Source organism: Nicotiana tabacum, chromosome 23 (assembly GCF_000715075.1).
Source record: "Nicotiana tabacum cultivar K326 chromosome 23, ASM71507v2, whole genome shotgun sequence".
Lineage (NCBI taxonomy): Eukaryota > Viridiplantae > Streptophyta > Magnoliopsida > Solanales > Solanaceae > Nicotiana > Nicotiana tabacum.
Genome location: NC_134102.1, coordinates 69,143,064 through 69,215,152, shown reverse-complemented (window position 1 = coordinate 69,215,152; position 72,089 = coordinate 69,143,064). Strand labels below are relative to the sequence as shown.

The window sequence follows — 72,089 nt, the reverse complement described above, 5'->3', positions numbered from 1 at the left end:
TTTTGTTAGGTGTAGGAAACCTTGTGCTACGTTTTGAGTTGAAGGCAATATCTCTTGACTTGGTTATGCCTTGAGAATAGTGAGTGCTTTAATTGTGCCTTAGGCTCAGTTTTTGACTCTTGTATAAGTGCCTTAAATTGTATGATCTTAACTTTGCTTAACTGCTTTGACTAGAGTGTCTTGATAGTCCGATCCTGAGTGAGTTATGTGCTATGTAAGTGTGAGGTTTTGGTATATTTTGTGCATTGCATTTGATGTCTAGAACTTTTCTCATGTGTTTTCAAAACAAAATAGTAGTGTTTTTCAGTCTTGTAAGTGATTTAGGCATTTCTGTGTTGAACCAGTTATATGCTCTTACCCACCTAATTGTTATGTATCTTAATTAAACCCTTTTAGCCTGTAATCTTATTTTTTTGGCAACCACATTACAAGCCTTACCCATTTGTTTTGAAGTGACTATCTATTTGAACCTTTGACCTCTCATGAGAACTTGAATTTGTTATAAACTTTATAAAAGTTGAAGTATGGGGTGATTGGTTTGGCTTTTGAGTGGAACTAATGAAATAAGGAGAAAGGTGCACTGTTTTGAAAAAGTAAGAGCCACTTGAATTGAAAAAGAAAGAAAAAAATAATTGTATTGTTGTGAAAAATATTTTTTTATAAGTGGTAATTCTTGCTGTAATTGTGCTTAAAGAAGTGGGAGTTAATGTATAATGATGTTAAGGTGGAGTATGGTTTGACATAAGTGTGGGGTTTTGAATGTTAAATTGTATGTATTAAATTGCTTAGGGAGGTGTAGTTACTCTTATATCTAAATGTATCCTACCTGTCCCGCAGCCTACATTACAACCAGTTAAAGTCCTACTTGATCCTTGACTGAATGAACTCAATTAGTAGATTAGTACACTACGGGCAAGCCAATGGTGCATCTTTTGTGGCATATGAATGTTGTTTCTGAGAGTGAGTGAATTCTTTCTATCTGAAGTTCCTAATTCTTCTTAAATTTGATCGTATGTGGAACTACTCTCTATTGTTATATGAGGGCACTAAATTCATGAAGGAAAGGTAATTCTTGACTTCTATGTTGAGTAAGTGAGTGAGTTGTGAATAATGCGTGGTACTTTTGAGTCAAATCTTGAGGCGAGGATGTTACGCTACTGTGTTTAGTATATTTTAAATATTCTTGGTGTAATAAGTTAGGGGAGTTGCTAAATAAGGTTGTGTCTATATAAAGTGTAGTTTGATAGCTCGAGAATGAGCAATGGTTTAAGTATGGGGTGTTGATGGTAGGCTATAATCTCGTCTTTTAGTCATTTATTACACTCCAATTTACTGCACTTTAATTAAGTTTGAGCTTTAATCGCTAGTGTTTTTAACTAATTATGTGTTTTATGCCTTGTAGGAGTGATTCCGAGCTATGTAGATGTTATGGAATGAATTCGAGTGATTTGGAGCTTTGAAGTCTGAGTAAAATCCCAAGGGAATAAGCCGGGATCGCGTTTGGGGGTCGAGAACCACGTCGGGATAGCTAAAAAGCAAGAAAAATTCGTACTCAAAGAAAGTCCCACAGTTGCGGTGCGTGGGGCGCCGCGGCTGCCCAATTTTCCTGAAGCCTATTAGAACAAGCTCTCTGAAGTTTCTCACAACCGCCCTGCGTGGCGCGTCACCCGATGCAGCGCGCCAGTGTAATATTTATAGAGCTATTATCCCAGTTCGCGCAGGAAAAGGTATTTTCATTTGGGCCCGACCCTACTTTGTATAAATACATGTAAAAACATTATTTTAAGCATTTTTGACACATCTAAGACCTAAGGAGGCTAAGGAGGAGGTGGAGAAGCGAAAGCACAAGGAATTCATCATTCAATCCTCACTCAAGACAAGAGTTTGGATCGTTTTATGTTTTTCTTTATATTTGTGATGAATTACTCCATATCTATGGAGTAGTTCCCTTTAGGGTTAGATGGAATTGGTATATTGATATTTATTTGAGGATTATAACTCTAGTTTTTATGTATTGAATCATTTTGGATGTTTTAACTGTTGCATCTATATTCACATGTTCATGTAATCGAGAGAGGCATAACTGTGATATCTTTGCATTATCTTATTGGTTGAATTCATTAATTCTACTTGATAATCGAAAGAGGCTAGTTGAATTGTTGATTAGACCTAGTTAGGAGGATAATCCAGAGAGGTTTTCCTAAAGACCAATCCACTACGAATTCTTGCATATCTTCACTGAGCTTAAATTGGTTCATATTGTGAGGTTGAGACTTAATCGAGAGAGGAGTTTCTACTAAACGTTTGAACTAATAATTGAGTGAATTCGAGAGACTCACTTGAGAATTAGAAGTGAATTAACTAGAGTTAAGTCCCAGACATTTATCTTGCACCTATCCAATCAATTCATATTTTCTCCCCTTGATATCTTCCTTTCTTACATTTGTTCGAGTGTCATTCGTCAATTAGCTTTAGATTCTTAGTTAATTTTAGTATCACATAATTCTCAACTGTTGATTATCTTGATTAGCAATCTAGCTACAAACTACGATAATATTATTTAACTCCAATCCCTATGGATACGATATTATATTATACTATATTCGACTAGCGAGCATATTTTAGTGTGTGTTTTGCGCTTGTCAAATTATCTCTTAAAACAAGTGAAGTTACTAAATAGGCTCACAGTTATTTATTTGGAGTTGAACATGGGATATTTGAATTGCTTCTGTTTGTTTAATAACTCTTGAAAGGAAGATAGAAAATTTTGATGACTAAAGAAGTGATATTTCGAAAAGAAAATGTTTAGATTTTTGGGCCAAAAGAATTAATTTTGTCATGGCCCAAAACAATAAATTCATAAGCTAACCCATTTCTTATAAATTAATAGATCATTCGAATCCTTCTAGCTTAGTAAGATAATTGAACTTGCTAATAAATCCAATAGCTAAATCTAAACCTCTCCACAAAATTTCATAAATCTTGACCTACCAAAAATCTCAAACATAGGGAATAAACACTCATAACATCGTTAGTTTGCTTTAGGCACGAAATTAACAAGAATAATCATCATGGTTGTTGATACCCAATTTCGCCCTCATATTTTATAAATATCATGTATATTTTCAAAATATCCTTTCTGCTTCATCACCAATTTACAAGAGTCAGATAAGTACTTTCTGTAATTTTTCATAATTTTTAAGGCTTTAAAATTGATTTTCTTGCACTTAAATTATTCAAATATTTATTAATTACTTCTTCAAATTATGTTGTAATGACTTAATTATTCAAATTTATTATTTACACCCACATATATGCTTTATAATATTTTACTTCATTTTATATAGTTACATCTACATTTTTGAACTATTTACGCATTTTTGCAATAATAGCATGTACTTTACAATTAATTGCATTCTATCATTCAGGGTCAATTTTTTTTTTTATATTTTTATAACCTTCATCTATTATTTTAAAATGTGAAGTTGCATAAATAATATTTTTGATACATATTTAACTATTTTATTAAATTATTTTCCCTTAATTTCTTGTATTTAAAATCTAACCCGATCCTAAGCCAATTTTCGGACCAAATTAATGGCCCAAACACCCCAAATCCCTAGCCCAATTCCCAGAGCCCAAACCAAACGACCTCTTCATTTAACCCGGTCGCGACCCGTCTCATGACCCGTCCCGCTTCTCTTTCGATCATGGCCGTTGATCTTATATGATCAACGGTCCACAATAGCCCTTCCTCTCTCATTATAACCCTTGCCCGAACCCTAGAGACCCATCTCTCCACCCAACCGCCTCTGCATTCTCTCATCTCTCCACTCTCACACTAACCCCTAGCCGACCATGGAGATTCTCTCTTATTCATTCCTTGTACGCGTTCATACGCGGATTATACTTACCTTTTCTGCTACTATCACTCATTTATGGTAACTTTCGTTACCATTACACTTATGGCAAGCTCGATTCTTACAGATCTGGCTTTGATTCTATGGTTCTGGATGCGATTGTGGTTCTATACACTTAAGAAGAGAAAACTTTCTCTTGTATATGGTATGTCTCCGGTGATTCTGTCGTGATTGGGGCTTGTGAACGATTTGCCCTAAATCCGACTCCAACTAGGGTTCGTAGTTCTCACTTCCTCTGTTATTTTGAGCATGCATGGGATATATTCTTTCCTTTTTGTGTTGATTGATTGTATTTCCTTGTTTGTTCGTTCAATCTCTACTACTATATAAACCCTCTTCCCCATTCTATTTTTAAATCTTAAGGATTATTACTCCCTCATGCTCACTCATTCTACTATTCTAAACTTGAGACCTTAGCCGGCTGAAAGCCAAGGCCACCGAAATTCGATTGTTACTCTTTTCTCAGTGCGAGCACTGCCCGGGGTTCACTTGAAACCATTGGGAACTCTGACGCACTAGGATTTTGGGATTCTGCTGCTCTTTTTGCTACTGACGATTAGAGCACTGCTGAAATTGTTCTTCTTATTTTGCTTGTTTGATTAATTTGCAACTGGTAAGTCTCTTTGCCTTAGCAATTTCATTCTCTTCCGTTCAAATTTATGCTTTGTGACACTGATACTTCTATGAATCAATGTCCTACTATTCCATCTTGTTGTAGCCTTGTTTGCTCTTAAGTATTCTTGTGACTCTATACTCTTAGCATCTAAACCTGCCTAAGGTTATAATTATGGTGTATGCTTATCATATGTGTTTAGCGTAAATGACTTTTGGTTCTCTTAAACCTATTTAGTCTGATATGTCGATGCTAATACCTGATGATTGCCCTGAGTTTATCTTTCTGCTTTGTTGTGGATTATTATGATAACCAACTCATGTGTTCTAGACCTTGTTGAGTCATTCATGCCCAACCTGCTATGTTTCTGAGGTTGTACTATTAACTAGGGCCTATTTTCATGTTATTTGAGTTCTAGTGTATCTTTTGACTTGTGCAATCCTGTATTCTTCAATATTACTTGAGAAAACCTCATACCTAGCCTTTTCTCCTATGTGTGGCCAACTAGTATAAAGTTTGATGTCTGTATGTCCTGATTGACATGTTACTTGTTTTCCATAAGTGCTTCTGGTATTGACTGATACTCAGCGTGTTAAAGTTGTCTCATGTTCAACTAAGTATTTGCTCATGAGCTTGTTCTGCTATGTTACGTTCTCTGTGCTCTCATGTTAGACATTCTATTGTATCCCACTTGTTCTTGTCTACTACTATACCAGATTCTCATATTTAAGTTTCTTATCTAAAGTACTTTTAGGCTAACTCTAGATCATTTTACTTTTGAAACTCTTGTTAGAATAATTCACTAGCCTATGATGGTCAATCCTGTCATTCTAGCTTTGTTTCTGAGGATACAAGCATGAACTTGTCCTGCAAACTTGTCATTATTTCATGTGATCTTGTCTATGTGTTTTGATTGGAACTGCTGGTAGATACAACTTTAAGAACTAAGTGCGAAAAGCTGTTCAATTAATTCCCTGAGTAGTTGTCACTTGCATGGTTAAGTCTGACATCAGTTGGGTTAAGTAAGTCATGCACCTTGGGCCTGGTATTGGGCCATATATGTTGTTGGACCTGGGTACTGGATTCAGGCATACTCTATTGTTCTGCTAAGCTTGGGATTTAGGTCTGCTGGTTGTGTGAAGAGTGAGGTTGTCGAAGGCCCAGTCAGTGTTGGGTTGCTTTTGCTTAGGCTTGTTCTCTGGTTTGCAGTTGTTCTTTTTGTAATATTTGTACTTATACTCATTATCTGTGCATGTAATAATTTGTAAACAAACAATTGGGATGTTAGTGAAATTGGGGGGAACGAGTATATTCTATTTTTGCCTAAAGGGGTAGAAAATATGCCTATAAGGTCTACATGTTTTGTTTGCTACTTTGTTTGACATGCTCTATTTCTACACAATAGTAGAAGTCATGCCTATAGGAATCACACACCTCACTTAATTTTTCCAAATACTTGTACACTGTTCGAAGCATATTGGTTTGAGTAATTGCTATACCCGTTTCCATGCCAACTGAATGCTTTAGACAGCATGTTTATAGGAATCAAACGCCTTGCTTAACTATTAGACATCATGCCTATAGGATACAATAATGCATGGCTTTGATAATACTCATCTAGATACCATGACTATAGGGTTTTAAATAATTAATCAGCTGCTTTCTGTTATTTTTACACTGCCTCACTTAGATGACATGCATATAGGGATAAAGTGTTATAAAACCAAGTCTAATTATCAGAAATCCTGCTTATAGGATACTCTCACTCGCCTAGAAGAACTGTTTATAAAATTAACGCTATTAATGCTGGGCTTTCAAGCTATTTCACTGCCTTACCGCAACATTTAGATATCATGCCTATAGGGTCTGTAATGTTTATAAGCTGCGAATTCGTTGATCTAAAGCTGCAGTATTGCCTGTGCAAATGCTGAAAATCAGGATCACCTAGAAATTATGCCTATAAGACTTAACGGCCATAATGTTTCTTAACTCTGAAATTGTCCATTGCCTAAATATGACCGCGTGCATTTCTTGCTTGTGTGTGGAGGTGAACTTAAGCCATTTGTTGTCTTTATGTGAAGTATTATATGTTTTGAATGCGTGCTAGTATTATCATTTTTGAGGATCCTAAGTAAAGTATAGAACCACCCAAATAGTAGGTCCAAAGCCTCCTGGACCATAGGCATGGGGCGGGTAGTGCACGCCTAAGACGCGGTTTAGAATTGAATTAGAACGCTTTAGGTAAACAACTTTAACATAGTAATTAGGTAGCAAGAGATGATAGTTTGTGCATGCTGAATAATATGAGCAACCCCTACCCTAAGGGAGTTGCGGAGTATTATTTATGTTGCACGGGGTGATCCTTTAGGCTAAAAAATTTAGGACCCCCCCCTCTTCCTTATATGATTATTTGTTCACACTTAGTCGTGGAATTTAGAACAATTGAGTTGTACCATGTAACCTCTAAAGACTTGTACTGATCGTCTTTATAACTTAACTGTTATCCAATTTTCTTTACACTTGTTCATAATAGAACCTTTAAGCTCTTTATTGCCCTCGCTTATATAATCACATAGGACAGTTATTATCTAATAATCCACATAGCATGAATTTCGGCTGGGACCCACAGTTGTGGACCTCGAAGAGTACCTGACACTTTCTCTTTGAGGTAATTTGAGCCCTTACCCGATCTTTGGTGACCTGGACTGATTCTAACAGAGTTATTTGCAAATAGAGGCCCTAACGCACCTCAAAATCGTTAGGCGACAACTCTTCTCTTTTAATACCCATTTAAAAGAATTGTCACATGTCGAAACCCGCTTTCGCGAGAAAACGAGGCGCGACAATGGTTATGGGTACGATTTCTGTGACATAATTATGATATGTAACTCCAAATTCAAGTGCGAGTTAACGCGAATTGACCAATTAACTTCAAATAATAAAATAATAATAATAATAAATATTTTTAATCGTGGGCATATACGCATGGCACGGTTTTGGACATACAAACATAACAAGTGCACGTACGCGTGACTTGTTCAAGATAATTTCCATAATTCGATAAATAAATAAATTAAAAGCGGTTTAAAAGTGGAAATGCATAAAATCTCTAAGAACATTGAATACAACAATAAACCAGTGAAATCTCACAAGTGGGGTCTGGGGAGGGTAATATGTACGCAGACATTACCCCTACCTTATGAAGGTAGAGAGACTGTTTTCGAAAGACCCTCGGCTCAAGAGCAGTAAAAATGAAGTAATAGAGAAACAATAGCAGCAACAAGGTAATAAGATAATGGAAGCAAATAATACAACGAGCAATAACAGAGATTCAGGGATACGAAACTACAAGAATAGTGTCAATCCTAGTGAAAATAATGACACACCGTATAAAAATAAGGTACTAGGAATAGGAAAAAAACCCGACTAGTACTACTACTACTACTACTGGTAAGACAAGGCGAAACTCTAGACTGTCTATCAATCCACCACCCTAATTCTCGACCTCCACACCTTTCTATCGAGGGTTATGTCCTTGCTAAGCTGGAGCAGAGCTATGTCATGCCTAATCACCTCACCCCGGTTCTTCTTAAGCCTCCATCCGCCCCTCCTATGACTCTCCATGGGCAACCTCTCGCACCTTCTAATTGGGGCATCAGAGTCTCTCCTCTTCATATGTCCGAATTATTTCAGCCTTGATCCCCCAACTTATCTTCCACAGGAGCCATACCCACTTTGTCCCTAATATATTCATTCCTAATCTTGTCTTTTCGGGATTAATTGAGACAAGTGTGAATTATTAAAGCAACCGCGCTAAAACCACAAAACTCGGCGAGTGCCTTACTCCTCCTCCCCGGTTAACAGAATAATTCTTACCCAATCTTCTGTGTTCGCGGACCATAATTAGAGTAAAAACTTTCCTTGATTAGGAATTTAATAACCGGTGACTTGGAACAACGAAATCAAGTAATTCCAAGTGGCGACTCCTAAAATCCATAAAATCAATCCCTATTCAAAATTCAAATAATGTCACTTTAATTGGGAACACTCCTTTCTTTCCACAATTTCCGGGAAAAAAGAGGTGCGATAGTACTTAGCCTCACGGGCCCCTCTCCAAAGCCTGTCTTACCTTATATATTTTAGGATGAGGTGTGACATGTGATGTATGGACAAGGCTAGGATGACTCTTCCCGAGGTATATTGTGAGACACTACTTCTATTCCGTGGTAGCTATCATGTTGTTTCTTATTTTCTTTTAGTTTGGGCATTGTCCCAGGTGTTTAATTTTATTCCTTAGAATAGAGGCTCCATGGATAGTCATGTTGGATTGTAGTAATGGGATTGTACACGACATACATGAAATGATATTTATTTTATTTTTCTTTTAATATTATTATAAGGAGCTTCGTATATGGTTTCGAATTCTGCAAAGGTTTCACAATTTGACTCGAAAATGTTATGAAAAAAAGTCTTGACTCGCCTTTTATTTTTATTTATAAGTTTTCATTTTAGTAAACTTATCGGTTGTAATAAAATATGATACAGTCAAATCAAATAATAATTATGTTATTAAATGGTATCAAAAGATACAATCTATTCAAATATTATATTCATAAAATAATTCAGTATAATACAATACAATACAAAAGGATAAATTATGAAACAATGGTCAACACCTATCTAAACAAGATGTTAATTCTCTTTCCAAAATGAGATTCTTTATTCTTTTTTCCTTTCTAGTTTTTCCTTTCCAACTCAACCAACCTTCCCCATAATAAACAAGCATCCTTTTCTCCAACAAGATAGTTCTTCTCCTTCTTCCTCCTCTTTTAGATCTCTTCTCAAAGGAGCATCTAAGATCTTAAAGTCTCGGCTCCATCACTGATATAAATGTTGTTTGATATGAGTCCAGAACCCATTTGTGGTTCTTTTGGACAAGTGTGACAAAAATGTGTGTTTAAAAAAAAGAGTAACATTTTTATATATAGCGCTCTTTTAAAGAGCGCTATGCTTTAACGGAGTTTTGGCCATTAAAGTATAGCGCTCTTTAAAAGAGCGCTATATATATATATATAACGATCTTTTAAACCGCGCTATATACATAGCGCGGTATATAACCGCGCTAAACCTATTTTGTCGGCCCACAAATAAGTCTCCTGCATTTAATTGACATAACAATAATTCAAATGGATATAGCGCTCTTTAAAAGAGCGCTATACCTAAAAAATTTCAGCCCACCAAGCTAGGCATTGCCTTATTTAAAGGCGTTAGTATTTTACAAAAATCCATTCAAAAATACTCCTAACTCTCGTTCAAATTTTTCTTCTTGTTAAATTCTCAAGCATTTTTTCATAATGTCTGAAGAGCGAAAAGTAAGGGTTTCATTATATTGAGGGGTGAGGTTGTGGTGGCGAATAACTCTGTGAGCTATAGTTTATCTCCACAGTGTCATGTTAAGTTGCCACTTACAATGGAGTACGATAGATTGATATCGTTGTTATGTAATAAAATGAGTGTCAGGAAACGTTCGGTGAACCTTAAAGTAACCGGAAGATATCCGTATTTTGTCACTCCGCAAGGGGTTGCTTGTTACGCTGAGTTTAACATCGACGATGATGAAACTTTGAGGGATTTTTTGAGGACTCCGGATGAATACCAGGAATTTCTTGTGATAAAAATGTTGGAAATGTACGTCAAGGTCGAAGACGTTCGCAATAATGAGGTTGCGCATAGTAGGGATAACCCTCAGTCATCGGGTGATTATTCTGGAGCAGTTTTTGCCGGACAGGTTCCGGATGAAAGAGTATGCCCTGATTTAAATTTATCACCACGGGCGAATGAGGAGCGAGGAAATAATTTCTCTCCTGCTTTATATAATCTACAAGACGAGTGGTAAACTTCAATTTTCCTTAGTGTTACGATGTATATTTTTGTTGTATTGAATTTGTATTAACACTCATATATTCCACAGGGGGTACCGGCCAAATATGACTTTTACAAGTTATGAACCCACGCCCAGTTAGAATATGCATAATTCTGGTGTGTTGGATCATGGTGGTCCATCCGGGAGTCATCACCAACATGATAATGTCCATCAAGGAATGTCAACACGTTACGACTTGTAAGTGAAGTGATACAGCTATATGGAAAGTATTTATTAATTTTAGTAGCTTATTATTTTGTTGTTTGTGCAGTGAAAACGAGCAAGTTGAACCACCTGTATTCACTCAATTGCCCGAAGATGACATATTAAATCGAGATCTGGCAGATGCACAGAGTGAGAAAGAGAACAGTGATTATGACAACAATGCCGATGATTCCGAAGATGACACACCCTTCCCTCTTGAGGATGGTGACGAGGAGGAAAAGAATGAAGGACCTGATTTGACGAGGGAGTATGCTCCACCCCCCGTTAGACCAAGAGTGTACGAGTCCCAAGTGTCGTTTCATTCAAGGAAGATTCCCTACCTTGATAACTTGCCAAGTATGCCAGATGTGGATGCTCTCACAAGGGATTTTGATGAAATTCGGACAGCAATATAGGATGATTCTAGACCAACGGTGCTGGCAAAGGGCATGCTTTTTCCTGATAAAGTGCGCCTAAGCAGGGCGGCGAAAATGTACAGCGTAAAAGAGTGTCGTGAGATGACGGTATGGGAGTCAAGTCCTGATGTATACAAGGTTGTTTGTCGCAGATGGTTTACGGGTTGTCATTGGATGCTGCGTGTGAGCAAGAAGAACACGGGTCTGTGGAAAGTGGGTAAATATATTCCCACTCACAGATGTGAAATGGACACATTCAATGGGAATCACTACAACTTGGATATTGACTTGATTTCTCTTGTCCTTATTCCACACCTTGAAGCGTCCATAAGGAATAAAATCAAAGAGTGCATTACATCAGTCCAACAGGAATATGGTCATACTATTACCAAAAGAAAGGCATTTCTCGGGCGCAAACGTGCGTTTGAAATTGTTTATGGTAACTGGGATAAGTCATTTACAGCTCTACCCAAGTACATGGCCGCACTGCAACACTTTAACCCCGGGACGGTTGTTGAATGGAAGCTTGAGCGTAGTCCGGGAAAATCAGAATATATATTCAATTACGTGTTCTGGGCATTTAAACCAGCAATTGATGGTTTTCCGCATTGTCGTCCGGTAATATCCATAGACGGCACTCATGTCTATGGAAAGTATAATATCAAGCTGTTGATAGCCGTTGCAGTAGATGCTAATGGACAAATATTTCCTCTAGCGTTTGCTATTTGTGCCAATGAAATCCAAGAGACGTGGACGCTGTTTTTGAACCATTTGAAAGAGCACGTTGTCAAACAGTATTCCGGCATTTGTCTAATATCTAATCGGCATGGTGGTATCTTAAGTTCTGTAGAGAACTTGCCTGCATGGCAAGAACCTTATGCCTACCACCGTTACTATGTGAGGCACTTTAAGGTCAATTTCCAGAAGGCACATCCCAACAAGGATCTGCATGATTTGATGTGGATGGCAGCAACAGACCACCAAGAGCATAAATTTCGGAGGCACATGGAATCTATCAGGAAGGAAGACGAGAGAGCCTATCATTGGTTGATGCAACATGAGCTTCAGAAGTGGACTTTGCATGCGGATGGTGGAAGAAGATGGGGAATTCTGACTACAAACGTGTCAGAGTCTTTCAACGGGTTATTGAAGTTGGTAACAGGATTGCTTGTCACTGCCATGGTGTGGATGTCGTTCAAGCAGATGGCAGAGAGGTTTGTTGAAAGGACTGCAGCTGCAACGTCATTGATGGAAAGGGGTGTTGAATTTATGCCACTGCCGATGAAGAGATTTGAGAAATGCAGCCGGCGAGCACATTGGCATTCATTTTTGCAGTATGATCACGACAGAAATATTTTTGAAGTTCGCACCGCTATCCGTCAAAATCGGGGGAATAATGTACATACCATAAATGAATCTAGAAGGTTATGCTCTTGTGGAAAATGCTCCATCTACCACATGCCGTGCTCACATGCCATCAGGTGCTTTCAACATACAGGTTTAGGGCCTAACCAACTACGTTGATAAACAATATAGCGTTGATGCTTACTTAAACACCTATAGTGGGCAGTTTCAGCCAGTGGGTGCTGAGCATTATTGGCCGCCAGAACCATTTAAAATGGTGTGTAACAAGGACTATTTGCGTCGAATACAGGTGCAGAAGAGAACGCGTATACGGAACCAAATGGATGTTAGCGATACCGTTTATGCGCGCAAATGTGGTATATGCTCGCAAACAGGACACGACCGTCGAAAATGTCCTTCGGCTGGTTTGGGTGGCAGTGGTAATCAAGCTCGTGGTGGGTGTTCTTCTAATGTTCCCAACTATCAATGAGTTTATGTTGTAATAAGTAGATGTTTTGTTTATGTTGCAAGATGTATCAAATAAAATTATGTTTCCATTGTTGTTAAATCTTATTGATATTTAACATTTTTCAGTTGAGTAAATTAATGAATTTCTCCCTCCCGTTCATGTAATCAAAAATAGTATTGGATTAAAGGACTACAAAACGGAAAAATATGTGAATATATTTGATAAATATAGTTCAAAAATAGTTGAGTTAAAGGTAGATTTCTGATAAATATGTGAATACACATAGCGTGATTAAATACTACGTTATATGAATATATATATATAGTGCGGTTAAATACTACGTTATGTGAATATATATATCTATATAGCGCGGTTAAATACTACGTTATGTGAATATATATATCGCGGTTAAATACTACGTTATGTATATTGTCTTGTCGAACTGAAAAACTGCCCGTCTGAGAAAACGTTGTTTTGTATCCGTAATCATCTTTAACACGCAAAGCATAGCGCGGTTAAATACTACGTTATGTTAATATATATAGCGCGGTTAAATACTACGTTATGTGAATATATATATATCGCGGTTAAATACTACGTTATGTGTATTGTCTTGTCGAACTAAAAAGCTGCCCGTCTGAGAAAAAGCTATTTTGTATTCGTAATCATCTTTAACACGCAAAGCATAGCACAGTTAAATACTACGTTATGTGAATATATATAGCGCGGTTAAATACTACGTTATGTGTGTTGCCTTGCCTATAAATAAGAGGCGCATTCTAGTTATTTTTTGCGCTTAACAATAACCAATAGCAAAACTTTCCATAAAAGCAAGGTTTTTTTTAACGCTTTAACAAATGTCTGAATGCCTTTATGTACCAAGGTGCCAGTGCGGCAAAAATTGTTTGATGAATGACTGTTGGGATGATGGTGAAGTTGGACGCCGCTACTGGATGTGTGTGGACAAGTTTTATAGGGTTCCCGACGAACCTTTTTGCAATTTTGAGGTATGGATTGATGAACCCTGTAAGCAGGAATGCTACAAACGATCTTTGCAGTATCTTCATGATTTGACCTTAAAACAGTGTGAATATGAAAAAGAATATAAACGAGAAATTGCGGAGTTGAAGGAGAAACTGAAAGAGGCAGAATTAGAAAAAAATAAGATGGAAGAGAAATTTAAATGGTTGGAGCAGAGAATAATGGGCGGCAGTGACTAAACAATGACATGTATGTGTTGAGTGTACTACTTTATCTTTATGTTTCTCGTGTCATGTATTTTTATTAGTTGTACTGAATTTAAATTATGTTAAGTTGTTATGTTTTGTGTTTGTGTTGTAGTATTAAAATAAAGAAGGAACGGGGAAATAAAAACATAATGCGCATATTATGTAAACATAAAAAATTGTTGTTATTATTTACATAAAATAATATTTACATAAAATACAAAAAAAAAATCAATGTGTCCCACAGCCTGTGTGCTTCAATGCAGCTGCTGGCCAGAGGCGCATTCCATCCCGCCCGGCTATGCTAACAGGATTATCCTCATCACGGCGCCTCTTTATAGCAGGATGCGCTGCAGCATGATCATCAGTGGTGCTGGCAGGATCGGTAGAAGGGGTCGTCGGTCCAGTAGAAACCTACAGAAGAATAAGTCAGCTCAGTATAGGAAAGTATATATTAAGTCACAACAATTTAAATTGTCTTACCATGGTCTCGTCGGGCTCCTGAATATAATCTTCCATCGCAGCCATGTCAGCATCGCACAAATGGGCCTCCGTGACGGGCGGGGATGAAGCCTTAATAAGAAAATTAATAAAGTTATGGAAAATAAATGAGAAAAGAAAAAACAAATTTAAATTTAATAGTAATAAAAACATACCAGTGATGATGAGCCATAACTCAGCCGGCGCCCACTATCCAAATCTCGGGTCGGTCGATCCTCAGCAGCGGTCGATGACCCTGGGAAGTATGCTTCCCAATCCTCTCTGGTAAGATCCGTGCCCATGATCAATAACAGACCTGACGGGGTCACCTGCGAAGTCCCTGGAGTGAGCTGCATCCCAGGGCTGTATGACGGCATACTGGTGGGATACTCGTCCGGCTCATGTAGGTCACCCAGCAGATCAGCACCAACATCATCAATAAGGGCGTCAACGCCCCCTTGTTGGGGACCACCTCCTCGCCGCCCACCATGACCCCATGCGGCAGCCTTGCCTCGTGGGGCACCCCTACCTCGAGGGGCACCCCTGCCTCGTGGGGCACTCCTCCCTCGTGCGACACCCCTACCTCGCTGGTACTTCTCTGGCACCACATAAGCAGGGTCGTGTCCCAAGCGCTGATCCTCTCGAGCTCGCTGCAGTGTCCGGGCAGCCACCTCTGCAACCTGCCGACCGTAATCGTGCAAAGCGGCCGCTCGTTCGCCGGCATACTGCTGCATCTGCAGTCCCATCTGGTAGACTATATGTAGGCCAATAGCCTGCACAATGTATAAAATATAAACTACAGAACACTAAGTTACAATTATATAATTAATAATAACAGAAAACATGCCAGGGCCTCGTGCCGCCCGGCGTATGGAACGTACCGACCGCCAGCTTGATGAATGGGATTCCCGACAAAAAGTCGGGTAATGCGGCGGTGCCAGGGCATATAGAGCTGAATAGTCTCCGTCTGGATCTGTGAAGGGGGCGGAATTAGGTCAGCTCGGCCATCCCAAGTATGGACCTGCGCCTCTAGCCATGCTACATATGCGTCGTCCGCCCCTGGAACGAACGATCCCGTTGATAATGTATGGCCTCCCATGTAGGCCCCTCGGTATATACTGCGGACGGCCAAACTGGCGAAGTACCCACTCCGTGGCATGATGCTCCACAATATCAAGGCATATGAGCGAGACGGAAGTGCTCCAAATCAGTCGGCCGGCCGAGCAATAATCGGGCAGGCCACCTATCAAGTCGTCGTTGTATGGCGTCCAGATGAACTATCAAATAACACAACAGAAAACGTGAGTATGCGCAACACATGTGAAGCTATACCAAGTAAGTTTAGGTACACATTTACCTGTGCGCCCTCCAGCATATCCAACACATCCCTGCAAAGGGGGAGATTATGTCGAACCCCGTAATCACGTACATATCCACGTCGGAGAACCCACCTCCTAGCTAGAGGGAGAAACGGAGGTGGTACATCCGGAGGTAATGGTGGTAGAGGTGGCTGCAACTGCAGGAACCACTCCCAGGCCCAAACCTAACATACAAAGTTGACGTAAAGTTTAAGAAAATTTTTGACTAGATAGAATTGGAAGGAATGAACAGAGTATTCGAATATGTTGTCACCTGTAGAAGCGGCAAAAATCCACATACGTCATGCTGGGTGCCCATGCTCGCCCGGCACATATGCCTGTACAAGTAGGCGAGAACAGCAATACCCCAGCTGTACTAGGGTAAATCATCTAGCAGCTGAAGATGATGAAGAAATCGCAAGCTGACTAGGTTCCCCCGAGTGTTCGGGAACAAGACCCCCCCAAACAGAAGGAGCAACAACAACCTCGTATACTGGTGAATATGCAGATCATCTGTCTCCCCGGTGATGTTGGAGTGCAATATCTCCAAATGCTGTCGAATAGCTGTCAAACTCATGCGACTGGCCCCTGAGTGTGCAGTCTCATCCTGTGGCCTGAAACCAGTGAGCTTCTGCAGCATGTCCAAATACTGCCCATGCGTCATCTCTCTCATAGCCTGAGGCAGTGCAATGGGCAGTCCATCAACAGGCATCCCATATAAAACCTCCACGTCCTGCAGCGTGATGGTGGCCTCGCCAATGGGCGGGTGGAAAGTGTGCGTCTCCGGTCGCCACCGCTCTATCAGGGCTGTGATCAAAGACCAGTCGAGCTGCAGCCGCCCGATCTCCAAAATTTTGTAGAAGCCCATATCTCGCAGGCGCTGGACTACACGGGGATGGAGATCTCTGTCCTTCATAAAATCCCACATGTCGTCCACTCTCCTGGCGCGGAGAGTCTGGACCAGTAACTCTCCCTCACATACGTAGGCGGACCTATAATCGCCCTGTAACACTAATAGCTCATCGGAGACAGGTCCGGGATGCATAGGCGGCACGTCCATGTCGTCTACTGTAAATTAAACAACATTAATTGTATGTTTGATCTGTAAATTAAATAATTATTTTTTATAATTATATAATATTTAATTGGACAGAGTATGTATCTATGGGTTCCAGACTCGATATTTGAGGCCCAGTAGCACCAAGCTATCTTGAATTCTTGTGTGTGTCAATTTTAATATTTTCATAATTTTGTATGTTTGTTTTGTAAATTAAATAATTAATTTTTATCATATTTAATTGGACAAAGTATATACCTATGGGTTCCAGGCTAGATATTTGAGGCCCAGTAATACCAAGCTATCCTGAATTCTTGTGTGTGTCAATTTAAATATTTTCATAATTTTGTATGTTTGTTTTGTAAATTAAATAATTAATTTTTATCATATTTAATTGGACAGAGTATATACCTATGGGTTCCAGGCTCGATATTTGAGGCCTAGTAGCACCAAGCTATCCTGAATTCTTGTGTGTGTCAATTTAAATATTTTCATAATTTTGTATGTTTGTTTTGTAAATTAAATAATTAATTTTTATCTTATTTAATTGGACAGAGTTTGTGTTTGATCTATCAGTATAAAAGATACTTAAACTACAGGGATTCTACGCTAAAAGGCTCTACATTTTACTACGCTAAAAGGGCACTAGTCTTTAAGCAAATAAATAATCTAAACTAGATAAAAATAACAAATATATTTTAATCACAAAACAAACACAAAACACTAATATCTTAGTCCGGATAAAAATAACATACTAGTTTAATCGCAAAAAAAAAATACAAAACAACATAGAAACACATTCAAAACAACTAATATGTATCTTTTTGTGTGACGGATGGGGTCCACTACAATTTTTTTAGAAGGAAATTTGGGGGGGGGGGGGGAGGGGAGTCGGTTAAAAATTTTGAATTTGGGGAGGGGGCGTCTGGTTCGAGTGTGGGGAAGAAGGAGGGGGACCGTTTATTTATCTATGTATAGCGCGTTATATAACTGCGCTATACATATATAGCGCGGTTATATACCGCGCTATGCATAGCTATCTTATCATCCCTGTATAGCGCGGTTTACTTTAACGGCCAAAACTCCGTTAAAGTATAGCGTTCTTTAAAAGAGCGCTATATATAAAAATGTCACTCTTTTTTTTAAACACACATTTTCGTCACACTTGTCCAAAAAAATCACAAATGGGTTCTGGACTCGATTATGAAGTGCATAGGTGTAATTGCAAAATTTCTTAAAATACGAAAAAACATAAACACCTAAAAAGGACTACTTGAGAAAATCATCTAAATTTAAAATATTCAAAAATACGTTCCTATAAAGTATGAGGGCCTAATTTTCATAAAAGAAAAATAAATTACGGTTTATGTAATTTTGAGAATCCAAAAAATTCCACTAGACACAAAAAATGGGTCAATTTTTTTAGAAACTATACATCAAGAATTTGCATCATTCACTGGTGACAAAAATAGCAGAAACTTCAAAATTACTTTTCCAAGTATGAGTTTTATTAAATCTAACAATTATAATTTATTAAATATTTTTTCAAAATAAAAAATACTCACTTTTGACAAACCCAATTTAATATCAAAACTGAATAGTTTAGACCATCCCAAACATAAGACACTATTTTTGTCATTTTCTTGCTAAAACAATTTGCCAGCTACCTCGTCTTCCCAGAAAAGAAAAGATATTTACGACCCGTATAAGTCCTAAGATTTAGGAGTTGTTCTTCCCCGCCAACGATCTCTTTTTCCCACCGTCTCTTCGTAGTTCATTCTCTTTTTTTCCCCCTTAACCAGATACAGTTATTTTTTCCAGATTGGAAACTGAACTTGTGAGTTAAATCTATTAAAGCATATGCCTTTATTGTTTCCTTATTGAATTTGTTATTTTTAACTGGACCCCTTGCACTTATTTTGAATCTTTCTGGGAAAAATTCTCACGACCCTTAAATAAGATTGGTGTTTTTTATGTTTTTCACTATCAGTATATGGATTTCTTTTCTGCACATGCCTCTGTTATCAAAGAAAGTCACGAGGGTTCTGTAAAACTATTATTTTGTTCGTTTTTTTTTTATTTGGAAACTGTGGTACTTTTAATTCCTTAATTGCTTCAGCTTGAGGTGTGTGTGTGGGAGAGGGGTAAGTTTAGGTATTGATTTTTTGTTTGATGAGGTGGCCAAGAGAGGCTTAAAATATGCAATTTTTATAAGCTAATGACTAAGAAAGACAATTTGTAGTTTGTTAAATTTATTACTTCTTGTTTGCAAAGCTCAAAAATTCCCGTGTTGATCTTTACATTTATCATTACTGTAGGGTGAATTTTATCAAAGTTGGACCTGAAAATGGTTTCTGAATTGATTAATGCCAACCCTATTGTGTATGAGAAGAAGGAGCGTCGAGATAGGAGTGCTCCAAGTGTTGCGGATGAATATACAGCTGAACCTATCGACCAGCTAGAGATTTTTGATATCCTTGTGCTAATGATGGCTGAAATCGTATTTTGTTATGCTAGACTTGAAATTAATCTTTCCACGATAAGGGAATTTCGATGAGGCTAAAATTCATCCACTTCAGAATCTATGAGTGCTTTATGTTCAATCCTTCAGATTTCATATGGAGCAGTACATGTGATCCATAGCGAACCTGCATGCTGAGTCTCTGAATAGCACTAACATACTACTCCCTTCGTTCCAGTTTGTTCCAGTTTATGTGAGCCTATTTTCTTTTTGGTCCGTTAATTACCCCTTTCTAAATTTGAAAATAATTTAGTTTAAACTTACAATTCTACGCTTTTATAACCACACAAATACTCTGGACCCCTTTTTGACTTGTTTAGGACCACAAATTCCAAAAGTCTTCGTTTTTTCTTAAACTCCGTGCCCAGTCAAACAGGTTCACATAAATTGGAACGGAGGGAGTATACTGGAAAATACCTAGAGAAATAGCAAACTAGAGTTAATTTTCGTTATAGTTGTTTTTTATGTTTGTTGTTGTGCCATGTAGTTTTATAGGAAAGACAGTAAAAAAACCTTCAGCACCTTGGTGTACGAGGTATGTTTATAGGCTTTCCCTTTTCATTTTAACATCATCTTTTTCTATTTTGGCTAACCCTAGAAGGAATTTGGAGTGAAGTAGGCATATTAAGTATATAGTTACTTTACAAAAAGAGGGGATATGTTGGATGATAGAAGTACGTGTCAGTTACTATGCGCCAGTTTCTGTACAAGCATGGCCTTTCTACCTTTAGTTTGAATTTTCAGGAAACCAAAGAAATTGACTTATGTTTTTCTTGTCTTCTTTGCTTTTCCTTGGGTTTGTTTTGTTGCTATTTTTTTTTTTTGGCGGAAGCACTGATTTCTGGTCCCACCCCTGGCTACCCTTGTGGGTTGTTCGCAATTCACATTAAAGACCCTTTCCAAAGGTTGAGTACCTTGGCTCGGGTAGGTGGTGCTGGGTTCCGTGTCCTTGGCAGGCTCGACCATCGGAGATCCGTTCATTACTAACGTTTTTTCTCGATGTGGACCAAGCTCCGACTTCCTTTTTAGCTTTTCTGCGTAGATTGACTGAACGTAGAAAACCGGGGGGGGGGGGGGCTTCAATTTTTGCACCTTCAACTTTGCTTTACATTTTTTTGGGATTTCAGCAAAATCAAAGTTCACATTGTTTTACTTTTCCTAGCAAATGATGGAATATATTAGGATCATGTGTTACGGAAACTTGTAGGGTTACCTCCGGTTCTGATATGAGGTACTGTTCGCCCTGTTTGGTCTTCATTGTGTCATTTTGAAGGGAAAAGCAAGTGTGAAGTTTGATTAGTTGGGGAAACTTTTTAGCTATGAAAAGTCAATTATTCCTTAACATTCTTACACCATATTAGAGATATAAAAGATCCAGAGCATCCCTATTCTCTGGAAGAGCTGAAAGTTATAACAGAAGATGCTGTTGAGGTAAAAGACGAGCGAAGCTATGTAAGGTGAGATAAATAAATCTGTTTCATATGTTCATGTTTTGATTCCTTGTGGCATTTTTCATGTTGTCTAAGAAGAGGAAGTTCTTGGATTCAGGGTCACATTCACGCCTACTGTTGAACACTGCAGCATGGCGACCATTATTGGATTATGCTTGCGTGTGAAACTTATGCGATGTTTGCCTTCCCGTTATAAGGTATGCTTTATCACCCTTCTATTATGATTCAATAGGCTTATGTGTGTTACACATCTTTTCCTTAAAAGCATATTACAGTGGATAGAATGTTATGTTATACTAATTGATATGCTATTATGATATTATAGAAGTCAACAATTAATTACAGCTTACTGGAAGTGAGGTCACATGCAGCTGTATGTATATTTTCTTAGAACTGTTAATGACTTCGACCTGAAAGTAGTTTCCTTGGCACTATTTGGCGTAAATCTTCAGGAATATATCCTACAGTCTCGTGATTTTATTCCAAAATCTTCAGCCATTTGTAAATATGGTTACCTTTTTGTTAAACGTGTTATTACTGGGTGTGGGTAGATTCTGACCAACACGGCAAGTATCGTAATCTAGCCAATTTCAGGCATTAATTTAATTCAACCAAGCCATTACTTCAATTGTGGTATGTTGAGTATTAAATAGCAAGTTTTCCTTGTGTCTAAAATGATGCGCAGTAAAGAAAATAAAGTGACAAGAATTAGGAAAAGGAAAAAGGACACGCACACAAAGATATAAAGAGAGAGAGAGAGAGAGAGAGAGAGAGAGTTTATTGGTAGCTCGGGCATAGAGTGTATGCACATATCCATCTGCCTATGGTTCTTGTTACTCTAGCTTGAACATCCCTCAGCTTGCTTCACCGTAGTTGCCTGGTGACCATAATCAATTTCATTTTCTACAGAAATAGTTCTGAAGCTTGGAACTCTATTGTGCTTGGTTTTTGAAATTACAGCCGATCTTTGTAATTCTGAATTCCTCTATTCCAGCCCCTTCCAAATTCTAATAAATAACAATGACAACACTTCTGGTTTTTCTTCATTGGTGTTATGTCATATATGTTTCCCCTTTAGATGCTTTAATGATATTCGATCTAGTCGCCTGTGGCTCTGGCTTTGCTTCATTTGGGAGGGAGGTGGGACGAGGAAAGGCTGTGGGAAAAAATGTTGGAATGGAAGGTTCGAATGTAGAGTCTAATCTGTGGTCTAAATCATGGCTTTGGGTGTAATTTTGTTATATAGAAGTAACTTGGGAAAATGATAATAGTAAAATAAATCAATGAATTTGTGTCATGTCAACTTGCTTTATTTTGTATATCATATTTTCCAGGAAGAGTGGTAATAGAGGAAGACTTATTCCTTCGTGTAATGTAGTAATCAAGTAGATCGACATCACTTAAAACTTAGAAGTGTTTATTAAAATGATTCCATTTACGCTTTCTCATGGGAAATGTGGTTTTCAAAGTAATTTACCATTTTCTGGCCTTGATTAAAGCAGTCCAACTACTTGTAAGAAGTTTTCTCTAATTATTGTCTCAAAACTTTATTTGCAAGCCGTTAAGTGGTCACAACTTTTTAAGGTAAGTTGATTCACCTTTGGCTACTCTTCTAAATACTGCTCTATGTGTGGGTTTTTAACTCTTAATGTTTTTCTTCTAGTCTTTTTAACTTTCGTATCCTAAAAAATGCTTTAGCCATTCTTATGGGAATTGTCGGATTTCTCTTTATCTTCTATCAGTAGAAAGAACTGACTTTTTCTTTTCCTCTGATTAATCTAGTTTCTTTGATTTGTTTTTTCAGCAGTTCTCCTGAAATAAAAATTGGCATTCTGCTTCCTAAAACTTTCGGTTAATATGACAGCCTAACCTGTAACCCTTTAGCCAATCAAGAACTAGTTAACTAGTATTTAACTCTGAAGTTCTAAGTTTGTTACGGAAGTTGCCATGATTTCCTGCTTCATTTGTTAAAAGCTGTTCTGAGTTTGATCAGCATATTATGAATATTCTTCTCCATTCCATGTATAAAATCTGTGCTTTAATTTTTGGCTGCTTTACACTAATACCAGTTTCTAAACTAAGCATTTCACCAAAATATTTTGAAATATTAAGACAGTAAGACCCTGAATTTGAGCCCCCTCTTTTAGAATTTATAAGCTAAAATCTTCTAATAAGATATGTACTTTCTACTTCAATAGAGTCAACATCAGACTAGACATTCATCGTTAAGGCTAAGTGATCAGCCAATTACATGTTTGTTTTCTGATTAAAGTTCTTTAGTCTGGTTAGAGAATCTTTTGAATCAGGTAAAGTAAGATTTCATTCAATAAACATCCAGGGGATGCAACTTATTACAAAAAGAGTTAGCTCCTGTACATTTACTTGTCTCCTCTCTCAAAATTCAAGTAGCTGACAAAATCCAAAAACAGAAGGGGATTAGTTACAACACAAAAATTACACCAAGCAAAAAAGAGAGACTAAACATCCAGCCTTTAGAACATGTCTGGAGTTGCAATTCCATCAAAACACCTCTGATTTCTTTTCCCTCCATATGCACCAAATAATACACTGTCGGATCATCTGCCATGTATTTCTGGTGGGTTTTCCAGCAAACAAAAGCTTCCTTTGGGCCACTAGACATAACCCAACTAATACCAATAAGATTCCACAACATATACACTGGACAGTGTTAGAACAGATGGTCTAGGCTCACTTTCTCTGATGCATAAAATAGCATCTATTACATAGTATTATACCTCTCCTATTTAGATTATCTTGTGTTAAACATGCTCCCGGGATTGCCAACCAGCAAGGCACGCCACTCGAGTTTTGGTTAAAGACTTGTACATAAAGGTAGGGATAAACGTGATAAAAGTGTGTTTTAGAGAACCCTTTAGTTGTGGAGAACTCTCAATTTTTCCTTACAAGACAAATTATTTATTATTGGAATAAATGAACCTGATGGAGTTAGATGGATATAGGTGATTCATATAAATCTCGACTAGTTTGAGATTGTAGCTTATTTTGTGTAAGTAATGATGAAAAGACTTCTGTTGGAATTCATTTATTTTGTTTGAATATTATGCAAATATCTCATCCTTGAAGTTTTTTTGTTGATTGCTAGCTGTGTCGTTAAATTTTTTATCTATTTACAAGTTCCCGGTCTGTTTGTTTTTTGTTAACATATCCTTGTTATATTGCCAGGTGGATATTAGAATAGCACCTGGGAGTCATGTCACGGAAGCTGCAGGTACCGTCTGTCTGTCAATATCTGTCACAGAACATCCAATCTTTAGCTACCATTTTCCTCTAACCGCCACTACCCACAACAATCTTAAGCTCCAATTCTCTAGTTGTCACTATGCTGGACTTCTTCCATTTGAACGTGCCAGGCCTGCATTTGTCAGGCCCTATTTGCTCCGGCGATGCTCACAAACTGTGCTTATTATATTTGCCCTCTTTAACATACCGCATGGGCATAGAGCTGATTTTGGTTTTTCTTTTATTTCGTATATGGTGTTCGGCCTTTTTGTTAACATAAAGTTATAACATATCCCTGAGTAACTATCAAAAAGTTTATAACATATCCCAGAAGAAAAGAGACGGAAAAGAGAAAACCATACAAGTTTCTTCTTCTTTTTTTTTTTTTAATCATAAAGCATTAGCACTAGAGAGCTTTTTTAGGAGTAGTGTGCAATTGCTATATATTCAGCAACTGATCATTTATTTTCTCTCTGCAGTAAATAAGCAGTTGAATGATAAAGAGCGGGTAGCTGCAGCATTGGAAAACCCTAACCTTGTCGACATGGTTGATGAATGCCTTGCTCCATCTTATGCATGAGAAAGTCTTTGTTCAGTATATGGAGATACAACCTGAAAGTCTTTCCTCATGGCATATTACGTGTACCTCTTTTCATTGGTTTTATTTAATTCATTAGATTAATAAGGTTGTTCTTTAGTTAAACTGTGAAATCACAATGTAGTGGCTGGTATGAGATAGGCTGCTTCTTTATGAAGAGATGTATTGCAATATTTATGTCATCCTACTTGGTATTTTCAGCCTGCAAGTATATATATAGGTCTTGGATTTTCATGAAAATGGTACTTGCAAAGCCTGGATAGAAAAGTAATAAATGGATCCACTGTTGGCGGCTTGGTTTACATATAGAATAACGCATCAACAACTCATATATATGACATACTTAGAAGATTGCAAGTCGTGACATTACAATATTTGGATTCGTGCAAATTCTACTTTCAAAATTTGTGTGATCCTGCCAAACGTTTAAGAATTTCAAAATCTCATGTTTCCTCAAGACAAGTGAAAAAGGAGTTATCCCAATTCCCAGTCGTCGAGTGTGAATGAGTATTTGCCATAGTATTTGATGACTGATGGAAATTCAAAAAATACGGAGAATTCAGTTTCAGAAGTTGGAAGTCCATTTCATCCCATTTGGCTCCACCAAGTAATTCATGACATAAATACTCAGTACAATTCTCGCTCATTGCACACAAAAGGTGGTTTACAGAGAAAATTTGACACCTTCATCATCAGCTGAAGTTCCCTTAAATATCGCAAGCTTCCCCTTATGTTCAAGCAGCTTCAAAGCTCGCATAAGAACTGTACGGTCCATTCCATGAAGCTCTGAGCAATAAAATGCCAAAGATAGATGACATGATAAGGAAGCAAATAAAATAGAAGAGATAAGAACATAAGATCTCCATCAATCCACGAGTTGATGAGTGAAGTTTGTCATAACATAAAATGTGTGGGAATTCACTACTAAACATAATAGTGAGATGTTAAACTGAAAAAAGTTTGATTATGTATCACTATAATTTCCGTTACATGTTTATGACCGAGTAGTTCAAGATGGAAACAAGCAGATGGTCATATATTTAAGACAAGGGAAAATTGAAACCATCAACTATTCTCAATCTATCTAAACATGTTTTATGCATAGAAGGCAAGTGAAATGCCGAGACAATAAATAGTAACCAATGTGTGCTACCTAATACATTGTAGATTTTAAAACCCAAATCTTACCTGTTCCACGGGACTCTGTCCCGGAACGTATTTCTTCAACTGTCATAACACTGTCCTCCAGCCCATACTCCTTTACCTAATTAGCTAAATAATATTTCCATAAGGAATCCGACAAGGCTGGGGAATGGCAGTACATTGCAAACACAACTACAGTGTGAACAAGGTTAAATAATAGTTCATCAAACATCTCCAAAACCAGACAGCATCCATCCCCAAATATGGTATATAGCAGTCCCCAACAAGAACCTAATTGTTAAACATTAAAATCGTATCTTTTATAGGATAATACTCTAGAGAAATTCAATTCAAACGAGCAAACTGCAAAAGCGACTTCAGATAAATTTAAGAACAAGAAAGCAGGAAAATGGAAGCTAGGAAGAAGTCTTCCGGGGATTGTTGAAGATTGATGATAAACAGGACCATGGAGCGCCACTCTTTATATAAATGAATAACACATAGAGAAGCAAAATGGTTCTATTCTCAGATAGTTAGATGGGGTGGTAAGGGTGGAGTGTGGGAGAGCATGAGCAACATGGATTAACAGGGAGTATAAGACTATTAAAGAATGGAAAATCAGGAAAGGAAATTAGGGGTTTTCCCATTTGCCCAAACTTCCTCCACTTCATCATTTCAGTTCGAGTTCAGATGTTTACCATATGCTATCTTCACCCTGATTATGGGGATCTGCAACTGCCGTAAAATTTCAAAAACATTTGTCAAACAATTTAAAACATGGTTTGAAGTAAAAGAGGCTCTTTTGGACAATCTCTACTTTGTTGTTAGTATAATAATAGCATATGATATTTGAGTATGATACCCTAGAATGAGTCCTATATCCACTCAACTAATCATACCCTAGAATGAGTCCTATATCCAACAACTAATCATTGTATAGTCCCCTCAAACACAGACACATTCCTAACCTACCGGGTTCTACAATCCACTAGAATGTTGGGTTAGGACCATGCTAAACTAAAAACAGACAGCAATTATTTTAAGGTTGCATACTCACAAAGTTTACAATCAAGTCTGCCCAGTCCTGGATGCGATGCCATAAGATTAGACATTTTCTATGACCTTTATCCATCCATTCTGCACGACCTGTCAAATGGATCAGAGTTAGAGATCTGGCCTTCTGCAGTATAGTGAACTCTCATAGCAATAATAGGTTCAACACGATCATTAAAACTGGCAAGATCACTTACCATCAGAAAACAAAGCTGAGAGAAATGCCTCCCTAGCTTCATGACTCAGAGATCCTGCACTATCAGAGATCATCCGTATTCAGTTGTGGAATACTAAAGTTGCCAAGCTAAACCACATAAAGAGATTAGCACATTTTCAATTAGCGAAAAAATGCAAGGATTTTGCAAATTAAAACAAATGACATTTTTGTTCATATGGTCCGTGAACTGACATGCATACTTCACGGCATAGAATTAGAATGATTGAAGAAATCTCTTTAGAAACCTTGTACTCCAGATGAATAAGTATTACAGATTCACTCCATTAAACCTCATAACATAAATTTTTACAGTTTGATTCACATGTAATTAATCCATTTCCTTCCCTGATTGTAGTATCATCTCTGTTTTCAACAAACTGAAGAAATCAGCAAAAGTAGAGAAAATGAAAAAGGTACTTGCATTTAGCTGAAAAGACACGATAATTTTTATGGGACTATATTGTTAGAATAGTTATGTGAATATATGTAATTAGTCCTAGTCCCTTATGCAATAGGAGTAGGTTATGTGTTATGTATACACATAAATAGCGCTCATTATAACATAGAATAACAATCAATAATATTTTCTCCCGTGCTTTCTCACATGGTATCAAAGTATTGGTGAGATAATTATCGTTGTGCGTCATTCCAACGACATCCGGGAAGAAATCAGTCGTCACCGTGCAATTTTCCGCTAACTAAAGCAGTTGTTCACGTCAATCTAAGTTTCAGCGGGGTTTGTGCAAATTCCAACACCACCACAAGGTTCTCCTATCACCGGCGACCAAACCCCAGTGAAGATCTCCGGCAGAAAACTTCGCACGCGCCGTCACGGGCCTCCGGCAGTTAGGGTTCCGGCGAGAGTGTTGAGGTCGTTTTCTGGCATCTTTCAAGTCTGATTTTTCTTCTGGGCTGGTCGCCTGCCTTTTCCGACTCGACCCTTCGAGATTTTGTGGTTTTTCAGTTACAGGAAAAGTGTTTTCGGCGAGAGCAGTGGTCTGTCACTGTTCTGGTCACTTTTTCGGCCACCTTGTTCACATACTAAGGTCGCCTGTTGATTCCGACCTTAGTCATTTAATTTCCACCATTTTGTTGACTTCAATTTCCTTCCGATGAATATCTGAGAAGTCAGAGCAGTTGCGTCTGTCAACTGAATGTCTTCAACACAAATTTTTCAGCACTCTAAAGCTCGACTAACAATATCAGACCAACTTACTCTAGTTTGGTGATTAGAACAGTGTCTGATCATTATAAAAGTTTGGTTCCAGTTTCTAATTGCTTGATTTGAGGGTATCCCATCACTGTTGGTAATCTTCATCAGATATTTGGGTTTGATCTCTTTTAAGTCCATTATAATGTCACTCAGATCTGATGCTTTTGGCTCAAATACCGTTGGATCCTATACTTCGAATGTTCATATGGTATCTTTATCAGATTATGAGGGTGTTTGGATTGACTTTTAAAAAGTAGCTTATAAGCTAAAAGCCAAAAGTCATAAGTTGGTAATACCCAACTTTTGGCTTTTGGCTTATTTTTGTACTTTTCATGCCTAAAAGTAAGTGCTTTTAAGCACTTTTTATCATTGCCAAACATCTCAAAAACTAGAAAAGTGCTTAAAAGCACGCAAGCAGATACCTCCTGAGATAGCTTTTGTAGCTCAAACAGGTAATAGCGTGACTTGTGTATCTCAATCGACTTCTTCTTCCGACTCTTGGGTCATTGATTCAGGTGCATGATCATATTTCTGGTAACAAATCTCTTTTCACTAGTATTTCATATTCTGAATCTCTTCCAACAGTCACAATGGCCAATGGGTCTCAAACCATGGCAAGTGCAATAGGTCAAGCAAGTCCACTTCCTTCCTTACCTTTAGATTCAGTTCTTTATGTTCCCGGTAGTCCTTTTAATCTCATAGCCGTTAGTCTCTTAGCCAAATCATTTAAATGTGCTGTTTTATTTCTTGATGACCTTGTTTTTATACAGAAACGCAGTACGGGGCGGATCATTGGTACTGGACGTGAATCAAATGGACTTTATTACCTTATCCTTGCTAAATCACATGGACTCACATCTTGTCTTCCTTCAACAACTTGTCATGTTACTGATTCACCGGATTTATTATATTAAACGGTTGGGACATCCAAGTTTGTCAAAACTTCATGAAATGGTACCTGGTTTATCTCACTTGTCCACTCTAGAGTGCGAGTCATGTCAGCTCGGTAAGCATACTCGCTCCCATTTCCCTCGGCGTCCCGATAATCGAGCGGAGTCACCTTTCACTTTAGTCCATTCAGATGTTTGGGGTCCTAGTCGGGTCAGTTCTACCTTGGGATTCCGCTACTTTGTCAGTTTCATTAATGATTATTCCAAGTGCACTTGGATATTTTTGATGAAAAATCGATATGAGTTGTTTTCTATTTTTCAGACCTTCCACGCTGACATTCAAAATCAATTTGGGGTTTCGATCCGCACATTTCGTAATGATAATGCCCTAGAGTATTTGCCTTTCCCATTTCAACAGTTTATGAACTCTCATGGAATCATTCATCAAACATCTTGTGCGTACACATCTCAACAAAATGGGGTAGCTGAGAGAAAGAATAGGCATCTCATTGATATTGCTCGCACACTTCTCATCGAGTCTCATGTTCCGTTGCGTTTTTGGGGCGATGCAATTCTCACATCTTGTTATTTGATTAATCGGATGCCTTCATCTCCCATCCAGAATCAAATTCTGCATTCAGTATTGTTTCCCCAATCAACCTTATACACTCTTCTCACTCGTGTTTTTGGGAGCACATGTTTTGTTCATAACTTAGTCCCTGGAAAAGATAAGTTAGCTCCTCGTGCTCTTAAGTGTCTTCCTTGGTTATTCTCGCGTTCAGAAGGGATATCGTTGTTACTCACGTGATCTTTGTAGGTACCTTATGTCAGCTGATGTCATATTTTTTGAGTCTAGACCTTACTTTACCTCTTCTGACCACCTTGATATATCTGAGGTCTTACCTATACCGACTTTTGAATAGTTTACTATAGCTCCTCCTACACCCTAACCCATAGAGGTCTTACCCATACCAACCATTGAGGAGTCTAGTGTTGCTCCTCCTAGATCCCCAGCCACAAGAACACCACTTCTGACTTATCAGCGTCCTCCGCGCCCAGCATCAGTTCTAGCTGATTCATGTCCTGCACTTGACCCTGCTCTTACTGCGGACTTGTCTCCTCCTAGTCAATCGATTGCACTTCGAAAAGGTATAAGGACCACACTTAATCCTAATCCCCATTATGTTGATTTAAGTTATCATCGTCTGCCATCATCCCATTATGTTTTTTTATCTTCTTTGTCCTCTGTTTCCATCCCTAAATCTACAGGTGAAGCAGTGTCTCATCCAGAATGGCGACATGCTATGATTGACGAGATATCTATTTTACATACGAGTGATACTTGGGAGCTTGTTCCTCTTCCTTCAGGTAAATCTACTGTTGGGTGTCGTTGGGTTTATGCAGTCAAAGTTGGTTCGGGTGGTCAGGTTGATAAACTTAAGGCCTGTCTTGTTTCCAAAGATATATTCAGATATTTGGGCTCGATTACAGTGATATTTTCTCCCCCGTGGCTAAAATAGCATCAGTCCGCCTTTTTCTATCCATGGATGCAGTTTGCCATTCCTCTCTATCAGTTGGACATTAAGAATGTTTTTCTTCACGGTGACCTTGAGGATGAAATTTATATGGAGCAACCACCTGGTTTTGTTGCTCAGGGGGAGTCTAGTGGCCTTGTATGTCGCTTGTTCCGGCCACAATGGTCTAAAACAGTCTCCTCGAGCCTGGTTTGGTAAGTTCAGCACAATTATCCAGGAGTTTGGCATGACCCGTAGTGAAGTTGATCACTCTGTGTTTAATCGGTATTCTGCTTCAAATCTCTGTATTTATCTGGTCGTTTATGTTGACGATATTGTTATTACCGGCAATGATCAGGATGATATTACTAAGTCGAAGCAACATCTCTTTCAGCACTTTCAGACTAAGGATCTGAGCAGATTAAAGTATTTTCTGGGTATTTGAGGTCGCTCAGTCTAGCTCAGGTATTATGATCTTACAACGGAAGTATGCCTTAGACATTCTTGAGGAGTCAGGAATGACAGGTTGTAGACCTGTTGACAATCCGATGGATCTGAATTCTAAACTTCTGCCAGGACAAGGGGAGCCTCTTAGCGATCCTGCAAAATATAGGCGGCTGATTGGTAAATTAAATTACCTCACAGTGACATGCCTGACATTTCCTTTCCTGTGAGTGTTGTGAGTCAGTTTATGGATTCTCCTTGTGATAGTCATTGGGATGCAGTTGTCCGCATTATTCGGTATATAAAATCAGCTCCAGGCAAAGGTTTATTGTTTGAGGATCGAGGCCATGAGCAGATCGTTGGATACTCAGATGCTGATTGGGCAGGATTACCTTCTGATAGACGTTCCACGTCTGGATATTGTGTCTTAGTAAGAGGTAATTTGGTGTCTTGGAAGAGCAAGAAACAGAATGTGGTCGCTCGGTCTAGCGCAAAAGCAGGATATCGAGCAATGGCTATAGCAACATGTGAGCTAATTTGGATCAACAGTTGCTCAAGGAGTTGAAATTTGGTGAGATCAGCCAGATGGAACTTGTGTGTGATAATCAAGCTGATTTTCATATTGCGTCAAATCCAGTGTTCCATGAGAGAACTAAACACATTGAGATTGACTGCCACTTTGTCAGAGAAAAGATATTCTCGGGAGATATTGCTACAAAGTTTGGGAAGTCAAATGATCAACTTGCAGATATTTTCACCAAGTCTCTCACTGGTCCTCGTATTAGCTACATATGTAACAAGCTCGGTACATATGATTTATATGCACCAGCTTGAGGGGGAGTGTTAGAATAGTTATGTGAATATATGTAATTAGTCCTAGTCCCTTACGTAATAAGAGTAGGTCATGTGTTATGCATACACATAAATAGCGCTCATTGTAACATAGAATAACAATCAATAATATTTTCTCTCGTGCTTTCTCACATATATCATCTTAGTCCAAATGTGTGTGCATGCATGAGAATATCATCTATTCCGTCTCTGCTTCCTTGATTAATATCAACTCAAGATTTGCTTTGACAATCTTGTAAGAACCACTGTTTTCCCCTTCTACAAGGATACACACGCCACCAAACAAAAGGAGACAACTCTAGAGGGTGATAGTTACTCCCTTCTTTCAAATTTGAATGAAACTCTTCTCATTTTGGGATGTTCCAAAATGTTGCATCATTTCATTTCTATACAACTTTCACCACCTTTATGAATTCAAATTCATTAAAATATGCATTTTTAAATTTTGATATAAAGCTTTCTGTATAAAATATCACAACTTACTTTTCAAACTATCACTTTAATATTCTTCTTCCATTATCACTATTATAATATAAGTCAAATTAATATCTTAAACTTCACATAAATTGATATTTTACGTTCCACTGATGTTCTAGATCACTAGCGTTATGAATTTCTAGGCACCTTGAGTTCATTTTAGCGAAAGCAATAGTTAGGGTAATATATATAACGCAGCTCCTAAGCTGAACATCAGACATATAAAACACTAATAAGAAGAAGCACTCACTTTCAATAGCAGGATTACTGAACAATGGAAAGTCTTCCTCCAGCCCAATTACAAAGACCTTTTGGGTTCGACAGAAATCAATTATGAGCTCCTTCCATAGCTGTATCTGCTTCTCCCTAGTTTCCCTTACAGGCTGCAAACTAAGGAAAGAAGAAAAATTATCCTATGTGCAAACTACGAATCTTCTAATATTGCTCGAAGAAAAGTTTAATTTAATGCACAACAAATAAAGACAATCATTTTTTTTGTGAGAAACCATCTTAAATCCCATTGAAAGATATGTTACCACCATGCTTAAAGCTACAAGTCAACATTTCACATATAGGCGAAAGAATGTCATTTTCTTTTGCTTGCACACCATCAGATGTTAAACTGAAATTCTCCACTTTCGAGAAAAGAATCCTACGGTGTTAGCTTCATTACATCCTAATTATGGGATCTAAGATCGAAGATTCAAAAAATCCAGCAGAATTCTTAGACCATATATAACTGTAATATTTATCATTTATCTTGACTTAAACACGTCGAAAAGTTTGAACTTTCACATTTCAATAAACACAATTTGTTTGATAAATCATTACTATATAACAACGTTAATTTTTTTCCACAAGATTGAAGACTATATTACAAAATCCAAGAAGAGAAAAATGATTTTTTTTTTGCTCTAACTATCTGAAGTTTGATTCATGGGCAAAGGCCTAATTGCTGTTTTCAACTACCATATAAAAGTATAAAACATTGATTAATTAAAGATTTGATGATTGCATAATGGCTAAAGTAAGTGGAAATTACTTCTATATGATTTTTAGTCTTCTTTTGATAAGTAAGAAGAGATACTTTTGTCTTGGCAATAAATATATGACAAACAAAGAGCAGAGCTATGCAAAGGATAGACTATCAGAAAACTGTCAAATATGTCACTAGGGTTAGTGTTGAAGTGGGAAGATAAAGTTAAACTAGATAGAATTGTAGGTTGTTTGGCAACTCTATTTATAAAACTAAAAACAAGCTTCCCTAACATGATAAAAGGTTGGACTTACACATGGAGGTGAAACAATAAAAAAAACTGTTAATATACTATGAAAATCTTATATGTTACAGATTAAATGGAAAAACATGTTTTCATCTACCCAAGAAAAGGCTGGATAGCAGATGAATGGAACAGGTATCGGAAGTGCTTAATAATTACTTGATAACAACCATTAGCTTATAAGAAATCCATAAAACATTCATGCTTGGTAGTTTCCAGTTTTTAAGATACAGCAATAAAAAAGCAATCCAAACTAAATTTCTGCAGGTAGATCTAAATGATTTGTCATCCAAATGTTGAGACTACGACTGCATCCCCTGATTAGAACCTTTCTCAAGCAATTTTACTTTCTCCTCATAAGCAAATGTATACATCCACCATGCACCATACCAAATTCAGTGACTCATACAGCCAACCTCCACTGATTTGGGAAATTGGGATTAAGGTGTAGTTGATTGATATCTACTGCTGTCAAAGTGCAGGTTCATGACCCCGTCCAAGAAAAGGTTTTCCATCATATGTTTTGACCAGACGTGTTCAAATATGGCAAGTATACATATGGAGACATGGAAATAAGGGAAAGAGTAAATTACGTGAAGTAAGGTGGATAGTTGAAGAAGTTAGGCAGCTTGAATTCAACCAGCTTCTGCATCTTTCTTGAATTACTTCCTTCTCTGCCTTGGCTGCTCTTTCAAAAAATACCCCCTTGTGATAATAAAGACATAGAAAGAAAGGAAGGAAGGAAGCAAGGAATAGAATAATATCACCAAAATTAACCTGATACTAGTGGTGGCAAATGGCAGGTTGGATTGGATTTGGACGGGTTCAAAACAAACAACAATGACAACTACGGCTCAAGATCGAGCTAAAAATGAGTTTAAATAAAAAAGGGTCATAATCCAATCTGTCCTTATTTATACAGGTTAAATACGGGCTGGTTTGTGAATAATTCTGGTCCAACCAACATTTTAAAGATTAAATTTACCAAAAAAACAAAAAGCCAAGTCTGAATTCTTTCTGGCCCCAAACAGAAGGAAATTTTGAAATACAAAAATATATGTGTACTGCTTGACATTGTTAAAATAGCATTACAAACAACTACATACAAGGTTTAGTTACATCGAAGGTTCTTTCTTCCTTCATATCAGATATCAATTTGTTGTCCGGAACTTGGCTTATTTGCATGACGAATTTGAAACTAAGTTCAGGTGATATATGTCGTTTTGGTCCAAGATGGAAGTGATATATCGATATTTAGAATACGTTGATACTCTGACCTTGTGATTTAGTCCAGGAACAGCCATAGAATTCCATATATTATACAAGTCCAACAATACATTAATTTTGTTCAGTCATAGAGTATTATAAATGTATGTTTTCACGAAGATTTAGAATACTCTATGACTCTGAACAATCAAAAGCGAGGTTAGACTATATGGAATTCAATGGCTCTTCCTGGAGTCTGGGAGTTAAAGATTGGAATTTTGAAAGCTCTGTCAACATTTGTAAAGGGAGCAAAATGCAGCGTTTCTATTTTACTTCAGGGATAGAACCAGGAATAGGTAAAGCCGATCAGCATCAGAGGGCACTTCATGATCAGAGCAACTAATAATTTGAATAATGATTTCTCAAGAGAAAGCAGTTTCTACTTCCTCCATACACATCCAGAAAATAAAATAAAAAAACAAATCTTTTTAGAAAATTTGCATCTGGGGTATCTTTAATACTAATGTAAACGAAAAACAAAGATGAAGAGTACATACTTCAGCGAGCCAACAACTCCGTCGTATATGGAGAAATTCAGAAAGTCAAATCCAAGACTCACCCCAAATTCGAAAAAAAATTGTCGGATGGCAAATGACCCTGAAACTAAAAATATCAAAAAAAATTAAAAGAATAATCAAATTCCTAATTGTAGTTCGAGATTAAAATATTGTTATGAGTAAACCTATGACTTTCAATATTATAAGCTTGTTATTGTAGAGAGCATAGAATAACCTGAGAATGATAGATGAAGACTCGGTGATGAAGAGAAGCTCAGGGAGAGACCAGTCTAACTGTAACTTTGGATCAAAGTTAAAATTGAGTCCTTTAATAGGTTTATTTTGGGGTTGTTCGTAATAATAATGATAAAAAGTGGGGACCTCGTAAGAACAAACTAAGAAAATTGTAAAAATGCAAACAAGCCCAAAAAGTTATAACAGATGGATTAACTGGCCCCAAGGGCTTTTTGTTCAGTTCTAATGGAAAAATAATCAAATTTGTCACAGCAAATGAGATTTAAGCCCAAAAATTGTTATAATTTTATTTGACTAACTTATAATCTTACCAATCACTCTGATTAAAATATACATAAGGCTTTTTACTGATGGGATAAGAATAGTAATTTCGAAATAAAATATATTGATATTTTTGTCTGGATATAAGTAGTTTTGAGATTATTTTTTCAGAAGTAATATTATTTTTATTTTCATATTCAATTTGGTTAGCAATACTAATCTTGAAATAAATCAATAAAATGATATATTTTCTCTTCGCCCAAAATCTTAAGTGAATCAAGATTAAAATTAAACAACAACTTCCAATAAAAATATATTTATATAAATAATTTTAGTATTATTTAATTTCTTATCCAAAAGATCCCTCAAAGAGATATACAATAGTGAAGCAATTTTAAATGCTCTTTCTATAAATTTGAGTGGAAAAAGAGAGGTGAAAATGAAGTGGTGCAACTAAGAAAGGCAAGTGAATGTCAAAACTGGACTGCTGCTTGTGCACATATTGTAGTTATTGTCATCGTCTTCAATTCAATTCAAGTCTGCAATCACAGTAGCTGCACTAACCCAGTAAAGCGAGTATCTTTTCTCACTCTTTTTGTTTATCTCTGTGACAAAATCTGAATGATCACTCGTCAACCTTGAAAAATTTCCAACTTTCTTGAAATTGTCATGTGGACTTAGAGCTGTGCAAAAGATTTCCCCTTTTTCCGTTTTCCCACAATTGTTCTATTTCCTAGTGGTTTGTTCTGCCATTCGTTGAGTTAGGCCTAGATGATTACCGTGGGGTGAATGATTCTGAGTTTAGCATTTTGTTATGTTTTCTTTGAGGAACCCATGTTGAATTATTTCAGCATAGATGCTTTTTAGTGAAATCAAAGATCTCAATTTTCTTTTATTTTATATCATGCTAATTAGGATTATGGTTTGGTCATGTTGGTGTACTTACATTTGGTCATGTGCTTGATAGGAGTCTCTGTAGTTTTGTTATAAATTGGTCCAATTCATATAGCTGATCCCAGCTAGTTCGGGATTAAGGCATATTTCTTCTTGTTGTTGACTTGTTTTTAAATTGAATTGGAGGGCTTGTTTTCTTTAGTATGCTTCATTTCGGTCTCTTTGTATTTTTTTAAGAAAAATAAGTAAATTTTGATTTTGCAGCTTTATCAGTCTTGGATTGCATATTTCAAGCTTTTCAAAGTGAGAATTGTTTAATAATGGAAGTGTAATTTTGGGATTTTTATATTTTGAATTTTTTCCATTTTACGTTACTTTAATAATCCAGTAGCTTTTATATGCATGAATGTCTGATTTTCGGCTTATTGATTGTTAAAAAGAGTTGCCTCTGCTCCTGGAAAGGTTTTAATGATAGGAGGTTATCTTATTTTGGAGAGGCCTAATGCCGGTATTGTACTTAACACAAATGCTCGTTTTTATGCAATTGTGAAGCCACTTTATGAGGAAATTAAACCTGAAAGTTGGGCATGGGTGAGTGATATTTGCTGCACTTAACTGAATATGATTGATCTGAAGTATGTATTAGCATGCCTTTTTTCTTCTCCTTTCTCGAGAAGCACTTTTTTATTTAGTCCCCTCCGCTTTTTTCCCCGCTGTGAGGCAGTTTTCTTATTTATTTTTAGGTATGGACAGATGTTAAATTGACTTCCCCTCAGATGGCAAGAGAAACCATGTATAAACTGTCTCTTAAACACTCGAAGCTTCAACTTGTTTCTTCAAGGCAAGTGCTTTCAGATAAAGGAAATAATATTTCTCTTTATATGTTTGTGAATTTTCTAAAATTTGCTTTTTGAATACCTGGCTACTTAATTTTGATTTTATTTGATCTGTTTTATTATAACAAGAATATGTAAGTCATCTAAATGGCAAGCAGTATGGTATTTCATATTTTTTTGTTTGAACCTCAGTGAATCAAGAAACCCCTTTGTAGAATATGCTGTGCAGTATGCCGTTCCTGCAGCCCATGCAACACTTGACAAAGATAAGAAGGATGCATTGCACAAACTACTTCTGCAGGGTCATGTCTGACACTCTCACCTTTCGTATCTAAGGATGATGACATTTCCTGAATATTAGACTTTACCACCTAATTATTGTTAAAGAAATTAGAAAATTAATGTTTCCAACTGCATTATCCATGAAGGTCTTGACATAACTATCTTGGGTTGCAATGAGTTCTATTCAGATCGGAATCAGGTATGTTCATAGCTTACTTATATTTCCAATATGGGATGTGGTTCAGTGATATATAAATTACCTGTGAGTTCAGTTTGTTCACATGAAGTGAAATTTTATATTCACCAATAACTGTACCCAAAGTTGTTTAACTTTATATGTTACAATTTGTGGCAGCTGTTCCAGGAATTATAGTTATGGCAGGGAAAAGTATCATATGAGACTACTTATTATTATTATTCTTTTTTTAATTTAGGTTTTGCCCAATTAGTGAATGGCTTAACGAAAAAGATAACCTCGGTCCCAGAAAGTGACCAAAGTTGGCTTAATAATTAAATTGACCAATTGCTGGACTAATGTTTGACTCGATATTTTCTAAGTTCAGAAAATAACACTGGACAAACATAAAATTCTAATTGGAAATACTATGAATACATTTTCAGTTACATTTGCAAATTACATAAGTTTGTGACGAAGTAAAGGTAGAGTAGCCAATTTGAATAGAACAAACCTGCAGAAATTGTAAAAAGAATGACTATCATCCACCAAGGTAACACAACATTTGTAAGATTTTAATGGCCATGGATTTTCAGTGGAGGATTGAATTTATTGGAATTTTCAACCGATACAGATGGAAAGAAACTGATAAAGCATTCCTAGAAACAGACTTCTACTGCTTCGCTAATTTATTAAGTTATCGGATTTTGTTCAAAATATAAAAACAATAACGATACAAGGATTTTGTATAATATCAAAAGAAAAATAATACATACAAACTTTCAAATTATCCTGATTAGCTCATTGCTGTGACTTATATATCTTGATCACATTAAGTTAGTGAAAGGACTATAGGGATGGAAAAATGACAATGAAATTTGATACGGGGATTTTGTGAGGCTAGAACTGGTCAACTCGGATTAGTCCTTTATTATTTTAATTGACTAAAATATTCAACTTTCTATTAAATTACATTGTGGAATTCTGAACTGCACAAGCTAACATACTGTCTAAGATGTTATCCTACTAGGTATTTTACCTGTATTCCTTGTTTGATAATATTTAGACCACTCTGTTAATTATTTATGTAGATTGAAGCACGTGGGCTCCCTCTTACACTTGAATCATTGGCTTCGCTTCAATCACCTTTAACGCAGAAGAATCAACTGGAGAAAATCGCAGGCCTGAAGTGGCAAAGACTGGATTAGGGTCATCAGCAGCTATGACAACTGCAGTTGTTGCTGCCTTGCTTCATTATCTTGGCGTTGTTAACCTCTCCTGTTTGACTGAGGATGGTGAAGCTGATCTTGATGTAGTTCATGTGATAGCTCAAACTGCCCATTGCATTGCACAGGGTAAAGTTGGCAGTGGGTTTGATGTTAGTTCAGCCATTTATGGCAGTCAACGCTATATCCGATTTTCACCTGAAGTGCTCTCTTCTGCTCAAGTCTTCTTTGCTGTCCATCTCTTTGATTATATTGTAGGCAGAGTTTGCCCGTATATATTAGATAAAGTAACATTTTTTCAGTTTTGTCTGAGTCTCAGTTGGTGACTGGAAAATTGCATGGATGGCTTCAATATCTGTTTTTTTTTTTATTATTTTAATCTGCCAAAGGTTATCCGTTCAAACTCATTATGAATCGATAGTTGACTTTACATATCTTTTGTCCTAAGAGGTGACAATTAAAGTTAGTATACTCTTTCCAAATTGATAACTTAATATGAAGAAGAGGCATGTATTGCATCATTCAGATGCTGTTTCCATCACTATGTGGTGCTATTATTTAGGTAATATTAACTTCGATACAATATGGTATTTTGAGTCTCTCTGGCAGTAAAAAGGTCAGCAATGTGGAAAATTGTTTCTATTAGCTTGACATCAAGGCTTAGAGAGTGGTACACAGTTAAGAAATGACTAGACTTTTCATGGTGAAGTAAATTATTGGAAAACCATATTAGAGATCCTTTATCATAGAACATTTAGGAATGCATCATTTTACTTGCACGGGTGCACGGCTTTGGTCCAACCGTTCAAGTAATTTTTGAACAGTCAATGGGTTCTGAAGGATGTAACCTTCAACTCAGAGGCTCGATAATACATGCTTCAGTGGGGCTAAAATCTAGCTTGGTTGCAGTGTATACCAGGGATTGTAGTCATCTATAGACATTTTTCTGAAAAATAACGAGCGGAAGAGGTAATTGGAGGAACTGCAAGTGAGGTTTGATGTTCTTCCGTCTTTAGAATGTTGGTCATTTCCTGTGCAAAGCAATTGTATCAGAACCTATTCCTAAATGATTTATCAGAGAAATAGTTATGCTATAACTACCTCTAACCTAAACTGCCACCCAAATCACATATTTGATATCTAGAAAGTATCTAGAGGGTTAACCATTTTGCTCTCCAGTCTAAAGCTCATGTTGCTGGAATGAGAAGTGCATGGTATGTCAGTAACAAGTGAGCTGTTGGGTTTTGCTCTTTCTCAAACCACTTTTGATCATCTGAGTAAATTTAATTCTTTGTCAACAATTAATAGAGTTTCTATACCTTTAGATGGATATTATATCTTCTATTTTAAATCATTTTTTGGCATGAATAAACTTGTTGTTGGTCTTAACGAAGGTTTTAAATAAAAATAAAAAAAAGGTAGCCCAGTGCGCTAAGCTCCTACTATGCGTTGTGTCCGAGGTAGGACCGACCACATTAGGTCTTCGTTTGCAGCTTTGTCTTGCATTTCTGCAAGAGGCTGTTTTCGCTATTTGAACCTGTTGAGAGTGTAGCAAGCTGATGTGCTGATGTGGCATTAGTCAGTTAGTGAGTTAGTTAGATAGGTGGTTAGCAAGTGAGTTAGTAATTTAACTAGAGTTAGTATTAGAGTTAGATTTAGTTGGTGATATAGAATTCTAACTTTGTATATAATATCAGTGATATAGCTCAGTTGAAGAAAATGAGAATGAAGTAATCTTTCTCTCCAAGTTTTCTTCTCCTTCAATTCAAGTTATACTTTGTATTACTACAGTGTAACAATTTGACATGGTATCAGAGCCTACCGCTCGAGATTAATCGCTCATTTCAGTGTTTGCTTGTGAGCTCAGCAATGGCGGAAGTTGATAACGAAGTTCCAGAAAAGTTAGGTCACAATCATCCTCTGTTTCTGAACTCTAATGATAATTCAGGAATAATTTTGATCTCATTACAACTACAAGGTCCAGAGAATTACTCTGTGTGGAGTCGTGCTATGAGGATTGCCATTTTAGGACGAAACAAGTTAGGGTTCATAGATGGCAGGTGCAAACGAGAGAGTTATGGTCCAAATCTAGTGGATCTCTGGGACAGATTCAATGCAATAGTGTTGTCGTGGATAATGAATTGCATCTCGCCAGAATTACTCAGTGGAATTGTCTATTCTTCAAATGTGAGTGCTGTGTGGAATGATATGAAAGAGAAGTTCGACAAGGTTGATCTCTCCAGAATTTTTCAGATTCACAAAAGCATTGCCACAGTAAATCAAGGTACTAGCTCAATCTCCTCATATTTTTCGAAATTACGTCTACTGTGGGCAGAATTTGATAGTCTAGCACCAATTCCTGGGTGTGACTATGAGAAATCTCGTGAATTTGTTGTGTTTATGGAGAAATTGAAGCTTCTACAATTTCTCATGGGACTTAATGAGTCATATGAACAAGCGAGAAATCAATTGTTAATGATGATTCCTGCTCTCTCTGTTAACAAAGCCTCTTAATGTTAATGGAGAGGGAGAGTCAAAGGGCTATTGCTCATACTGGTGCTTCTGTAGATAGCCATGAATCTGCTGCCTTTGTTTCTTCTACAAGAGGTAGTTTTCATCAGAAATCTAGAAGAAATTATAATCTTGTATGTGACTATTGCAACTATAAGGGACACACTAGAAAGAACTGTTTCAAGCTGAATGGATATCCTGCTGACTTTAAAAACAAAAAAGGGAGGCTCCTTCTCTGCAGCCAACTTTGCAAGGAATAGTGGAGGATATGTAACTACTGGTTTACAAATGCATGCATCCGGAGCTCAGAAACCTATTCTAGCAGTTAACTTTGCAGGAAACAATAGTGGAGGCTATAATGATGATATGATTAAGCCACAACCACAATTGACTCCACCTCCTGTCTCAGCACCCTACTTTACTCCAGAACAATAACAACAAATCTTACAAATGCTTGGCAAAGTAAACGAGGAAGGAAGTTCTACTCAACCAACAACAACAGCAGCAACAACAGGTATATTCTCCTTTCTATCTAGAGTGGTTGATGATATATGGATAGTTGACACTGGGGATACTAATCACATGGTAGCAAACTCTAATTTGTTGAATAAACTGGATAGAGACTCTAACCTAAAAGGTGGAAAAGTACATTTACCAACTGGTAATGTGGAATCAATATCAAATACAGGAACATCTAGCATATTCAGAAATCAAGAGATTCAGAATGTTCTACATATTCCTGATTTCAAGTTCAATCTACTATCTGTCTCTCAGTTGACAAAGGAACTGAGATGTTATGTGGCATTCTTTCCTAATTTATGTCTCTTTAAGGACATCTTCAGTGGACAGGTGAGGGGGATTGGTAGAGAAGACTGTGGACTGTACTACCTGAAGCCAACCTCAACTCCAGCTCAATTACAGCAGCCTATTAGAACCATCTCCATTTGCTCTTCTGTGTCTGTTAGTGTTCCTTTGTTTGTATGGCATAATAGACTAGGCCATGCACCACATGATGTACTTAGGAAAATAGAGTCTTTAAAACAGTCCAAGCCAGATAAAAATCATCACTGCACAGTGTGTCCACTTGCAAAACAGTCTAAACTTCCATTTCCTACTAGTACAACTAGTTCAAATAAACCTTTTCAACTAGTACATGGTGATGTTTGGGGTCCATATAGAGTTCCTACACATGATGGTAAGAGGTACTTTCTAACACTAGTAGATGATTTCTCCAGGTACACCTGGATATTCTTGTTGAACGATAAAGCTGAAACTATTGTTGTTATAAGACAATTCTTAGCTATGGTAAAGAACATTTTCAATTCCAATGTTCAAATTCTGAGAACATATAATGGATTTGAGTTTTCTAACTCTCAGTTTGATGAATTAGTCAAGGAAAATGGCATGATACACCAAAGTTCTTGTGTCCACACACCTCAGCAAAATGGTATAGTAGAGAGGAAACATAGATCAATTCTGAATGTTACTAGGTCACTGAGGTTTCAAGGGGCTGTACCTGTGAAGTTCTGGGGGGGAATCTGTGTCTACAGCTGTATACCTACTTAACAGACTACCTTCTATTATTCTACAAAACAAATCATCCTTTGAAATGCTGCACTAGCACGCACTCTCCAGATATTGACCACTTGAGGGTTTTTGGCTGTCTTGCATATGCATGAAGTCCACAAGTCACTGATAAGCTATCAGCCAAGGCTATTCCAGCAGTTCTAATAGGATATTCATCTACTCAAAAGGGCTATAAACTCTATGACTTGCATGCTAAAACATTCTTTGTCAGCAGGAATGTGGTTTTCAAGGAAGATCTGTTTCTATTTAAACATTTCACACCCTCTACATCACATCTATTTCCAGTCTTAGAGCCCAACATTCATAATCAGCCCCTATCAGACTTTCAACCTTGTGACTCTCAGCCTACTCAAGAGGAAGGGGATACAAGCTTAGCTTCTTTTCCTTCAATTCCCTCTAATACTGCAGATCAGCTTAGTGTGCCATCTAATGCTGCAGAGCAGCCTAGTGCTTATTATACTGCAGATTAGTCTAGTGCTTCAAATTCACCGTGTGATATAGCTGCTAATGACTCTGTCATAAGTCATGCTCCTGCTACCACAGAACAGTCAACTGAATCACTTAGAAAGTCATCTATAACTGTTAAGCAATCTCTTTGGTTACAAGACTATGTTACTACTAAGGCTTCCAACTGTGTCTATCCTATCTCTTCTTATATCAGCTATGATCAACTTACATCTTCCTACAAGACAGCCTTGAACTCCTATTCATCTATCTTGGAGCCTTCCACTTTCAAGGAAGCTGCTGCAGATCCAAAGTGGATTGAAGCAATGAGACTTGAGATAGCTTGTCTTGAGGAGAACAACACATGGAGTATTGTGGATCTCCCTGAAGGCAAAATTCTCATTGGGTGCAAATGAGTGTTCAAAGTCAAATATAAATCATCAGGAGAAGTGAAAAGGTATAAGGCACGCTTAGTGGCAAAAGGATAAGGTCAACAAGAAGGACTGGATTAGAAAGAAACATTTTCACCAGTAGCTAAAATGGTTACTGTTAGATCAGTGGTAGCTGTAGCTGCATCCAACAATTGGTTCATCTATCAAATGGATGTCCACAATGCCTTCTTACAAGGTGATCTTTTAGAAGAAGTCTACATGACCATTCCATACGGATTTGCTAGACAGGGGGAGATTAAGAAAGTCTGCAAATTATATAAATCACTGTATGATCTGAAACAAGCACCAAGACAGTGGAATCTAAAACTGACTGAAGCCCTGCACCAGTTGGGCTTTGTTCAAACTACTCCTTATTTACACAGAAGCTAGGCAGTGATATAATTGTGATCTTAATATATGTTGATGATCTAACCATCACAGGAAGTAGTCATGAGTTGCTGATCAAGACAAGGAAAGATCTACAGAAGAAGTTTAAAATGAAGGATCTTGGAGACCTTAAATTTTTCCTAGGATTGAGTTTGCCAGATCAAAGAAGGGCATACATATGTGCCAAAGGAAGTACACGTTGGAGCTAGTATCTGAACTTGGTCTAGGTGGAGCAAAGACAGCTGGAACTCCTTTGGAGTGTAATCAAAAACTCACTTCAGTGGAGTATGATAAAAGCAGGTATTAATAACATTACTTGGCACCTTAAAGACATCAAGGCAGATTCAAACCAAAAGTCATAGTCAGCCATTGTTACAGAGACGTTATCAAGGTCATGGGATTAAGCTCTCATCATGACTACAAATTCACAGGGTTCAAACATGGCACCCCTAAGGTCTCAAAAGGGTCATGCTTCTAACAGTATTAGCAAGTCAATGTGTTCAGATAATATCAATAAATAGGTTTCATAAGGTTTGAGAGTCAAGTTCAACTTCTGGTTAACAATAAGGAGGAGGGTTGAGCATAACTCAAGGTAGAACATGGTGTTACAGAGTTAAGCAAGGAAGCTAAGCAACATTCAGTCAACTGTTCATAGGCAAAATAAATGAGGTAGTGATCTTATATATGTAGAGGAACTTTACACATGATAGACCAATTACAGAACCAAATCAATATATTGGTAAAGAAAGGAGATGGAAAACATTGCATCAAAACAAGTTCAAACTCAAACATAAATCTAGTTTAGCATATAGGTATGAAGTGATCATGCTTCAACTCCTAAAAGGGTCACTTGATTATAACATAGTGTCTAAGTCCTTTCTTCATGGAAGATAACTTAAATATAGATGCATGCAAACTTTACAAAATCAACAGGGGTTCAAAAGATTAATGACAAGGATGTACTGCACAAGTTTTGAATTGCACATGTATATGAAGATCGCAACATGATTATGGGACAAAGAAACTTAGTTATGCAGCAATTATCAGTTGACTTTATCCAAACAAAATCATGACTTACACTAAGGGAAAAATAGCTTAACCTTAACAGAATATATACAACAAAAGGGTTCATGAGAAGGAGACAGTCGAGAGAGGTTCTCCTAAAGACCAATCCACTACACATTCTTGCATATCTTCACGTGCTTAAATTGGTTCATCTTATGAGGTTAAAACTTAATCGAGAGAGGAGTTTTTGATGAACGTTTGAACTAATAATTGAGTGAATTCGAGAGACTCACTTAAACTTTAGAAGTGAATTATCTAGAGTTAGATCCCAAACAACTATCTTGCACCTATTTTATCAACCCCTATTTTCTCCCATTGTTAATTTCCTTGCTTACCCTTGTTTCGATTGTCATTAGTCAATAACTTTAGACTCTTAGTTAATTATAGTTATTAATCATATAAATCTCAATTGTTGATTCTCTTGAATAGCAATCAAGCCAGAAACTACGAAAATACTGTTTAACTCCAGTCCCTGTGGATATGATATTATACTATCTTTGACTAGTGAGAATAATTAAAGTGGTGTTTTGCGCTTATCAAATTTTGGCATCGTTGCTGGGGATTGGCAATCAATAGTGTTTGAAATAGTTTGTAGTGCTAATTCAGGAATTTTTCTTTTTTTATTTATTTTATTTTTCTCTTTTTATGTTTGGTGTTCTTTGACTGTGTGTAGGTTACAGGTTAGATTGGTGCATGACTCGAATTTCTGCGAAGGAAGTGCTACCATATGAGCCAGAAATTGAAAAACAACTATGACAACTGAGGAAGAAAATAAGTCGCACCGAGACATCAGAAAAGGTTGGGCAATCCTCAACCAAAGATATGGCTGGAATCGGTGATGATAATGTGGATTTGGCTGCAAGAGAGGAAACCCAACGAAGAGAACAAGTTGCAAGGGATGTTGAGGAAGCATCTATTAGAGATGCACAGCTTATCTACGAAGAAAAGAGGGGTCGTAGAATTACTCAAAATCAACCCTTGGCTATAGTCCAGTTCGAAAATATAGCTCCCATGCCTGGGACTTGGCGATTATGCTAGATCGGCCTACAATCAAGAATTATCAAGTGTGAGACCACCTCCAATTGCAGCAAACAACTTTGAATTAAAGCAAGGGTTGTTTTAAACCCTTCAGAATTGTTGTGTCTTCAGAGGGAAGCAAAACAAAGATCCAATCACACATCTAATGGACTTCAAGGAGATTATGAACATCTTTCAATATAATGGTGTGTCACAAGATGCAGTGTATCTAAGGGCATTCCCCTTCACACTCAAAGATGATGCTAAGCAGTGGCTTCAGATCTTGCCCACAGGATCAATTAGAACTTGGGAAGAGATGACCAGAAAATTTCTTGATAAATATTTCTCCTCAGCTAAAACGGGCAAGTTTAGAAGAGAAATCCATAACTTCTGCCAGAAGGAGAATGAAACTGTTTTTGAAGCATGTGAGAGGTTTAAGGAGGTTGTTAGAAAGTGTCAACATAGCAGAATTGAACTCTGGATGCAACTTCAGGACTTTAGGGATGGATTGACACTGGCCTCACGTAGAACATTGAGCAATGCAGTTGGAGGTCCGTTGATGAAGAAGACTCCAGAGGAGATAGTCACAATTCTTGACGAGTTATCTGAAGATGCTAAATCAGTGTCCCTCTGAGAGTGTTGAAAGAAGAAGATCAACTGGTGTTCACCAAGTTGATGCTAATACATCTGTGCAGGTACAACTTGATGTTATGGCCAAATAGATAAGGAAGCTAACCTTGGCTACAATACAGAGTGAGCCTCATGCAGCTTGTGATATATATGGAAGAGGACACCCTACTCATGAGTGTCAAGCCTCAACTGAGAAAGTGAATATTGTGGGAAACTACAATTTTAATGCAATGGGTCAGAGGCACCCCGATTTTTCATGGAGTTCACCTGAGGGTACCGTGGATGCATGGCAACAAAATAACTCTAGACCAAGCAGAGGCAGCAATTTCAACCTCAACAGCCCATTCAGTCTGGCATAAAAGATCTCATGAAGGCCTTCATTCTGAAAACTGATAAGAGGCTTGAAACTCATAGGGCAGCTATACAGGAACATGGAGCAGCTATCAAAGAAATAGGTACTGGTTTTCGAAATTTGGAAAGACAGGTTGGGCAGCTAGCCACTCTATTGTATGAGAGGATTCCAGGGACTCTCCCCGCTGATACAGAAAAGAATCCCAAAGAAACAATGAATGTTGTGACCTTGAGAAGTGGGCAAGTGTTGAAGGATCCCACCCCAATCCAAAAATATGTGATAATTGCAAAAAAAAAGTGGGGAGCAACTGAAAAGTGATGATAACAAGAAGAAGAAAGGCCCAATGAAAGCTGAGAAGAAGGAAGAGGAGGAAAAATCGAGAAGGGAGGAACCTGAGAAGAGCGAGAATATGCCTGCTTTACCTTTTCCCCAAAAGCTATATAGAGAAAAGCTGGACAAAAAATTTGAGAGATTTCTGGATGTGCTGAAATAGGTTCATGTAAATTTACCATTCACAGAAGTTCTCTCACAAATGCCTGCTTATGCCAAATTTATGAAGGAGATCCTGACAAAGAATAGGAAAATAGAGGAAACCTATGTGGTCAAGCTTACAGAGCATTGCAGTGATATATTACAAAATAAACTCCCATAAAAGTGTGGAGATCCAGAGAGTTTTACTATACGTTGCTCTTTTGGCTCTATTAATTTGATAAGTCTTTATGTGATTCTGGTGCCTCAATTAACTTAACGCCTCTATCTATTTATAGGAAACTGGAGAAGGAGATTGGAAAGATAAGGTCGGTGCCAATATCTTTGCAGCTGGCAGTCCAAACGACCTTAATACCCGAGGGGATAGTGGAAGATGTGTTAGTTCGGGTGGATAAGTTCGTATTTTCTGTGGATTTTATAGTGGTGAATATGGTAGAAAACAAGGAGGCCCCCCTCATCCTAGGAAGACCATTCTTAGCAACGGGTAGAGCTATACTAGATGTACACGAGGTAAAATTCATGCTTAGAGTGGGCGATGAGACGGTGACTTTTGATATGAATGTAGAAAGAGGGCACAAAAGGAAAAATCAGCTGCGAGTGTTGAGTGGAAAGTGAAAGGCTCAAAAGAGAAAGTTGCATTGAGTGAGGAAGATAAGTGTGGGGTGTATCTCAAAAAGGCTGAGAAGAAGTTGTCGGTATGGATGTGCACATTAGTTCGAAGGTGAGGAATGGATCCCGACTTCGACTCAGACCCAGACTAGATGTTCAACAAAGTTTCCTTTACCTTATGCTTTTTAATTGTGTCTCATGGGGACATGCCACAACTTAAAGTGTGGGGTGGGGGATAAGTGTATGTTGTATAGATTTGTGTTAGTTTTGTTAGTTGTAGTTGGAAAATTGAAAAAATCAGAAAAATTGAAAAAATTTCGATTTTTCCCGACGATGGATATCATTTGACGAGTTTCTTGAGGGAATAAAGTCGAACGAAAAAGATAAAAAGATTTTCTTTTGTTAGGTGGTGTATTAATTCCCCCTTGGTTTTTCTTCGTGCCATGGTTCTTTTCCAAGGGTTTTGTTTGAATTGGGTGTAGTTAGTTTTTATTTTTGTAAGTAGTAGAAAACCTTGTGCTATGAATTGAATGGAAGGTAATATCTCTTGACTTTATTATGCCTTGAGTATTAGTAAGTGCTTTAGTTGTGACGCTTAGGCTCAGTTTTTGACTCTTGTATAAGTACCTTAAACTGTAGAATTTTAACTTTGCTTAACTGCTTTGACTAAAGTGTCTTGATGAATCCGATCCTGAGTGAGTTATGTGCCATGCGTGTGTGAGATTTTGTGTTATTTTGTGCATTGCATTTGATGTCTATAACTTGCCCTGTGTATTTACAAAGCGAAATAGTAGTGTTGTTCAGTCTTAGAAGTGATCTAGGCATTTCTTTGTTGAGCTAGTTATAAGCTATTACCCATATAATTGTTATGTATCTTAGTTAACCCATTTGAGCTTGTAATCCTGTTTCTTTGGTAACCACATTACAAGCCTTACCCATTTGTTTGAATTGTACATCTATTTGAACCTCTTACCTCTCGTGAGTACTTGAATTTTGTTATGAACTTTACAAAAGTTGAAGTGAGGGGTGGTTGGTTTGGCTTTTGAGTGGAACTATTGAAATAAGGAAGAAGGTGCACTATTTTGAAAAAAGTAAGAGCCACTTGAATTGAAAAAAGAAAAAAATAATAATTGTATTGTTGTGCAAAATAGTCCTTGATAGTGGTAGCTCTTGATGTATTTGTGGTTAAAGAAGTAGGGAGTTAATGTATATTGACGTGGAGTTGGAGTTATGGTTTGACATAAGTGTGGGGTTTTGAACAATGAAATGTATGTATTAAAGTGCTCAGGGAGGTGTAGTCACTCTTATATCTATATGTATCCTACTCATCCCGCAACCTACATTCCAACCAAGTAAAGTCCTACTTGATCCTTGACTGAGTGAGCTCAATTAGTAGAGTAGTACACTATGGGCAAGCTTATGGTACGTTTTTTGTGGCACATGAATGTTGTTTCTGAGAGTAAGCGAATTCTTTCTATCTTGAGTTCCTAATTGTTCTTAAATTTTATTGTGTGTGGAACTACTCTCTATTGTTGTGTGAGGTCACTTGATTCACGTAGGAAAGGTAATGTCGTTGACCTCTGTGTTAGAGTAAGTGAGCGGATTGTAAAAAATATATGGTGTTTGTGAGTAAAATCTTGAGGCGAGGATGTTACGTTAGAGTGCTTAATTTATTTTAAATATTTTTGGTGTGATAAGTTATGAGAGTTATTTAAAAAGGTCGTGTCTATGTGAAGTGTAGTTTGATTGCTTGAGGACGAGTTATGATTTAAGTGTGTGGTGTTGATGGTAGACTATAATCTCGTATTCTACTCGCTTATTGCACTCTAATTTACTGCAATTTACTTGTGTTTGAGCTTTAATTGATAGTGTTTTGCACTTATTGTGTGTTTTATGTCTTGTAGGAGTGATTCCGAACTATGTAGATGCTATGAAATGAATTTGAGTAATTTGGAGCTTTGAAGTCTGAGTAAAAGCCCAAAGGATTAGGCCTGGATCGTGTTCGGGGGTCGAGGATCAAGTCTGGACATCAAAACGTAAGAAAAATCCGTACTCTGAGAAATTTCCACTGCCGCAGCACGTGGGGCACCGCGCTCGTGCATTTCTCTACTGCCTATCAGAACCAACTCTCTGGATTTCCCCACTAATGCCCCGCATAGCGCGTCGCCCCATGCGGCACGCCTGTGTATTTTTTACAAAGTGAATATCCTATTTCGGCTAGGAAAAGGTGATTTCATCTGGGCCCAATCCTACTTGGAATAAACACATGGAAAAATGTTATTTTCCGGATTTTTGACATATTGGAGACCTAAGGAGGCTAAGGAGGAGTTGGATAAGCAAAAGCACAAGGAGTTCATCATTCAATCCTCACTCAAGACCCGAGTTTGGATCGTTTTATGTTTTCCTTTACTGTAAACATATTTGTGATGAATTACTCCATATCTATGGAGTAGTTCCCTTTAGGGTTTGATGGATATGGTGTATTGATGATTGTTTGTGGATTATAACTCTAGTTTTATGTGTTGAAGCGTTTTGGATGATTTAACTGTTGTATCTATATTCACATATTCATGTAATCGAGAGAGACATAACTTGTGATATCTTTGCATTATATTGTTGGTTGAGTTCATTAATTCTTCTTAGTAATCGAAAGAGGAAAGTTGATTCATTGATTAAACCAAGTTAGGAGGATAATCGAGAGAGGTTCTCCTAAAGATCAATCCACTACGCATTCTTGCATATCTTCACATGCTTAAATTGGTTCATCTTGTGAGGTTAAAAATTAATCGAGAGAGGAGTTTTTGCTGCATGTTTGAACTAATAATTGAGTGAATTTGAGAGACTCACTTGAACATTAGAAGTGAATTATCTAGAGTTAGATCCCAAACAATTATCTTGCACCTATCCTATCAACCTCTATTTTCTCCCATTGATAACTTCCTTGCTTACCCTTGTTTCGATTGTCATTAGTCAATAGCTTTAGACTCTTAGTTAATTGTAGTTATTAATCATATAAATCTCAATTGTTGATTCTCTTGAATAGCAATCAAGATAGAAACTACGAAAATACCGTTTAACTCTAATCCCTGTGGATATGATATTATACTATACTATATTTGACTAGCGAGTATAAATAAAGTGGTATTTTGCGCTCGTCAGAAACATGGAGAAGGCTATCGGAATGAAACTCTGCGCTTGAACGAAACCTTAATACCTTAAGTAAATTGGCTGAGAGACATTATAATGCTTATGAATGCATCATCAATGCCTGCAACCTGCTTCCTGCTGAAAAGGTAAAACTCTTTTAGAACTAGAGCAGCAAAGTCTAGTGCTATCTGGTAAGAAAGTTTTGCCTCGTTTTATCACAAAACGGCAGGTTGTAACTACCTTGACGCACTTAGATGCTAATATTTTCTGGGAAGGTTTAATATACTGGAGTAATATAAATCCCTCGGTGTTGCAGATGTTGACTAAAGGACGTAGTCATAGTGATTGTTATCTTTGCCCTGTTCATAAGTCAATTTTAATTACAAAGCATAAAAAAAGATTATCTACTTCTTGAGATGAAGATACTAATCCCATAACATGTATAGCCCAAACTTTCTATTGTAAATATTCTCATCGTCAATTGGATTCTCATTACTTTTTTGTTGAATTTTGGATTTTCTATCCATAGAATCTTATTCTAAACTCTATAGATTCCATTTCATTTGGAACTTTGATTTCTACTGCTTTTCACCATGAACAGTGGTTGGAGCGAGCTAATAAACCGACTCAAGCATAAATTGTTAAAAGAATTATTAGGAGCTCGAGATGCTATGCTTCAGATTAGGTATCAAATGCGCAAGATGGGAGGGCTGTAGGAATTGCAGTAAGTTTTCCAGTAGCATGTAACTAGATGCTTATTTCTTTTCTTTCTCCCCACCCATATGTGAAGGTCGGGAAGAAAGAGTCTGAGGTCGGGTCGGATGACTCGGCAAATGGGAGAAAGATCAAATCGGGCGGGAGAGGGGGTCCCACAAACCCTGGCTTTCTACCCTGAACATTGGGTATCTTCTTCTGGCCCCTTGGGGCTTAAGCTAAAGCAGGAGAAGAGAGTTAGCTTTTTGCTGAGTGAGCCCGAGGGTTCTGGAGTTCCTGTCAAGGGCGCTAGTGCATACCCGGGGTGTCGAACCCTAAAGAGTGGTTTTTAGCTCCCCCTTCTTTCATTCATCACTATATCTCAATGATGAAAAAGCAGGCTTTGTTTCTGAAGAATTTAACCCCTAGACAACTTCAATGTGAACTTATAGTGTCCATTTCCTTTGGGTTTCTTTAAATGTCCAAAAGGTAACAAGAAAATAGTTAAAATGTCTCCTTCCATATTTTTGTAAAATAATTTCCAAATGAGAAAGAAAAGTAGGTTCCATGCAAAATCTCACATGTGTTGCAAAAAAGTGAAGGATTTTTTGTAGGAAGATGGCTTCTTCTTATCTTAAATTTTTTTCTTCATTTCAACAGACACTTGCAGGAGTTGGGGGTCAAGTTGGTGACTATGGGGCTTGGAGGAGTAGTGGGGATGCAAGCGCTATGTGGACCACGACTCTGCAGTGCATTAGGGAAGCCACGAGATAGGTATTAGGGGTCTCAAAGGGTTACTCTGGTGGTCATAAGTGAGACTAGTGGTGGAATGGAGAGGTGCAAGGAAAAGTAAAAACCAAGAAAGCAGCGTATCTGAAGCTAGTGGAAAGTGTAGACGAGGAGGAGAAGAGAGCGAATATGGAGCATTATAAGTTGGCTAAGAAAAAGGCAAAGTTAGCAGTTACGGCGGCCGATACTGCATCTTTTAGTCGTTTGTATGAGGAACTCAAGGGCCGAGGTGGGGATAAAATATTGTTAAGGTTAGCCAAGGCACGAGAAAGGAAGGCGCGGGACTTGGACCAAGTGAAGTGCATCAAAGATGAAGCAGGTAGAGTTTTGTTGGATGCGGGGCTTAACCGTCGAAGATGGCAGACCTACTTCCAAAGTCTCTTGAACGAGGAGGGAGACATGAGCATTGTCCTGGGTGATTTGGAACTCTCCGGGAGTCGTTGTGACTTTGGGTATTGTAGGCGGATTAGAGTTGATGAAGTTGAGGGGGTTATGCGTAGGATGAGCAAGGGCAAAGTGACCGGGATGGATGAAATCCCGGTGGAGCTTTGGAAGAGTACGGGCAAGGCAGGCTTGGAGTGGCTCACTAGATTATTTAATGTCATTTTTAGAACGAAGAAGATGCCCGAAGGGTGGAGGTGGAGCATGATGGTTCCTGTATACAAGAACAAGGGTGATATAAAAAATTTCAATAACTATCGGGGTATCAAGCTGCTTAGCCATACTATAAAAGTATGGGAGAGAGTGGTAGAGCTAAGGGTGAGGAGGAGTATGTCTATTTCTGAGAACCAGTTTGGGTGTATGCCGGGGCGTTCGACTACAGAAGCCATCCACCTTGTTAGGAGATTGATGGAGCAGTATAGGGAGAGAAAGAAGGACTTGCATATGGTGTTCATCGACTTAGAAAAGACGTACGATAAATTTCTGAGTGAGATTTTGTGGAGATGTTTGGAGGCTAGAGGTGTACTTGTTGCCTATATTAAGTTGATTAAGGACATGTATGATGGAGTAAAGACCCGAGTGAGGACGGTGGGTGGGGACTCAGACCATTTTTCAGTGATGATGGGGTTGCATCAGGGGTCGGCACTCAGCCCTTTTTTGTTTGCTCTCGTGATGGATATACTGATGCGTCATATCCAAGGGGAGGTGTCGTGGTGCATGCTATGTGCAGATAATATTGTATTGATTGACGAAACGCGAGATGGTGTGAACGCATAATTAGAGGTATGGAGGCAGACCCTGAAATCTAAAGGTTTTAAGTTGAGCAGGACCAAGACAGAATACTTGGATTGTAAGTTCAGTGGCGAGACTCAAGGAGGGGAAGGGGAGACGAGGCTGGACTCGTAGGTCATTTATAAGAGAGAGAGTTTTAAGTACCTTGGGTCTATTATTCAAGGGGATGAGGAGATTGATGAAGATGTCACACATTGTATTGGGGCGGGATGGATGAAATGGAGACTCACTTCCGGTGTTTTGTATGACAAGAAGATGCCACTGAAACTTAAGGGTAAGTTCTACAAAGTGGTAGTCAGACCAACGATGTTGTATGAGGCTGAGTGTTGGCCAATCAAGATCGCCCATGTCCAGAAGATGAAGGTAGCAGAGATGAGGGTGTTGAGATGGATGTACGGGCACACCAGGTTAGATAGGATCAGAAATGAGGTTATTCGCGATAAGGTAGGTGTGGCCCCTATTGAGGACAAGATGCGAGAAGCGCGGCTTAGGTGGTTTGGTCATGTGAGGAGGAGGAGCACAGACGCCCCGATGAGGAGGTGTGGGAGGTTGACATTGGAGGGCCTACAGAGAGGTAGAGGTAGGCCAAAGAAGAGGTGGAGAGAGGTTATTAGGCAAGACATAGCGCAACTTTAGCTGACCAAGGACATGACCCTTGATAGGAAGGTATGAAGGTCGATGATTAGGGTAGTAGAGTAGGTAGTCTAGAGTGTTCATAACAGTAGTATTGACACGCAATCTCGTTTTTTATTCGTAATAGGTTTTTATGACTAACCGTTATTTTTTTCATTGTTGAGCACCTTACTATCTGGTTGTTTTTATTCTGCTTTTATATGGCTTCTTGTTACTGTCCCTTCTTGTCTATATTTTCATTAATGTGGTGCTTATGCTTTCCTAAGCCGAGAGTATATTGGAAACAGTCTCTCTATCTTCACAAGGTAGGGGTAAGGTCTACGTACATACTACCCTCCCCAGTCCCCACGGTGTGACATATTAGTGGGTATGTTGTTATTGTTGGTTTTGTACTTTACTGCAATTTTCCCAATTGACATATTCCAACGATCTTGACATTCAAACAAAGCTTGTAAGGTCAAAAGCTCTTAAGGAGTCTAGTGCGCTGCTGCCTTGTTCCATGTTTATGACCATTTCTTTCACCTTTTGCACTGTTCACAGATAGAACCAGAATCACAGTCTCAGCTTCTAGATGATACGATGAATATGGAGGGAGTGCTGGTGGATTTGTTGGCAGATTCAAAAAAAATGTGACTAAAGCTTGGAGTTCGGTCAATGTTCTTGCTATGCTAGTAAGAGAAGATCCTCGCGGTGTGTCCTTGGAAAACAATGATCCTCGAGCAAAGGAAATTACTACAGCTGTTTCTTCAATTCAGCTGGAATAATTATCTGGAAGTAGGAGATCACTTGCAGTAGTATTATTGTGCTATATAACTATAACATGAGATCTTAATCTTACTATATTAGGATGAATAGATTACCTTTCTAGTTCAAGTAATCTTTATCCGGTAGATTATTTGAATTTCAAGACTTTAATGTCAAAATGACCTTTTCTATTGTTTGAACAGGGCAAACATTTGCCACGAAAAATAAGCACCAAATGAGAGCCTGCTCTAGTCTAATTGATCATTGAATAAAAAATAGATCTTGCTGGAAATATACTTCCCTTCTACTTCATAGTTCAATCTGATTGTTTTCATATTTTGTGAGTCAATTTCTTTTTCTAATTTAAGCAGTTAGAGCGCATATAAACAGTACTGTATTGAGATTTTTTTATCAATTTTCCTGCTCCTATCAACCCTGTTCTCACTCGCTAAAGAAATAAAATTAGTTCTTTTTTTGAGGCAGAACCAAAGTGCTCCTTCTGAAAACCCCGTATTTGGGTGGAGGTGAGGGGATGGTTCTCCAGAATTGGCATGATTCTAAAGATTGTTGCTAATATTGTTTACATCTTTGAACTGCAGAAAATATGATTATAATAAAGAATGGGGAGTTTTAATGGTAAAAGAAGATGTATTCACCAGTAGTCTTTACAAGAGCAGGTTCCGTCTTTGAAATGGTGGAACCGATTTCTGTCCCTAACAACAATGTCTCTTTCGTAAATGACGGAAATTAGTTTAGTGTATGTGTGACAATCACTACACATCCTGACATTTCTTACTATCCTTATTGGAAAACCCTGAGATGTTTTTATTAGTGCAAATGCAGTTGCCAACTTTTGACAATGAGTGCTCAATCTTTGCCTCTTTTCTTCTTCATCTACATCAAACAAAACCAGTGATGTATCTGGCAAGTACCCTTCAAATTTCAGCTGCCATTCCATTTGGTGAAGCATCTCATAGACCTCTTCACTGCAGGGATGTGACCTATCTTGTGACACAAACTTGTACATCTTTCTGTTTACTTCAACCAAGCAAGAGCCAGGGACTTGACTTATCCCTTCATTAGCCATTTTGGTCCAAATCACAGCCTTCTTTTCCCACATTTGAGCTTGTGCATACATATTGCAGAGCATAACATAATCACTCGCATTTCTTGAGTTCATCTGGAAGAGATTTTCGGCTGCTAATTCTCCCAACTCAACATTCTGATGAGCTCTGCAAGCACTTAGCAGACTTCTCCACAAGACGTCGTTTGGCTCCATAGGCATGCCCTTGATGAGCTCCAAAGCCTCGTCGAGCCTACCAGCTCGCCCCAAGAGATCAACCATGCACCCATAATGCTGAATCGTTGGCTCTATCTGATGCTTCAGCCTCATCCTATTGAAGCATTTTAGCCCTTCTTCAACCAGTCCAGCATGACTACAAGCACTCAAAACCCCTACATAAACTACATCATCTGGTTCCAATCTTTCTTTGAGCATTTCATGGTAGATACTTAGAGCTTCCTCTCCTCGCCCGTGTAACGCCAGCCCTGAGATTATGGCACTATAGGACATCTGATTCTTCTTTGCCATTCTTTGGAAGAGAAACAACCCTTTGTCCAGACTTCCACATTTAACATACATATCTATTAAGGAAGTCTCTACTATAATATTGAGACCATTCATGTTCCTTACAAGATATCCATGTGTGGCTTTGCCAAAATCAAGGGCATCCAAATGAGTACAAGCAGAAATCACACTCACTAATGCACTTTCCTCTGCCCTCCAACATCCCTCAGAGTTCATTTCACCAAAAAGTTTGAGGCACTCAGACCATAGTCCCAAATTTGCATGAGCTGCAATAAGTGCACTCCAAGAAGCTATAGTCCTTTGATCCATTTGCTCAAACACAATGCAAGATTCCTTAATTTCTCCACACTTTCCATACATATTGATCAAACTGTTCTGCACAAACACATCATCGTCTTGTCCAAACTTGAAGATTTGCCCATGAATCTGTTTTCCTTCTTTGAGGGCCCGAAATCGAGCACACACCTTAAGAAGTGCAGGATATGAGAAATTATCTGGTTCAACCTCATCTTCAATCATATGAATATACCAAAGTAGAGCTTCTTCTAAGTTCATATCTTTAACATGTCCTCTTATTACAGTATTGTATTCAAATGAACCTGGATCAATGATTTCCCCGAAAACCGAACAAGCATAGTCCATACTGCCCCATTCTGAAAGTGCACAAGTAGCTAAAAGATTGCCTGCACAAAAAGAGCTACAAATTAATCCAAGTTTCAAGATTTGGCCATGGACTTGCTTCAATTCCTTCATATTGTTGCTTTTCTTGATCATATAAATCCATTCTTGTTCCTTCAAGTTGAAGTTGAATTCTGGGGGTTTTGCATGATCTTCATGGGGTATCAGCAAGGGAGTCTGATGAAGGACTGAAGTCCTCACCATTCTGTTTTACACCATCATTTACTAAAACATGGACTAAAATGACTCTATGAGAAAAGTTTTAGATTGATGAATGATAAACTCACTAGTGTAGTATCTTGAATTTTGCAGGCGTAAACTTTGGAACTGGAATAGAAATTGAGAGTAGCTGGAAATCTTGAATATTTTCTTGATTGGGACACGTGGAAGGTGAGCTCTCATCCATGAGATTTGGAAAGTGAATTTGAGCCAGAAAAAATTTGCCATGTCATGAGATACGTAAAAGTTGATAGGATAATGTTTTTTTCTGAAGATGGGTCCACAAAGTATGGAATTAAGATGGAAGACACTTCAAAAATATTTGTAGCCATTCATATTGTTCTTTTGGTAAATGTTCTACCAATGTCCAAAATTTTAATTAAACGATGGGGTACGATATCTATACCCGTGCCAGGAAAGGGAAATTAAATAATAATAAAAAAGAATTATTATTTATATCCCTGCTTACACACCCACTTATGAGTTACGCAGAGTATGTCGTTGTTGGTACGTGGAACAAGGGGCGGCTCTAATGTTACAGATAATAAGGCTTGTGTCTTAGCTCCCAAAGGGGCCCCATTATTTTTAGAAATAACATGTTTAGATTTAATTTAAATAAAAATATTTAATACTTTTAGTACAAACATTAGGAATTTTCCCTCTTTATCGTGACTCTATTATTAATTTAGATATATCTCTAATCTCCCACCTTAACAAAGGCACTAAAATAGTAAATATATTTGTAATTATATAATACTAATACCAAATGATTAATTTTGAAACTAAAACTGAATTAATTTGTGTAAATAGGAATTTATTGATAGAAAAATATCTTCAAAGTATTCATTGTAAAATATTAAGTAAAAATAAATTAATTTTAAAAGGGAGGGTCAAAATTGGCCGTCAACAACAGGACTTCAATTGGCGAAGCCGACGGTTCGTTTGTATAGGGTGCTCCGATTAGTTGAGTAGGCGATTTGCTATGTACAAGTTTTACCGTATCAATTGTCTGATTCCGAGGTACCAGCAAAGGATTCAAAAGTTAGCTTTAGCTATACCAGAAAAATTAAGTAAAGGAGGAAGAGAGATAATCTTAGATAAGTGGCGGGTCCGTCATTTGTCCCAGTATGGTCTTAGTGCTTCCTTACTCCCTGTCGACCCTGCACTCAAAGAAATCTTCTTAGTGGGGATTAGTGGGGGGGGGGAGTTGGTTTGTGTCGACCACAGTGTTGGTTTGCCCCGGCCTTGGACATGATTGCGCCGCGAAGTTTGGTAGATGGAACAAATTACGGTATATATATATATATATATATATATATATATATGTCCTTAGAAAACATTTTGAAAATAGTTTATTTTTAAAGAAAATGTCGTCGTTCTGGATTATGACATGTTACATAAGGTTCTCCACACGAGAGCGTATCCTCTTGAAACTTTGTCATGCTGATGTCGATATCCCGTAGTACTTCGGGCAACGCGACTGGTTGTTGCCGCGACTGCGTCCTAATTTGAACTAATGCATTACAAGGCTTTCCTAAGGTTATGACCGAAGCCTTTCAGGTTGCCTACGTATCCGAAACAAAATCAGGTCTGAACGTAGTTCGTCGACTATGATGAAATATGATGAAGATGACCGAGCCCGACTCAGGCAGCCGACATATCCAAATGGCCGAGTCTGACTCAGACAACCTACGTATCCAAGTGGAATCAGGCCAGAGCGTAGTTCAATTATAAAAGACGACTGATTCCGATAAGGATTGCATACGTATTCCTTTCTGAGGAAATCAAGTCGGCGTAGTTCCTGAGCAACGCACAAAAGTGATATTTGATTTTTCTATTAGAAGAGAAAGGGGGAGAGAAACCGAACCCTACGTGGGTTGCCTACGTATTCCTCTGTGGGAAGTCAGGTTGAACGTAGTTCTGTTACATCAAAACCCTCACTCTATTAGTCTTCAAATATAGTATCTCTTGATTGCGTCTGAGTTGATAGGCTTCGTGCTGACTCTTCCATCCATTTCTTCCAAGATTAGAGTTCCACCCGACAATTCTCGGTGAACCACATAAGGACCTTGCCAGTTTGGTGCGAACTTTCCTTTGGCTTCTTCTTGATAGGGAAAGATTTTCTTCAAAATCAATTGCCCCGGTGTGAATTGGCGAGGCTTCACTCTCTTGTTAAATGCACTGGCCATCCTGTTCTGATATAGCTGACCATGACATGCTGCATCCATTCTTTTCTCATCAATGAGCATGAGTTGCTCATGTCTGACCCGTATCCATTCTGTGTCATCCAACTTATCCTCTTGAATGACTCTCAAAGACGGTATTTTTACCTCTGCGGGTATCACCGCTTCAGATCCGTATACCAACATGTACGACATTGCCCTACTGGATGTTCTCATGGTAGTCTCATAACCTAGTGAAACGAAAGGCAGTTTCTTATGCCATTGCCTGTGATTGTCCACTATCTTTCGTAAAATTCTCTTGATATTCTTGTTGGTTGCCTCGACTGCCCCGTTCATTTTTGGTCTGTATGCTGTAGAATTGTGGTAGACAACTCTGAATTTCTCGCAGATTTCTCTCATCAGGTCACTGATGAGGTTAGCGATATTGTCAGTGATGATAGATTCTGGTATCCCAAATCTGCAGACGATGTTGTTTCGGACGAAATCTGCCACTACCTTCTTTGTGATGACCTTGTAAGTAGATGCCTCGACCCATTTGGTGAAATAGTCGATAGCTACCAAGATGAAACGATGTCCAGTTGATGCGGCAAGCTCTATAGGTCCAATCACGTCCATGCCCCAGGCAGCGAATGACCAAGGTGAACTCATTACATTTAACTCATTTGGTGGAACCCGGATGAAATCCCCGTGAATATGGCACTGGTGACACTCCCGCACATAGCGGATACTGTCACTTTCCATAGTCATCCAAAAGTATCCAACTCTCAAGATTTTCTTGGCTAATGTGAACCCATTCATGTGTGGTCCACACATTCCTGCATGTATTTCTTCCGATAGTCTGGTTGCCTCAATAACGTCTACACATCTCAACAAACCTAATTCTAGGGTCCTCCTATATAGGACTTCCCCGTTGAACAAAAAGTGGTTTGCCAGCCTCCTGAGGGCTTGCTTTTGACCATTAGTAGCATCCTCCGAGTATTCTCTGGTTGCAAGGAATTTCTTGATACCATGATTTACCATCTGATTCTTCATCTACATGGAAGCAATAAACATGATGATTCCTGATCTCTACTTAGATAGGGTCGATGTAGTTCTTGTCTGGATGCTGGATCATAGATGATAGGGTTGCAAGGGCGTCGGCAAACTCGTTCTCAATCCTAGGGACATGCTTGAACTCAATCTTTGTAAACTTTTTGCACAGCTCTTTCACACAATGCAGGTATGGAAGTATCTTGACATTCTTGGTCGACTATTCCCTTTGGACTTGGTGTATCAACAAATCAGAATCTCCTATGACCAAAAGTTCTTTGACGTTCATGTCGACAACCATTCTAATCCCAAGGATGCATGCTTTGTATTCAGCCATATTATTGGTGCAAGGGAATCTTATCTTTGCCGATGTTAGGTAATGCTGTCCAGATTACAAAATCAGGACTGCCTTAATTCCGACTCCTTTGAAGTTTGCTGCTCCATCGTAAAATATTCTCCACCCAGGGTACGATTCTGCAATATCTTCTCCAGCAGATAACACTTCTTTATCGGGAAAATATATAGTAAGTGGCTCGTAGTCCCCATCCACCGAATTCTCTGTGAGCTGGTCGGCTAAAGCTTGTCTGTTGATAGTCTTCCGAGTTATGTACACAATGTCAAATTCACTGAGGAGAATTTTCCATTTAGCTAGTTTTTCGGTAGGCATCGGCTTCTCGAAGATGTACTTGAGCGGGTTGAGTTGAGATATCAAATGTGTGGTGTATGCCGACATCTAATGCCTATGTTTCTGGGCAATCCAAGTCAGGGCACAACTCAGAATGGCCTTGGTGGTTGTAATTTCTGAATGGCCTTGATTTTCGATGGGTCCAGTTCTATCCCTTTCCTGCTTATAATAAAGCCTAATAGTTTTCTAGCGGGGAATCCGAACGTACACTTTGTTAGGTTTAGCTTTAAATTGTACCTTCGCAGGAGTTCAAAAAATTTCCTCAAATCGTCCATGTGCTCCGAACTCTTTTAAGACTTTATGATGACGTCATCCACATACACTTCTATCTCCTTATGAATCATGTCATGAAAGAGGGTTTTCATGGCCCTCATGTAGGTGGCGCCGACGTTCTTGAGACCGAACGACATGACTCTACAATAATAAACTCCCCAAGGTGCGGTGAAGGACGTCTTCTCTACATCTTCCTCATGCATCAAGATTTGATGGTACCCACCGAAACAATCCACAAATGATTGTAGTTCATGCTTCGTGCAATTGTCGATACGGATGTGGATATTTGGTAGAGGGAAATCATCCTTAGGACTGGCTTTGTTGAGATCTCGGTAGTCCACATATATTATGATCTTTTCGTCTTTCTTGGGTACTGGGACGATGTTTGCCAACCATCTTGGATAGTTGTTGACCCTTACTACACTCGTTTCTATCTATTTGGTCACTTCTTCCTTTATCCTCAGACTTCAATTAGGTTTGAATTTGCTAGGTTTTTGCTTGACCGGCGGTCTGGTAGGATCGGTGGGTAGTCGATGCGAGAAAATGTTAGTACTTAATCCTAGCATGTCATCATAGGACCATGCAAACACATCGATGTACTGTCAGAGGGCTCAATCAGTTTTTCTTTTTGCTCGGCTTCTAGGTGAATGTTGATTTTGGTTTCTTTTACATCTTCTTCACTTCCAACATTGACCCGTTCCGTTTCCTTGAGATTGGGCTTTTTCTGACTCTCCAACTGCTCGATCTCCTGCAGGATATTGTCGGGCATCATGCACTCATCATATTCTTCGTAATCTGGGTCGTTGCGCTCAACAGTTTCGTTACATGTTATAATCGCGAAATGTGGGTTTTTAGCAGTTTGATTACTGCAAATAAAAGCTAAGTATAAATAAAGTGGTAAATAAAGTTTCAATATTCGAGAAAATGATTCTTTTTATTTCATCAAAAGAGGAACATCTTAAGCGTTCAAAAGAGGCAAATGACAAAAGGTACAGACACGATACAAGCCTCTATTGACCGTGCACTTTTCAAAAGAAAACTTTTACAGTTCCATACTACCAAGACTCCCGGCGAACCAAAGGCGGACTGGTGGTCCAATTTCGCAGCTCTTCCTATGGTTCAACATCCATGATAGTCGGTGTCTTTATGTTAGTCCCTTCACACCATTCTTCAATCATATTCACGAACAACTTTCCCATCCCGTCGATGATATCAACTTCAGGTACTTAACTCTGTCCCGAACTTGCAACATGCTCTGTCACAAAAACCTTTTTCTCGGAGCTAACAATGCGATCTTTCCCTTCCACATGCTGATATCCTAGCCCTTCAATGAATGGAAGAACATACTCCAAATAAGCGGAGTGACCCCACTCGCCATGAACCACGATCTCCTGATATCCCCACTCAAATTTCATGCATTGGTGCAAAGTGGATGGCACAACCCTTACCATATGTATCTAGGGCTTGCCTAGCAGCAAGTTGTAGGAAGAGGAGATGTCCATTTCTTGAAACAATATGGGAAATTCTACCGGCCCGTTCTGCAAGGCCAAATAAATTTCTCCAATAACATCATTTTGCGAACCATCAAAGGATCTCACCCTTACGTGACTTTCCTTGACTTCTTTTAAATGAATTTCTAACTCTCGTATGCTAGAGAGAGAACAAATGTTGACTCATGACCCTCCATCGACCATTATCCGGGACACTACTTTGTCCCCGTATTTGACATTGATAGAGCCTTGTTGTGACTTGCGCCTTTGACAGGAAGTTCGTCTCTTCTGAAAGTGATCATGTCTGCTTTAACCATTTTCCCAATTGTCGCAGTAAGTGCCTCACTAGTGGTGTTACTTGGTACATTCACCCCACTTAGTACCTTCAATAGGGCGTCCTTATGACCGTCGGAACTCATTAATATCTCCATGATTGATATCTGTGCTAGAGTTTTCTTCAACTGCTCCCCCACAGAATACTCGTTGCTTGACATTCTCTTCCAAAACTTGGCAGCTTCTGGGTATGTTATGTTCTTTTTTTGAATTTTCTCTCTCCCCGAGTTTCCTCGATTGACATCTTCAGGAGCGTAGCATCTCCCGGACCTAGTCATACCATTGGATGTAGCAGAGTCTATCATTTTGGCCTTTCCTTTTTGCTGGTAGGTCCATGGGACAGTTTTGTATTCCCGACTTTCTTCGCCTCCTGTAGAAGCGGTAGGTTGCTGCGGATAAGTCTGAACCATCACTGTTGGCCTCAGTTGTACTGTAATCATTGGAGCTCTTTGAGGAGGGATCCTAGCAACTTATGCATTTCCTATAGTGACAATTGTTTCCTTTAGGTCATACTATTCGTCCAATACGATCATGTTAGCTCCCTAGTTTCGGTGATTTGGCAGTGGATTGTGATTCACATTGGGCGGTGCCAGACTGCACTGGATGGCTCTGCCCTTGATCAAGGTTTCAATCTCATTTTTAGCTTAAAATAATCTTTAGTATATGCCCAGATACATTGTAATACTTAGAGGGATGTTCAGGGACCCTTCTTTCGACTGGGTGTATCAATCCTGCTCTTCTCAATCTTTCGAATAGTTGGGCTAGAGGCTCAACAATCGGGGTATAAGCTCTAGGACCCCTTTCTTCAAAGTTTGGACGAGGGCGTGGTGCATAAACAAGTCGGTTTTGCTGAGTAGTGGTTTGGACAAGAGCATATGGTCATTGAGGGTTTTGGTTATTATTGGCTCGATAAGGGTTGTATTATTGTTGAGGGTGGTAATATGGCTGGGTGATATAGACTAGAGCGTAAGTGGGTGGTGGTGAATGGTTGTTTGGGTAATAAGAAGTGCTTTAGTGATGTGAGTTGGGTTGTTAGTAAGGGACGACTGCTGAGACCTCCTCTTTCTTCTTCTTTCCGCTACCAATTGACCCTGACTGGATGGCCTTGCTGGTCGTTTGCAGTGCTTCCATGGATTTTACTTTACTAGATTTTATACCTTCTTCTAAGATATCTCCCATCTTGACCAGCTCGGGGAATTTCTGTCCTATCATTCCCATTATCTTTTAAAAGTATATTCCCTCATAGGCTCAAATGAAGTACTTGGTTAATTCACTATCGTCCAATGGAGGTTGAGCCCTGGCAGCCTCTGACCTCTACCGGCGTGCATATTCTTGGAATGACTCAGATGGTTTTTTCTGCAGGTTCACCAATGCAAACCGATCAGGAGTCATCTCTGTATTGAATTGTAAACGATTCATGAAGTCCTCCTCCATATCTTACCAAGTTCTCCAATTCCGTGGATCCTATCGAGTATACCAGGTGAGTGCTTCTCCCGTCAAACTTCTTATAAATAACTTCATCCTTAGCTTCTCGTTCCTCCCCACCCGACTAACTTGTCACAATATGCCCTCAAATGTGCGTGAGGATCACCCGTCCCATTGAAGGTATCGAACTTCGGGGATTTATACCCTGCTGACTTATCCATATCCGGATGAATACATAGATCGTCATAGTCCAAACTTTCACTTCCCCGAGCAACTTAGAGATTTTTCATTGGCCTTCTTAACATTTGCAACTGCTCAGATACTAATTCTTCTCCCTTACACCTTGCTTCCCTCTCCATCTCGGCGTATTGGTCAATCTCATAAGGCACCCTGACCGTGACAGGTGCTGTAAAGGTAGGTTCAGAAATGACATATACAGGGGGAACGTACCACTCATGGGTGGCAGCATGTTCCACAAGTATGTGCTAGTTGGTAGTAAAAGTGACCCCATCGCGATGAGGGTGTGAGTTGCATTGGTGGTAATAGGTGGGTATTGTGATATCTAACTGTATTGTGGTACGTAAGGAGTGTGAATAGGGGAATTTGGTGGGTTAGCCGGGGTCACCGGAGGTATGACTTGAGTGGTAGGAGCTGAAGTTGGGGTATTATTGTTTTGGCGTGATGTGGACGGAAAGTGGTCAGGGAATGAATCCAAAGAAAGGAATCGAGGTGGTTGAGGAAGTGTTTTCACAGCTAGGTGTGCTAGTTCACTGATATGTTGTACCTCCTCCCTTAAAGACTTTATTTCCTGGGTCATCCTGGCCATGTGTTCATCATTCCTGGTATCGTCTTTTTCCCCTGATCGCCCCGGGCTGTCGGCTATGACCAGAGCATGTTCAGTTGGGTCTTTTGCAGTTGATATCTTTACCTTTGACCTTAGATTGTATGGTGGCTCCGCCAGTTTTGGTCGACACATACTAGTTTTTTTCTTATTGGGGGATAATAATAAGGAAAAATAAAAATAAGAAGGAAGAAAAGGAAAAGGAACAAGAGTTAGTTCCTTCATTTTATGCAAGCATGTAATCACATAGAGCAAATAATTCATGCATTACAACTAGCGTGTTTCCTAGAATTCACAAGGACCTCTCACTGCTAGAGGTAGGCCTAATTCGTAGATATTTGACAAATATTTAGACTTGATACATTTAGATCCGAAGCAATTCATTTTCATTGATAATTTGGACTGATACAAGTGGGAACAAAGATTACATCATTGTTTCATAGAACTTCATAGGTCTGGACAACTCGCCCTTTAGGAAAGTAAAGAGAGAACTGGGGATAAGAGGGTACAAAGTGGGAAAGAAAGGTAAATCAACCAACTCTAATATCCATCCCCTGAGCCATTTCCCATACCCCCTCTTCTTCTGGCTCCTCTTCCATATCCTCCTCCGGGTCTTCCTCAAACTCATCCTCGTTATCGTTGAACTCCGACAACAAGAATCACAACCCAGGTACCTTCTTGTAACTTCATTCTACAATCACAATCACAATCTTTCATTATACTACCGTGCGAGCCTTACATTTAGATAGTTTTGAAAATATTTTTCCCGAAATAGCTACACGCACTTTAGCCCACCTTATGTCGCCACGTGGCTTCAAGTAATTCCCCTACTAGCAACACGTACGTAAATCCCACCTTATGTCGCTGCATACACATTAACCCCTATCCTTATACCGCCGTACATCAATATCACAATGCAATAACAACTCGCAACACAAGTGCCCATATGCCACAACTTCCCAAAATCAACAATACCACAGTTTCCACAACATATAGCCCACGGCTCAACCACAATGTGAATAAAAATCTCAATAATAACATAATGAATGGGAATTTCTCAACAAGGAAGATATCTCATTAATCAACAACTTCAACTTCAATATGATAGCTTTCATAACTTCAACTTCAATAACTCAAAATGAAAGTATTTCCATGGAATGAAAATTTCCACTTTAAAAGTACAACGTAAGCTTAACAACAAAAGAGATGGTATGAAATAATATCTACATCTAAATGCATGGAATAACTCAACACGAAAGGACATCATGAAATAACAACTTCAAATAAGAATAACTTGACAATAAAAGAGGTAACATGACAATAAGAGGGATAACAAAGGCAAATAAGGCATATAAGAGCATGTGGGATAATAAATAATGGAGCATGTGATGACAACATCAAGTAAAACATGTAAGGGAAATTTAACAAAGGAAGATACAACATGATATTACAATTTCTAGTTTAATGCATGAAAGAGTCTAAGAGTCTAGACCGGTCAAAATACCACACATAAGCCCATGTACACACTCGTCACCTCATGCACACGTCTTCCACATAACTCAAATAACACAAATCAACCCAAGTCCTAAGGGGTAGTTCGCCCACATAAAGTTAGGCAAGATACTTACCTCAAACAAGCCGAATCAATCCCTTAATAAGCCCTTCCCACAAAAATCTAACTCCGGACGGCTCGAATCTAGACAAAATAACTTAATACCATAAATACAAATCATAGGAAGCAATCCCGGAAAATAAAGTTTCAATCTTTAAAGAAAATCAAAAAGTCAACTTAAAACGTCAACCTCAGGCCCGCACATCGGAACTCGACCAAACTTATAAAATCCGAACACCCATTCAATAACGAGTCCAACCATACCAAAATTATCCAATTCCGACCTCAAATCCCCAATTTTCACTTTAGGAAGTTTTACAAAACAAAAACCCATTTATTCACTTTGATTCACTAAACAAATGATAAAAACTAAGATGGAATCATGAAAAATGAATAAATCTAAGTCAAAAGCACTTACGCCGATCAAAATCATGAAAATCCCCTAAAACATCACTCAAAATGAGGTCTCTACCTCAAAATGTGATATAATAACTCTAACCCTCGAAATGGGTTTTTAAAAGTCTGCTTAGTGATTTGCCATTCGCGATTGCGGACAAATCCATGCGATCGCGAAGAACAACTTCCAGCCTCACCAAAATTGCCTTACGCGAATGCGGGCTAAGAGTCGCGAATGCGAAGCATACACTCTCCATAACTTCGTGAACACGGAAAAAATATTGTGATCGCGTAGTCTAATGCCTGGCATCTCAGCTGAACTCACACTACTACACGAATACGACCGCTCAACTGTGATCGTGAAGAACATATCCATCCAAAGCTTCATGACCGCGTCACCACTTTGTGAATGCGAATTACATTTCTCTTGCATCCTAGAATACTCTACGTGATCGCGTCCTTCTCCTCGCGATCGCAAAAGAGAAAACCAGACACCAGATATCTGCAGCTCCTCAAGTCGCAAATATGGTCCGATGACCATATGAAACACCCTCGGGCCCCTGGGAGCCTCTCCAATCACACCAACAAGTCCTAAAGTACGATACGAACTTACTCGAACCTTCAAATCACATCAAACAATGCCAAACCACGAATCACACATCAATTCAACCCTAATGAACTTCCAACTTCTAAAACCAAATGTCGGACCATACCAAATCAACTACGAATGACCTCAAATTTTGCACACTAGTCCCAAATGAATCAACGGACCTATTCCAACTCTCGAAATCGGAATCTGAACCCGGGATCAACAAAGTCAACTCCCGATTGAACCTCTTTCAACCAAATATACGTACAAGTCCAAAAACACAACATCAACCTACTTGAGGCCTCAAATCATACCTAATAACATCAAAACCACGAATCGCACCTCAAATCGAACTTAATGAGTTTTCAACTTCCAAAACTCGTGCTGAACCATATCAAATCAACTTGGAATGACTTCAAATTTTGCACACAAGTTTCAATTGATATAACAAATCTATTCCAATTCTTGGAACCAAAATCCGAACCCAATACATTAAAGACAACTCCCGGTCAAACTTATGAACATTCCAAACCTTCAAATTGCCGACTTCCACCAAATAGTGTCAAAACCTCCCAGAAAAATCTAAATGCAAATTCGGGACCATAAAAACTTTGATCCGAGGTCAGATACACAAAGTCAAACTAGGACAACTCTTCCAACTTAAAGCTTCCTATTAGAGATTCATTCTTTCAAATCAATTTTGAACAACTCGAAAACCAAATCGACGATACACGCAAATCATAATACACCATACGCAGCTACTCATGACCTCAAACTACCGATCTGAATGTAAATGCTCAAAATGGCCGGTCGGGTCGTTACATTCTCCCCCACTTAAACATATGTTCGTCGTCGAACATGCTAGAAGTCATCCCCAAGCCATCAAATCACAACATAACCTCTCCATACCCATACCTGTGGGTGATCTCACGTCACCCCAATCCATGCAAGCCTGATGACAAACCTTATCTCCATATTTCACTTCATCCTTAGCCCATAATCTCATAACCAAAACCCCAACACCTAAAACCCATCATAAGACCCAAATCTCACACCAATACACTGTATAAGCCTCGACAAGCTGAATTGAGCCATAACCATAACTCAAGGTATAATCACATGATATTCCACATAACTTCTAACCACCATAGCTGCCCAACAACAATCCAGGTGGCGGTAATATACTTCATATCAGATGAAACCTCATTTCGGACCTTCGCAACACTAAAAATGATAAAAGAAGCATGTAGAAACTTGTAACCACCCATGAATGCATCAAGTCAAAAAGCTCTCTCGTCCGACATGGCCCATTGCCAAATTCAGAGCGAAAATATGGTATCATTCTCCCAACATTCCTTATTCCCAACACAGTAGTGCAAAATCACAGGTCTGGAAACCTCGTCTCACCCAATATAAGAAGCCTAGCTGACAAATCACACCAAATCCACATGGAGCCTCACATAACGCGGTCTAGACACCAGACAAGCAATAACTCATATATATCTAAGGATAGAAGGAAAAACAAAGTACGGGGACTACATAACAAGTACTACTGATATATCAAACAAAGCATAATTTATGAACTCTCCCCACAAAGGGAAAACAAAAAAGAAACAAACACAAGCAAAAGGTATACCATATAACTCCGTTGCGCCACGCAACCCGATCCCAAATATATATCATTCCACATAGGGATACCCATAGAGCCATAATGCTTGGGCTCACTAATCACATGTGCGTCAACATCAAGCACGGTAGAGTGAGAAGATGAATAAGAATAATACAATATAGAAAACATAAGCACAACTAAGGTGCGAATAACAAATCAACATCACGATGATTATCTCGCCCATAACGCCATAAGGCCTAAACGAAATTACAACATGCATGCGAATAATCATGTAACCTCACAACCCGTCATAGCATAAGAGAGAAACACATAACATAGACCAAGGCGCGAATAACATCCATTTTGCCTGATGATATACCCATGGTAGCAATTGAGTAAGGATAAGCAAACCTGATCTGATATAGAACACCCATTCTCATTAGGCCAACAATAGCCCCCAAGACAATATTGATCATTCCCAAACAGGCATATAACCTTCCGAAAGCCCATGGCAACCTTTCCATAATAAATATCGTCAACTAACCAATTTTTAACATATTTTCACAATTCGCAATCAAGGAATAGTCTGCCTACGAGGATATCTAGTCTTTAAACTACATGAATACTTGAATCCCCATTACCCCATCTCATCTCTGCTACTCAAATGGTTGATACATCACTCATACTCCCTTACTTTGTTTTTACAGAAATACCCACATAGATCTTCTGAACCAGTAGCAAAACCTAAACCTCAGCAGCCCA

At 38.4% G+C, this 72,089-nt stretch overlaps 4 protein-coding genes, 1 non-coding gene and 1 pseudogene across 10 annotated transcripts; 3 read left to right on the top strand and 3 right to left on the bottom strand.

The window, feature by feature from the left end:
• Positions 1–18,634: 18,634 nt before the first annotated feature.
• On the top strand, positions 18,635–25,054 carry LOC107780448 (protein AE7). Its single transcript, XM_075245270.1, has 6 exons — positions 18,635–18,847; positions 19,329–19,482; positions 20,884–20,988; positions 21,080–21,179; positions 24,187–24,232; positions 24,723–25,054. The coding sequence occupies exons 2-6, from the start codon at positions 19,358–19,360 to the stop codon at positions 24,821–24,823; spliced, it is 477 nt and encodes a 158-aa protein (XP_075101371.1). The 5' UTR covers positions 18,635–18,847; positions 19,329–19,357; the 3' UTR covers positions 24,824–25,054.
• Positions 25,055–25,172: 118 nt separating this feature from the next.
• LOC107832264 (vacuolar protein sorting-associated protein 25) lies at positions 25,173–36,065 on the bottom strand. 6 transcript variants are annotated; one of them, XM_075245266.1, is made up of 8 exons: positions 35,923–36,065; positions 35,688–35,793; positions 34,518–34,612; positions 32,895–33,034; positions 27,235–27,288; positions 27,042–27,130; positions 26,030–26,105; positions 25,173–25,627 (listed from the first exon to the last, which is right to left on the bottom strand). In XM_075245266.1, exons 3-8 carry the CDS (start codon positions 34,574–34,576, stop codon positions 25,506–25,508), a joined length of 540 nt encoding a protein of 179 aa, XP_075101367.1. In that variant the 5' UTR covers positions 34,577–34,612; positions 35,688–35,793; positions 35,923–36,065; the 3' UTR covers positions 25,173–25,505. The 6 variants fall into 6 exon arrangements, with proteins under 6 accessions (XP_075101367.1, XP_075101368.1, XP_075101365.1 ...); XM_075245267.1 differs by having other exon boundaries at positions 34,518–34,607; positions 35,750–35,793; XM_075245264.1 differs by having other exon boundaries at positions 34,518–34,607; positions 35,923–36,064.
• LOC107825837 (phosphomevalonate kinase, peroxisomal-like) lies at positions 35,360–40,063 on the top strand (annotated as a pseudogene).
• A 1,422-nt stretch (positions 40,064–41,485) lies between these two features.
• LOC142177206 (uncharacterized) lies at positions 41,486–42,130 on the top strand. Its single transcript, XM_075245672.1, has one exon. The coding sequence runs from the start codon at positions 41,486–41,488 to the stop codon at positions 42,128–42,130; it is 645 nt and encodes a 214-aa protein (XP_075101773.1).
• A 5,292-nt stretch (positions 42,131–47,422) lies between these two features.
• Positions 47,423–47,529, bottom strand: LOC142177774 (small nucleolar RNA R71). Its single transcript, XR_012706330.1, has one exon. It is a non-coding gene; the product is annotated as a small nucleolar RNA R71 (small nucleolar RNA).
• Positions 47,530–57,005: 9,476 nt separating this feature from the next.
• LOC107825838 (pentatricopeptide repeat-containing protein At1g31920-like) lies at positions 57,006–59,025 on the bottom strand. Its single transcript, XM_016652752.2, has one exon. It carries the CDS (start codon positions 58,845–58,847, stop codon positions 57,030–57,032), a length of 1,818 nt encoding a protein of 605 aa, XP_016508238.1. The 5' UTR covers positions 58,848–59,025; the 3' UTR covers positions 57,006–57,029.
• Between the last annotated feature and the right edge of the window lie 13,064 nt (positions 59,026–72,089).

What these genes read in the sequence shown, in the direction of transcription:
- LOC142177206 (XM_075245672.1), top strand. Translation starts at nt 41,486, where the DNA reads ATGGCGGAAGTTGATAACGAAGTTCCAGAAAAGTTAGGTCACAATCAT.
- LOC107825838 (XM_016652752.2), bottom strand. Translation starts at nt 58,847, where the DNA reads ATGGTGAGGACTTCAGTCCTTCATCAGACTCCCTTGCTGATACCCCAT.
- LOC107780448 (XM_075245270.1), top strand. Translation starts at nt 19,358, where the DNA reads ATGGTTTCTGAATTGATTAATGCCAACCCTATTGTGTATGAGAAGAAG. An exon ending in GACCAGCTAGAGATTTTTGA is followed by an intron (nt 19,483 to 20,883) that starts TATCCTTGTGCT and finishes AACATTCTTACA; the next exon opens with CCATATTAGAGATATAAAAG. An exon ending in TCATGTCACGGAAGCTGCAG is followed by an intron (nt 24,233 to 24,722) that starts GTACCGTCTGTC and finishes TTCTCTCTGCAG; the next exon opens with TAAATAAGCAGTTGAATGAT.
- LOC107832264 (XM_075245266.1), bottom strand. Translation starts at nt 34,576, where the DNA reads ATGCAGAAGCTGGTTGAATTCAAGCTGCCTAACTTCTTCAACTATCCA. An exon ending in AACTATCCACCTTACTTCAC is followed by an intron (nt 33,035 to 34,517) that starts GTAATTTACTCT and finishes TTCTTTCCTTAG; the next exon opens with TTTGCAGCCTGTAAGGGAAA. An exon ending in CAGACTTGATTGTAAACTTT is followed by an intron (nt 26,106 to 27,041) that starts GTGAGTATGCAA and finishes TTAGCTAATTAG; the next exon opens with GTAAAGGAGTATGGGCTGGA.